Below are 72089 nucleotides of genomic sequence, written 5' to 3' on the forward strand. Positions count from 1 at the left end.
GGAAATTTTCTTCCCAGTCTTTATGATATGTACCCCTCAATACCTTGCCATGCACAATTGTCAAGGAGGCTAACATGGACATTCGTTGTAACAATTTCCAATTCCAAACAAGTAATACAAAATACAATATTAAACTTATATCAACTAATATCAATTAAACAATAATTGGGTGACTCAATGTGTTCAAAATCCCAGTTGCAGTTGGTGACCATCCAAAGAGTGTATCCCACCAGTTGTGACTTGTGTCTTGTTTTTTATCTAGTTGCTTCACTAGTGTGAGTAACTTACGATACATTGTGTTGTTAGACTTGATCAGCTGGTGGGATACCACTGGTGCCAAATATAGAATATCACACCCGACGATTCTAACAAAGTTACAAATACAGAAATTAGAATGATGTTTGCTATGGAGAGTTATGTTCTCCTTATCTACTTCTACAAAATCACAAGCAGTTCTTAAGCACACACAGCCTTGACCAACATATACAAGCACAGTCTTTTGGCTAGTATTTGGATGAATTTCAAAGTGACAGATACCTTGCTCCGTGTCAAAACATACATCCTGAGCCTCAATTGTATTGCTTTCACAAATAAATCCTCGTTGTTCCCCGGTAACACATGATTCTAGATTTACAGACTGACATTTCCCATTCTCCATCCATGCCCATGTTCTATGCTCCGAAGGACAGAGCACTGTCTTCTCATGGTTTAATCCTAGTGCAATGATCAGGTGGATAACATAAACTGTGGCATTACGTATAGTAAGCACGAAGGCAGTAGCCATGTTAACAATGGGATCATAAGTACAATTTACCAGGGTCCACAAGGACTGGAACTTCTTCTCAAAATCATTGGCATTGTCCCAAACAGCCTTTCAGACTTCAGCTGGAAAAATGCCTTCACTTCCTTCCCTAATGATCAAGGCAGCCGTTGCCTGCAACCATAACTGTGCTTGCATACAACTAAGAGCTAAAGATACATTATCTTGTGTCCATACTTCTCCTAATTTTCGCCATTCTGATGGTTTATGTAAATAGTTACCATTTGTTCACCAGATGACCATAACTGCTAACTTTCCGTTAAAGTTCTTATCCTCTGTTGTTACGGCTTTAGTTCAAGGCCACCCACCATTCTCTATTATCACAGAGGCACCTTCTTGAATCACAACGATAAGCCATAAAAACAAAACAATTCTAGGAACAAATTTTCTGCCAACCATATTACCAAATACTCCCGTCCATAATGTCCTCATCTTGTTCGACTAAGCTTTAGTTTCAGTTCATTGTCACCTAGTGTTACTTTCCAAGGAGCTCCTGGAGCCTTCTTCACTCGGGAATAGTGGATCCAAGCGGCTTGTTCTCTAATCTTGATAGCAGTGTGAGTTGTCAGCAACACTTGATACAGTCCATTCCATTTTTCTTCTAGGGGTTGTCCTAAAAAAGTCTTTTTATATATATATATAATCCCCGGGCTTAAAGGGGTGGAATGGTTGATCCAACCCTCTAGCCCTGGTCCCTAAAACATATTTATGTACTTTATTTAATTGTTTTTGAAGTTTAGTCATATAAGAATATAAATATTCTGATCCCAACTGCATTACATCCTCTCCACTAAATAGAAATTGATATGGCCTTCCATGTAAGATTTCAAAGCGGCTCAAATTCTCTTTTACTCTAGGTTTAACTCTGATTCTAAGTAATGCTAAAGGAAGGGATTGAAGCCATGACAAATTAGCTTCTTGTCCGATTTTAGCTATTTGTTGTTTAATTAAATGGTTCATTTTTCTACCTGTCCACTTGCCTGCAGTCTATAAAGAGTATGCAGTTGCCAATCTATCTTTAGAATCTTACTTATCTGTTGTACTACTTGCACACAAAAATGTGAACCTCTCTCAGAAGACATTGCTACTGGAATCCCAAAGCATGGTATTATTTCATTTAACAAGACTTTAACCACTTCTCTTGCTTTGTTTGTTCGACAAGGAAAAGCTTCGGGCCATCCTGAAAATGTGTCAGTCAGAACCAGTAAATAACAACCCCCCCTTTTCTAGGGAGTTTTGAAAAAGTCAGTTTACCACTGTTGTCCCAGATAATTTCCTTTACCGATTATTCCAAATTTTATTCTATTCTTAGTATTGGGGTTGTTACGTAAACAGATGCTACACTGTTGAGTTACTTGTTTTACTGTTGTGTATAAATTTCGTCCCACTAATGTCTGACTCAGGCTCTTACGCAATGTGTCAGCTCCCCAGTGTGTTTTATTGTGTTCTGTAAGAACTATGGGCCATATCAAATTAGACGGTATTATCACGCGGTTATCTTTTAAATATACCCATCCATCTGGTTTAATTTTACCTTTCAAATCTTCAATTAATTTTAAGTCTTCTTTTGTATAATTTGGCTTTTGGTTCATGTACATAGTTTGGATTTTACCGTCTGGTATCAAAGACAATGCCTTCACCTCAGTTATTTCAGCTGCCTGTTTAGCCTCTTGATCTGCCAATCGATTTCCAATTTCAAAATCAATGTTTCACTTTTGGTGTCCTCGACAATGCATGATAGCTACCTTTTCTGGTTGTTTTACAGCCTCTAACAATTTTAAAATTTCTTCACCATGTTTTATCTGTTTTCCCTGAGCGGTCAGCAATCCACGTTCTATCCAAATCGCTCCATGAGCATGCACCACACCAAATGCATATTTACAATCTGTCCAAATATTTATTTTCCTTCCTGCTGCTAGTTCCAGTGCTCGCATAAGAGCAATTATCTCTGCTTTCTGGGCGGATGTCCCAGGGGGTAATGGTTTAGACTCGATTACCTGTTGAGCAGTTGTAACAGCATATCCTGCCTTATGTTGTCCTTGTTTTACAAAGCTGCTTCCATCAAGTATACCAAGATTCATCAGCATCTTCTAAAGGTTCTTCTTTAAGATCGGGTCAATTAGAATACACAGTCTCCATTGTTTCTATACAATCGTGAGTTATAGGTTCATCCAGAGTTCCGCTAAGGAAAGAAGCTGGATGTACGACGTTAGTGACCACAATTTCCACATTATCTTGTTCTACTAATATTGCTTGATAGTTTAAAAATCTCTGTGGTGAAGGCCAATGGTTTCCTTTTTGTTCCAAAACTGTTGAGACCGTATGGGAGACTAACACTGTCATTTTCTGTCCCATTGTAAACTTCTGAGCTTCTTGTATATTCATAACAACAGCTGCAACAGCTCGAAGGCATCCGGGCCATCCTTTACTTACTTCATCTAATTGTTTAGAGAAGTAAGCTACTGCTCGTTTATAGGGACCCAATCTTTGTGCTAGTACTCCCAAAGCTATCCCTTGTCTCTCGTGAGAAAGCAACCAAAAGGGTTTTGAGAGATCTGGTAATCCCAAAGCCGGAGCTTACATCAATTCTTGTTTAAGTTGTTTAAAGGCGTCTCGTGCTTCACCAGTCAAGACTAACTTTGACTGATTACTCTTTATCAATTCATATAGAGGCTTTACCATTAGTCCATAAAGTCCCTGACATATCCTGGAAGCACAACACAGCCCAGAGAAAGCAGTCTAGGAGGTTTCTGGAGAGTGTGGAAGATAGCTTCTTGACGCAGCTGGTTAGTGAGCCTACCAGGGGCGGCGCCCCGCTAGACCTTCTCTTCACAAACAGAGAAGGACTGGTGGAGGATGTGATTGTCGGGAGCTGTCTTGGGCAGAGTGACCATGAAATGGTGGAGTTCACTATTCTTGGCGAGGCCAGGAAGGGGACCAGTAAAACCACTGTATTGGACTTCCGGAGGGCTGTCTTTGAGCTGCTGAGGACACTGGTTGGTAGAGTCCCTTGGGAGGCGGTTCTGAAGGGCAGAGGAGTCCAGGAAGGCTGGGCTCTCTTCAAGAGGGAAATCTTAATGGCGCAGGATCTTAATGTCCCCACGTGCCCAAAGACGAGCTGGCGGGGAAGAAGACCAGCCTGGCTGAACAGAGAGTTGTGGCTTGAGTTTAGGAGAAAGAAAGAGGGTTTATGACCTTTGGAAAAGAGGGCGGGCCACTAGGGAGGACTATAAGGATGTTGTGGGGCTGTGCAGAGACAAAATTAGAAAGGCCAAAGCTCATCTGGAGCTCAAACTGGCTACTGCCGTTAAAGACAACAAAAAAAAAGTTTTTATAAATATGTCAAAACAAAAAGGAGGACTAAGGAGAATCTCCATCCCTTACTGGATGCGGGGGGAAACTTAGTTACAAGAGATGAGGAAAAGGCAGAGGTGCTTAATGCCTTCTTTGCCTCAGTCTTTAGCGGCAAAACCAGTTGTTCTCTGGATACCCAGTCCCCTGAGCTGGTGGAAGGGGATGGGGAGCAGGATGTGGCCCTCACTATCCATGAGGAAATGTTTGGCGACCTGCTACAGCACTTGGATGTGCACAAGTCGATGGGGCCGGATGGGATCCACCCAAGGGTACTGAGAGAACTGGCAGAGGAGCTGGCCAAGCCGCTTACCATAATTTATCAACAGTCCTGGCTATCGGGGGAGGTCCCAGTTGACTGGCGGCTAGCAAACGTGACACCCATCTACAAGAAGGGCCGGAGGACTGATCCGGGAAACTACAGGCCTGTCAGTTTGACCTCAGTGCCAGGGAAGCTCATGGAGCAGATTCTCTTGAGAGTCATCATGTGGCACTTGCAGGGCAAGCAGGTGATCAGGCCCAGTCAGCATGGGTTTATGGAAGGCAGATCCTGCTTGACGAACCTGATCTCCTTCTATGACAAAGTGACGCGCTGGGTGGATGAGGGAAAGGCTGTGGATGTGGTCTACCTTGACTTCAGCAAGGCTTTTGACACTGCCTCCCACAGCATTCTCCTCAAGATACTGGCTGCTCTTGGCTTGGACTGGCGCACGCTTCGTTGGGTTAGAAACTGGCTGGATAGCCGGGCCCAAAGAGTCGTGGTGAATGGAGCCAAGTCCAGTTGGAGGCCAGTCACTAGTGGCGTTCCCCAGGGCTCGGTGCTGGGGCCGGTTCTCTTTAATATCTTCATCAATGATCTGGATGACGGCATTGAGTGTACCCTCAGTAAGTTTGCAGATGACACCAAGCTAGGTGCGTGTGTCGATCTGCTCGAGGGTAGGAAGGCTCTGCAGGAGGATCTGGATAGGCTGCACCGATGGGCTGAGGTCAACTGCATGAAGTTCAACAAGGCCAAGTGCCGGGTCCTCCACCTGGGATGCAATAACCCCAAGCAGAGCTACAGGCTGGGAGATGAGTGGTTGGAGAGCTGCCAGGCAGAGAAGGACCTGGGAGTGATGGTTGATAGTCGGCTGAATATGAGCCAGCAGTGTGCTCAGGTGGCCAAGAAGGCCAACAGCATCCTGGCTTGTATAAGAAGCAGTGTGGCCAGCAGGGCTAGGGAGGTGATCGTCCCCCTGTACTCCGCTCTGGTGAGGCCGCACCTTGAGTACTGTGTTCAGTTTTGGGCCCCTCGCTACAAGAAGGACATCAAGGTGTTCGAGCAAGTCCAGAGAAGGGCGATGAAGCTGGTGAGGGGTCTGGAGAACAAGTCTTACGAGGAGCGGCTGAGGGAGCTGGGCTTGTTCAGCCTGGAGAAGAGGAGGCTCAGGGGCGACCTTATTGCTCTCTACAGATACCTTAAAGGAGGCTGTAGTGAGGTGGGGGTTGGTCTGTTCTCCCACGTGCCTGGTGACAGGACGAGGGGGAATGGGCTTAAGTTGCGCCTGGGGAGTTTTAGGTTAGATGTTAGGAAGAACTTCTTTACTGAAAGGGTTGTTAGACACTGGAACAGGCTGCCCAGGGAGGTGGTGGAGTCACCATCCCTGGAAGTCTTCTTAGAAACAAGGACTGTCCTGGTAACCTTGCATCTTGTTCTCCTTATTAACAATTGGACAGTGAATGAGCCTGAAACATGGGACCAAACTGAGGTCAAGGTGTGGGACTCTGCAACTAAAAATGACAAGGCTGCAGTGGGATTGCTCGGCACCTGGCGAGCAGTCTCTGAGGCCTTAAAGAGCCATGTGGGACCACAGTCAGAACCGTGTGGTTTGCCAGATAGTGAGGGATCTGCAGGCTCCTTTACTGATCCGACTGCTATGCCATGGGCCCAGTGATTTAACAGCTCCATTTCAGCACCATTAGGTCTCACTATTTGATTAGGCAACAGCACATGGCAAACCATTCTGCAACAGCTTATCTCAAGCTGCCTCAAGCTGCCTCAAGCTTATCTCAATGGAGCCTCAAGGCTCCATTTTAGGGCCGGTACTTTTCAATATTTTTATAAACGATCTGGATGTAGGAATAGAAGGTATTTTGAGCAAGTTTGCTGATGACACCAAACTTGGAGGAGTTGTGGACTCGAATGAGGGTGGAAAGGCCTTGCAGAGGGATCTGGATAGGTTGGAGAGCTGGGCGATCGCCAACCGCATGAAGTTCAATAAGAGCAAGTGCCGAGTCCTGCACCTGGGACGGGGAAACCCTGGCTGCACGTACAGACTGGGCAATGAGACGCTGGAGAGCAGCCTAGAAGAGAGGGATCTGGGGGTCGTGGTAGACAGCAAGTTGAATATGAGCCAGCAGTGTGCCCTGGCAGCCAGGAGGGCCAACCGTATCCTGGGGTGCATCAAGCACGGCATCGCTAGTAGGTCGAGGGAGGTGATTGTCCCGCTCTACTCTGCGCTGGTGCGGCCTCACCTCGAGTACTGTGTGCAGTTCTGGGCACCACAGTATAAAAAGGACATGAAACTGTTGGAGAGTGTCCAGAGGAGGGCTACGAAGATGGTGAAAGGCCTGGAGGGGAAGACGTACGAGGAACGGCTGAGGGCACTGGGCCTGTTCAGCCTGGAGAAGAGGAGGCTGAGGGGAGACCTCATCGCAGTCTACAACTTCCTCGTAAGGGGGTGTCGAGAGGCAGGAGACCTTTTCTCCATTAACACCAGCAACAGGACCCGTGGGAACGGGGTTAAGCTGAGGCAGGGGAAGTTTAGGCTTGACATAAGGAGGGGGTTCTTCACAGAGAGAGTGGTTGCACACTGGAACAGGCTCCCCAGGGAAGTGGTCACTGCACCGAACCTGACTGAATTTAAGAAGAGATTGGACTGTGCACTTAGTCACATGGTCTGAACTTGGGTAGACCTGTGCGGTGTCAAGAGTTGGACTTGATGATCCTTAAGGGTCCCTTCCAACTCAGGATATTCTATGATTCTATGATTCTATGATTCTATGATCTAATAGGTTGCTAAAGGATTTGACTTGGTGTGGCTGATTAGTGATGTGCAAGGCAGAGAACATTATGAGCCATTCGTTAACAAATTATGTCTCTGCCCACAAACTAACTCATCTCCTATTCTGTCACAGGACTGCAGGGATGATGATAGTGGGGCACAGAACACGGGCATGTGTGGGATTTTGGTAAGGACAGGTAAGTACTCGATGGCGCAGTCATTTCTGGGGACAGTGGTGGATTCCGTGACCTTGTCCTGAGCACTGGCAGCTCGCGTGCCCAGAGCAGAGGGGCCTGGGTCTAGCCCTAGGCATTTTTAGAGGCCTGGCATCCCTGCGGTTTGGTACACCAAGGATTTGCTGGGAGAGCCTGAGTGTATTTATTATGGAGCAACTCCTTTTGGGTGAATTCAGGAGATACATTTCCTCAGCTACAGCTTTACAGCCTGCCAAGTAGTAAATTGCAATTAAGTCAGGATAGGCTGCAGGTTATATTTAATGTTAATGATCGCAGGTTGGTATGAAGTAATGGGTGGGAGTGGATGAACATGTAGCTGTGAATCTTTTTCAGTGACTCTAAAATCCTGGGTGGTAGTCAAAGAATCCAGAGAACTGTTATTGTGACATCTTAGATTGCCAAGATCAGTCATATCAATGAAACCTCTGCTTATTCCGGAAGTTTGACGTTCCCTAGTAATTCTACCAGTAATTATCTACAGTGGAACCTTGAGCAGCCTACAGGTATCACAAATGTTACTGATACTGTGATAGAACCATCTCTTTCCTCTTTTTTCTCATAAGTCAGAAGGGAAGATGATAGTATTATCATTTCAAGAACTTACAACACATTAAATAATCAGTGAGAGAATAGTGCCAGTATAGCACGGCAGATTGAAACCAGTGCATAAGTACCACTATGCTTGAGCTGGAGCTGCCCCTGGCAGACCTTCAGTAAAGTTCAATGTTTGTTTGGAGAAGATCTGTGAGATGTTTGTTGCAGGAGAATAGCAGATGGGCATCCTGTGTCTAGCTGTTACTGACCCTGGAAGGCTGCTGCTTTCAAGGGGAAAAAAGGATGCCCAAAGGAGCTTGGTAAATACATCTATTCATTCATTTGTTACAGGTAAATATCAACCAGGAGATGAAGACAAAATCAATCCAGCTCCTTATTTAACCTGTGAGAGTTTCCCAGAGATAGTGGAACATATCCTAGACCATATGCTATGGGAAATGGAATAGTTTGAAGAAGCAGATGTTTCATCATTTCCTATACTCTTGGTTCACAAATTAAGGTCACAGGATTGGTGCATGCATTGGATCAGAAACCTAGCCCTCAACTCTTTCTCCTCGAGTTGGGACGTGGCCCCAGTGCAGTCAGAGCAAAGCTCTTTTCCTGTAGTAGTTTCATGAGGATGTGATTAGGGATTTTTAGATGCTCAGCAGGTAAGATACCCAGCACCAGAAGAGCTACAACACAACTGCTTTCATGCATGACATAGGGAGCATGGCAGAGTTCTGTTTATTTTCAGGTTTCAGGAAATGACTGATGAAAAGCCCTCTCTGAAAAGTGTTGAGTTCTTCTGCTGAATAAGCTAAACTTTAAAACTCACAGGAAATACTCAAGTAGTAAACTGCAAAGACTAACAGAGCCTTAGACTGTAGCAATTTCACTGAGTATGTCTCTAATTTAAAGGCAGTGATTATCACATCTAGGAGTGATTTTTAATTTAAAATATTGCCATTGTTAATAATAACTACTGTTAGCATCTTTCCTCTCATTAGAGCACATCCTGTATTTGTTTTTCAAATTTTACATAAAACTAAAACTCAGCATTTTACAGATGTTTTAATTAGATGCTGTTATTAAAAAGAATAGTACACAAACAAAAATCTGGTATTAAATGCCTTAGACTGAATTTTTTAAGTTAGACTTCAGCAGGGTCCTATTAATACTACAGTTGCAAAATTTCACTTATTTTTCCCATAACATAAAAAAAAAAACACCTTTGCAAGCCATGAGGCCAGATTCCAGTTTTTATACAGTTGGTTAGCAGAGCTGTAAAATGAGATCTGTGTATGTGAGAAACAAAGTTGTGTTTTTGCAACAGAAGATGTTTTTGCAGTAGAAAATTCCACTAATCTTGCATATTCAAAAGTGATTGTGTAGCATAGCAGTGTGGGGTATGTTAAGCAGAGAAGGGGAAGGTCCCACTGTCCCAAAATAAGGAGGATAGCTAAGGAAAACAGGATGACCAGTATGAAATCAGTAGAAACAAAAATCATGGGCCCTCTAGTCATGAGAGAAAAAGGAAAAAAAAGGAAAAGGAGAAATTAACAGTTGGTCAAATCAAATAGTACATATATGGTATAGAAGTGAGTCAAGTAGGTTCTGAACCTGCAGTACTCAGCCAATGAGGAATCAGGGGAGAAATCAGGTGTCAGGTAATAGGGAATAAAAGGTTATGATAAACTTTTACTGTGCCCTCCTTCTTGCAGGATGCCTGCCGGCATCCTTGCAGGCATTGCAATAAAATAGCTTCACAGAAGGTCCTGTCTGAAGAAAATTATTGAGATTTTTCTCACAATTTCGGGGCTCGTCCGGGATCTTGTCGCCTGCCGAAGTTTTCTTTCCATCACAGACAGGAAGGTGCACCCCACTGATTTCAGCGGTCCCATCGGGGTGGTGGGTTGTCTCGGTATGGCTGGCAAAGGACTGAGACTGTTAATCTGAAGACAGGCTCTGCGAAGCAGTGGGGAGAGGGGAGTCTAGCACTGACACAGTACAGGCATGGGGAGTACTGCTGATAACCCGGACCAGGAAGTCTGTGAATGGACTGAGGTAAGGCAAACTTTACCGTATATTGCCTCGGGGTGGGTTCAGGGAGACTCTTGTGTGGAGTGTGAATCAGACACACTTTTAGTGTGAAGTGAGTGCAGAGTCCCTATCCGCGGTTCCATAGTCCCACGGGGGGGGGGCGTGGATGGAAACTTATGAAGCAAAAGATAGACGAGCGAAAGAGTCTCAGGGTTTTGGGCCCTTAGGTGTATGGTACCCCGAGCACTGTGAGGTGCTTGGCAGTACACCCCACCTCTGTCCTAATCCTAGGTGAAGGCGTGTGGTACCCTGTGGGTGGTAAAGTCCACAGCAGCACACTAGGAAGAGCTGGGGATTAAGGGTTCCAAGAGTCAGCGGGGTAGGGATGGAGACCCTGGGATTGTGCCTAAAGATAGTCCTTTGGGGAGAATGACAAGGACTTGGAAAAACAACCCCAAAACTAGGGAAAAAGATTCTAAATTATATATATACATGTATATATATGAAATGGTTTGAAATTGTGTAATTGTCTGGCCTAAAAAGCAAATAAAAGGAACTTCAGTATTTTGGCCAAAATATGTGTCTGATGAAAATTCAGGCTTTGAATTTATATGTAAACAATAAGGTTCCTTTTTCAGAGGATGAATCAAGTTATGCTCCCTGTAATCCTAATATTGCACCGGAGGCGGCAGCAGCAGCTGCTCCAGGAGGGGAGACAGGGACTCAATCGATGCTGTCCCTGGAGAAGGAGCGCACTCTAGGCTCTGGCAAGAATTTGAACAATGTAGAAGAGAGATTGAGAGTTTTGCCTTCCCTGATACTAACAGTACTAACGCTAACTGTGTATCCTCTTATGAAGGTTCCAGTGGGACAAGGACAAATACTTGATGTGAACTCCCTTACCAGCAGAGAGGTTAGGAACTTTAAGAAGGAAATGAAGTCTTTAATTGAGGGCCTGGCAGAACAGTCAAATCCATTTCTAAGGCCTAATTTGTATTCGGGGGTGGGAGAATGTCCTGGTTTCAGTTAGAACAGAATTAATTTTCTTCCTAGTAGCTGGTGGAATGCTGTGTTTTGGCTTAGGATGAGAAGAGTGCTGATAACACCCCGATGCTTTAATTGTTGCAGAGCAGTGCTTATACTAAGCCAAGGACATCTCAGCCTTTTGCTCTGTCCTGCTAACGGGCAGGCTGGGGGTGCAGTAAGAGCTGGGAGGGGACAGACCCAGGACAGGTGACCCTGTCCTGTATATAGGATACAAACAAGTGATGCACAATGCAATTGCTCACCACCCGCTGACCGATGCCCAGCTTAACCCCGAGCAGTCCGGCCCCTTCCCCCCGGCTAGCCACCCCTAGATATTGTTTAGCATGACGTCAGATGGTATGGAATACCCCTTTGGCTAGTTTGGGTCACCTGTCCTGGGTCTGTCCCCTCCCAGCTCTTACTGCACCCCCAGCCTGCCCGTTGGCAGGACAGAGCAAAAGGCTGAGATGTCCTTGGCTTAGTATAAGCACTGCTCTGCAACAATTAAAGCATCGGGGTGTTATCAGCACTCTTCTCATCCTAAGCCAAAACACAGCATTCCACCAGCTACTAGGAAGAAAATTAATTCTGTTCTAACTGAAACCAGGACAGAGAAGAATGTCAATCTTGATTATGTTATTCACTGAAGAAGAATGTTTGGGGGGGGGGAATGATTCAGCGGGCAGCTATGCAAGAATGGGAAAGAACTAACACCCCCCCCCCCCCCCCCAGACCAGGAGTAATACCAATATTTCTGCTCTATCTGCTTATCTAACTGGGATAATAACAACCCACAACACAGAAATCATGAAAGACTCAAGGCGAGAATTAGAAAGTCCTCAGGGATGAATCCTGAGGACCCGGTGGCCCAAGGGTTCTTTAAAGTTCATTTTGCGATTAAAGCCTGGCCAGATATGCAGAAAAAGCTCCAGAAGGTGGGAGGCTGGAGTGAACAGTGTAGGTAGTATGAAGGTGCATGCCAGGAGGAGAGGAAAAAAGTGCATTGAATAGGTTGTGAACTTGTAGTACTCAGACAATGAGGAAACAGGAGAAATCAGGTGTCGGGTAATAGGGAATATAAGGTTATGATAAACTTGTACTATGCGCGCCTGTTTGCAGGATGCCTGCTGTCCTGGTTTTAGCTAGGATAGAGTTAATTTTCCTCCTAGTAGCTGGTAGGGTGCTATGTTTTGGATTAGGATGAGAAGAGTGCTGATAACATGCTGATGTTTTAATTGTTGCAGAGCAGTGCTTACACCAAGCCAAGGACATTTCAGCTTCTCACTCTGTCCTGACAGCAGACAGGCTGGGGGTGCAGCAAGAGCTGGGAGGGGACAGACCCAGGACAGCTGACCCAAACTAGCCAAAGGGGGTATTCTATAGCATCTGATGTCATGCTAAGCAATATATAGAAGTGGCTGGCCAGGGTGGGGGGGGGGGCCGGCTGCTCAGGGATAGGCATCAGTCAGGCGGTGGTGAGCAATTACACTGTGCATCACTTGTTTATGCACAGTAATAGTAGGAGTACTATCATCATCATCTTGTTGTTGTTGTTCAATTATTAAGACAGAAAATAAGAATAATGTCTTTATCTCAACCTACAGGTGTCATTTTCCTGATTCTCTCCCCCATCCCAGAGAGGGAGGGGGTAGGGTGAACAAGCGGCTGTTTGGTGCTTAGCTACTGGCTAGGTTAAACCACAACACCCGCCCTTGCAATCATGAATAAAATAGCTTCACAGAAGGTCCTGTCTGAATAAAATTGAGATCTTTCTCACATGTGTAGTGGGTTCATGTGGCAAGGTTTTGGTAGCAGGGGGCCATAGGGGTGGCTTCTGTGAGAACAATCTAGAAGCTGCCCCATGTTAGGTAAGGGCCCTGCTGCTGACTAGAGCCGAGCCAGTAAGTGTTATTGTTTGTGCCTTTGTGAGAGCACATTTTTCTTTTTCCCCTGTCTTAAAATGCTGTGCCACGCAGCAGCTGGGAGAGTGAGAGGAATGAGGAACAGCCTTGCAGGCGCCAAGGTCAGTGAAGAAGGAGGGGGAGAGGTGCTCCAGGCGCCGGAGCAGAAGTCCCCTGCGGCCTGTGGTGAGGACCATGGTGAAGCAGGCTGTCCTCCTGCAGCCCATGAAGGAGACCATGGTAGAGCAGGTGGACCTGCCCTGAAGGAGGCAGGGGCCTGTGGAGGACCCCTGCCAGAGCAGATTCCGGACCGGACCTGACCTGTAGCCCATGGAAAGGAGACCATGCAGGAGCAGGTGACCTGGCAGGAGCTGCTGCCCGTGGGGGACCCAGGTTGGAGCAGTTTGCTCCCGAGGGATGGACCCCATGGTACGGACCCATATCTGGAGCAGTTCTTGAAGAGCTGCTGCCTGTGGGAAGCCCATGCTGGATCTGTTTGGAAAGGATGGCATCCCATGGGAGGGACCCTACAGTACAGGGATGAGAGTGACTGAGAAGGAGCGGTGGAGACAAAGCACTATAGACTGACCATAACCCCTGTTCCCCTGCACTGCTCAGGGGGAGGAGGTGGAAGAGGGTGGATGGGGGGGGGAAGGTGCTTTTGTTTTCTTTCATTTGTTTCTCACTTCTCTAGCTTGTAAGATTTATTTAGGCAATAAATCTTACTATCTCCCTGTGCTGAGTCTGTTTTGCCCGTCACACTAATTACTGTGTGATCTCCCTGTCCTTATCTCAACCCTTGAGCCCTTTTAATCGTATTTTCTCCCCATTCCTCTTTGAGGAGGGAGAGTGAGAGGGCAATTGTGGTGGAGCTCAGCTGCCCACCCGAGTAAAACCACCACGACATGTAGGATGCATTGCTTCTTGTATGTGCTAAACCTACCCCTATGAACCAACTTTGTAATGATGGTAAATAGCTTTTCTGATCCATTTGCAAACTGTAATACTTGAAGTCCTTTACAGTTGTTTTACAATGCTCCTGAGTCTTAAATTAAATTATTAGATTGTAACTATACAGTACTGGGGTATTAACCTTATTTAAAATATCATTTTGTGTTAATGAGCTATGCTCATCCTTTATTAAGAAAAATCACTGTGATGAATGAAGGGGAACTTTCCTTAAATCAAAGATGGTTTCTTTGCCATCTCGGTGGGTGGTTACTTACCTTTGGATTTAATCTCTTCCAGAGACAGAACATGCGGCCTGAGGGAGTTCTGCAGTAGAAGTGGGAGAATACACTCCCCCTAGGAACAAAAAGCAGCTTTAGATACCGTTTGTGTTGCATGCTGTATAATGAAATCAGAGCTACTGTTACACACCCCCTATATGCACAGCTACGTCACCCAGGAAGAAAGTAACACTGAGAGGCTAACATCTCTGCCAAATGTACAATTGGGAAAAAAAGAAACAAAAAAAATCTCAAAACACATGATAGCTGGAGGCCTTATCTTAGGTGCCATCATAAATGGTAACCTACTCTTATGAATAAATTCACCCATCTAATGTTCTCCCAACAATTCTCAATCTGTTTGCTGCCTGGAGTATGTATGGGAGATTTTTGGCCTGTAGTTGAAGGCAAGTTAGGGAAGTGAGAAATCTATAAGTAAAATCCTGTGAAATAATTTCCCATGAAGATTTATGACAGTGTGAGACTGATTCGCAGAAGAACTCTGCAACTCAAAGCAAACAAGTTATAAAGTAGATATATGGTTTATTTCAGCACCAGGCGTATGCGGGATAGCTCCCAAAGGCATTACGCAACAATTCATAGAATTCGTTCACTCGCATTCTCTTTTATCCCCTAAAACGTTACATATGCATTAAGTTTTGCAACATATCTATGCATATTCATTTCCTAGCTCCACCTAGCCCTGCTTCATATGCTAGTTGTCTTATCAGTCCTTCTGCGCTTGCGTAGTACTCTCTGGTGGTCGTCCGGGTGGTCATTGGGATGAAGTAAGATATCTTCATCAGGGTTGAACTTTTCACCTTGTCTTCTTGCGCATGCTCTCTGAGTCCTTGGTTACAGTACAAACCATAATGTTGATTTGATCTGGTTCTTGAGGTCTGAGGGGCTCCTGTTATCTCGAGGCCTTGCAAGTTTGGCATTCTTTTTCTTGTCTTTTCACAAACACTTCTCTTTATCTCTGAGCCCTTGGTCACAATACAAACCCTAAGGCTGGTTTGATCCGGTTCTCGGAGTCCCAGGGGCTCCTGTTATCTCGAGGCCTAAGCGCAGCACAACCACAGTACATCGCAAATGTAGCACATATTAAGCAATGAGTGTTGCCTACATATTCATTCTTAATCAGTCGCCCTCTAATTTCTAACCCCATATCTCAGTACCCCCTTTTCTAGAAAATCTAGTAAATTCTTTTACTTAATACAGAAATTCTTCTTCCCAATCTCTATGATATGTATCCCTCAATGCCTTGCCATGTACTTTCGACAAGAAAGCTAATATCGCCATTCGTTGTAACAATTTCCAATTCCAAACAAGTATTACAAAAGACAATACTAAACTTATACCAACTAACATCAATAAAACAATAATTGGGTGACCCAATGTGTTCAAAATCCCAGTTGCAGTTGGCAACCATCCAAAGAGTGCATCCCACCAGTTGTGATTTGCGTCTTGTTTCACTCTTTGCAAAACTCTGCTTATTTCCTTCATATCACGATAGACAATGGTTAGAGTGTTCTCCCCATTTTCCTGAATGCCTTTTAAAATTTTGATCAGGTCTTGGTGTTTAACTAATTGCATCACTAGGGTGAGGTTCATCCCAATAGGTGTAGGTAATAACTTGTGATACATTGTATTGTTAGACTTGATCAACTAGTGGAATACCACTGGTGCCAAATACAGAAAAATCACACCTGACAATTTTCCAACTAATTTCTAACCCCATGTCTCAAGACAATAGAACAAAAGGGGACTGTTGCTTCTCCAGAGGTCCGGGAGCATGCTGGAGAGCATCGTGACACTTAAAAAAGCAGCTTCACAGAAAACCATGCAAAGAAAACATTGGAAGAAACAGAAAATAACTGTCTTGCCAAGCAAGAGAGAAGGTAAGAGGGGGACAGTGATGAGTCCTGAAAGGCTGAAAAAATGATTTAGAATTTCCAATAAAAAGCTTGACAGGCACCTGACTGGTTACTTGGCCATGATTATCAGCAGCAAAGTCTCCAACTTGGGTAATACCGCAGCACTGCACAGACTCAACTTTTTTATGTGACTCACCTCACGTTTTATGACTGGCTGAAAACCAGTGGGTTACCAGCAATCCAGTTTCTAGCCAGATTAGCCTAGATAATGCTGATTTTCTACAATAATTCCAAATTCTTCTGATCCCTTGCACTTTCCACCTTGGAAATATCCCAAACCAACCGGAATGTAATATGTTTGGCACATCAAGATGACCTTTAAGGTTCCTTCCAACCCAAACCATTCTATGATCAAGGTTCTGATTGCAGATTAAAACAACAAACTAACCAAGTTTACCAGGCACTATTAAACTGAATTTCATTGAAAATGATTACTTTTGCTTCATTAAAAAGGCATGCAAGCCTCTGTTGCTAGAGCTGCTCTGATTGTGATGATTTAGTGAGTCTCAGAAAGGAAGAATTACACTAACCATCTAATTGCTCTTAACAAGCTTTCTGCTCCAGCTCTTGTACTACAGACCTGTAAACAAATACTACGAAAAAAGACTAAAAATTAATCAAAATCAATCAAATCCAAATCCTTTGGAGGTGACACAGATGCCATTTTGGATAGCAAAAGTCTTTGAAGTTCTCAGTCTTTTAGGATTTTTCTCTCCAAACTGACTCAAACTCTCTCTGCCAAGCTGTGTACTTCTGGCTCAGCTTTTTTGCCGATGGCTTGGTATGGGCAATCACATCTAGGAAATCTGCTGTTGTGATTGTGTCCAGTTGGATCACAGGTAAGTTACTGTTACCTAGAGAAAACAGATCAAATAACATTATTACTACCAAAAGATATTCTTTTAAGTCTAACATATGACTTACTATATAAAAACAGTAGAATGAACCTAGAGAGATAAAGAGAAATTCATATTTATGCACAGATACTGACATAAAAAAGGGCTAATTTTCAGAAACATTAGCTTTAGTAAATGTTTTAGAAATGGAGTTTAAAACTTCTCTAAGCAGAAAGAGATCCACCTGCTGGGGTTAATGTAATTTCTAGAGTTACAGCAGTGGATCAGCATTTCCCAGATTAGATTCTCTAATAAAAGCTGTGGTACCTTGCTGATGGTTTTCAAGAGCATCAAAGATTTTCCTCACTGTTCTCATGGTTGCTTCCTTGCACACGAGTTTGATGTCAGAACCAGAGTACCCATCAGTTTTCTGTGACAGAACCAGAACAATACATTACAGCTTACAGCCTTATAAATCAGACAACAGTGGCATTTACAAGCATATATGTTTTATGTGTATTTTTATAAAGTATCTGTAAATTCTATTGCTGTCAGAAATATATCATAGAATATAAAATCAGGATATCCAGAGTTGGAAGGGACCCACAGGGGTCCTTGAGTCCAACTCCTACACACATTATATATGTATACATAGATACATATGTGTATATGTACATATATATATATGCACCTTCCTACAAACCCCTTCCCCACCCCAACATTACGCTGGTTACTCTAGCTTTGAATGTCCACAGTACCTTTCAGGTGCAAAGGAAATACTGAGCATTTTCTTTCTAAGTGACAATTTTCTGTAGGTCAACTAAAACTCACTTTTCTGTGTCTGTTCCCAGTTTTCCTGTTAACAAAATAACTACATTTCCTTATTTATAAAACAAAAACTGAGCAGAATTGTCTCTGAACAGAAGAAAAGAGACAACTGGGCAAGCTGTAGATATTTCTAAATAATTTAGGATGTGACAAGGGGCTAAATAAAGCAAGCCTGATTTCCTAGTGAATCTCACTCTTGTCTGAAAGCTGGTTTCTCCTGCTGCAGTGGAGCTGTGACAAACCTTCCCTACCCAATTAATTGTTCATTACCCCAGTGAATTGGAAGTGCTCCCAGCCCAGTAAGAAGAGTGAGAGAACATTCTATTGCTGTAAGTCTCCCTGTATTTAAGGCTGAAAAATTGGCCCAACAGAGAGGATCAGAAAACATGACTCTGCAAGCAGAGCTGTGTGGAACCAGTGATTTCCACAGCCAGGCGTGTACCTATGATATGCTCAGCCCTGCCTCTCACTAATTTCTGGCTGGCTGGAACTTCAGACGGACCCAAAGTCCTTCCCCCAGCCTTGTATGTCGCAATTGCTGCATACAGAGAGGTGCTGTCCCTACCCTCTGCCCTGGACCTCTTCCACCATGACACAATCCCATCACTGTCGACAGTACATGTCACTCTTGCTTATGTTTCCCACTCTGAAAATCCCCAAGCTGCTGCAGTGCTGTCTCACCTGTCCCAGCAAGCTGTAGTCCAGATCTGTTCTCAGCTCCACTCCTCTGCTGTTGCTCAGAGAGGGCAGCCAGTGCTTGATCATTGCTCACCACGCCTCTTTACTTGGAAGGTCGACCAAAATCCACTTCTCTAGCTGCCACAGCATGTCAGAATCCAACTCCCTGCAAGCAAAGCAGAAGAGGAATCATTTCAGTGCATCTCTTTGCAGAGACAGTTTTCACAGGAAGCTCCTCACTACAAGGACTGACAATTTTCAACCCCACCTGTAGCTGTGCCAACCTAGTTTTGAAAAAATAGATTAATTATCAAGTGTATTCCTGTTCGCTGTGTTAGCAATATACTAGCTTACGACAACAAGGCTTAACAACAGCAGTCAGAAGTTTTAGTTATCTTCTCTGGTACTTGTGTGCAGCATGTCCCATCAGTCCTCACCATTTCTCCCTTTGCTATTAAGGAGACACTACAAATTGTCTGTCTGGGGTAATATGTCAGGACTAATTAATTGCTGCTTTGTAAGGGATGCTTAAAATATAGACAGAAACACAGACTTTCAATCTGGGATGCAAGGACCACGTTCATGGCAGAACAGGAGCTTCATCTGAGGCTGCTCCTGCAATGCAAATTATATATAATACAGCCCCAAAGGACAGTATCCTTGTAAAAAGGAGCATGTGAAAGATGAACAGGCTGGATCAATGTGCCAATGAGCCAAAACGTCTCTTGACATCAGCTCTGATAAAGGTGTTTGGCAAAAAAAAAAAACAAAAAAAACCCCACAAGACTGAGAATACTCCTTATTTTTACTTGTTTGTGGTGCACAAAGAAAGCTTGAAAGAAAAAAAAAAAAGCATTTCATGACCACTTAGATGAAGTCTTTCTTGACAGTGCCCCAGATGCTGTCAGTTTGCAGGAGTCCTGGTACGCCTGGCACGCCAGCTCCGCAGATGCACATCATTTAATGGTCATTTAATCTAGCCTTCTATCAAGTGCTCTTCAGTTGTCTGCATCTAACAGTGACATAACTGAACACAAATTTCTTCTCTGGTTCATCTCTTGTTACTCATATAATGGGAACAATCTACAGGTACCCCAATCATCCATACAATTTTCAAGAAGAAATAGCAGCTACAAAGTATTTACTCATAAGTCTCCAGTGTCTTCCAGGAGCTGCTCTGAGCTATTATCCTTTCAAATGCAGTACCAATCTTTCTCCAGTGGCCCCATTCAGTCACTGAATTGTTATTTCAGTTTAAAATTTAGTTCCCCATGCTTGCCAAGAAACTCTCATCAGGGAGAAACTCCCTTCAATGTGTCTTGTGCAGAGAGGAAAAAAAAAGGAGCCCTAAGCACCATTTCCACCCCTGCCAGCTGAGCAGAAAGAGCCAGCTGCTGGAGGTACACTTAAGCCTGCCTCTACCTTTGATGAAATCAAAGTGAAATCCTTTGGTGAGGATCCTTGGGTGAAATCCTTTTGCCAGCAAAGCCAACGTACAAGCAATACTTCTGGTATAAAACCCCTCTTGAATTTACAGGGAGCTGACTGCCAGCTCAGGACAGACCTGGAGCACACCAACAAAGCTTATTTCTGTCACCTTCGGTGACTTGTATTTATTTTTTAATAGTATCTTCTACTGGCACACAACATAAGAAAAGGAAAAACAGCCTCCCAAGTAGGTGCTGTCGTTCAGCTCAGTGGGATCAGAAGTGCCTCTGTTCCCAGAAAGAACCTCTCAGTTTTGGAGAGCTGAGTCAATGGCTCAGGATGAGAAAACCAGATCAATAGGCTCTCACATGCCAACAGAATTCACTCAGATCCTTACCAGTACTTCTAATCAAGGCCTCCGATGTAAATACCAGAGCTTTGCTAATCAATGTCTATTGGCATATTGATACCATTACTGAGATTTTAGGCTGCTTAAGAGGCTTGCTGAGCAGCCATGGGGCTTCAGCCTATGCTGTGCAACACCCAGTGCAATGCCTCTCACACAGGCTGCAGAATGGGCACAGGACCATTTTGGTCCCCCCTCACCTTCCAAATGTATATTTCAGCAACTTCTCAGAATTGCTCTGCTAGGCTAGAAATTAATTACTCTGCAGCTGACCACCTGCTTGGCTGTTATTTACCCACACTGCCTTCCTCCATGTACCCAAACAGAGACAAAGTTCTCAGGGTTTCAGAGGTGACCACACAGGTACTCTAACTGCTCTTTCAGGAGAAGGACAACCACAGCCAGAGTCCCTGCAAACACCCCATGAATCCACCGAATGTGGACGTTTTTCACCACTTCAGAACACTATTGGGCTACCCCTTGAAATCACAGCTTCACGAGCTCCCTAGCCATGCACAGAGGAAACAACCTTGCCCTTAGTGGATATTAACACAGCAAAAGCACAACGCCCAAGAGGCACTAGGCTCCCAGGCAATATTTCCAGCTGTTCCTCCTACTGCTTTGTTTTAGTTCTGCAGAGATGCAAGCAGTGAAATAGAGGTCTAAGAAGTGCTCCCAACACAGGGAACAGCTCTGTAAATGAGCCCACTGATACATACAAGTCGCTCTTTATCCAGAAAGGTTACAGTGACCCTGCTTGTTGGCTAAAGATGAAAATGAAGACATGATATTTTTGTTATCTTTAAAGTGTTTAGGTTGTTTGCTAAATTGATTTGTTAGTGAAAAAATGCAAGGTTAAGTGACAACAATAACCAGAACAGAATAATAAGCACTGTGCCAACCAAAATATTATGGGCTATTATTTCAGATAAAAATATTAAGAAATGCTCATGGAAAGAACCTCTATAGTTGGAAGAGGGTGACTTTTGGGAGCTCTCCCAGGTTGACATCACAAGGCATCATGTCTCATTATCACTGCCACATTTCATGGAGGTAAACAAGGCAAACAGCTATTTTTGTTTCCAGGAGGAATATTAATAAATGCATTAAGCAGAAATTAAGAGACCTCAACACCTCCAAAGGTGAAGCCAGAAACAGCAACAAGAGCTCACTGATAATCTACTGGGATCTACTGGGATCATCACCATGGTGTAGAAGATGAAAAGGTACCAAGAACAGCAAGCTTCTCATCATCCCACCTCCTGTCCACCCATGCAGGTGGCCTGAGCAGAGCCACAACAGGCTGAGGACTTGTTCTAAGTCCACGTCTTCTCCTAGGGCTTCCCCACACTGTCCTCCTCTGCTCTCCTTCCTCGCTGTCCTCCACCGTACACACCAGGCATGCACTGCTGGGAGTGAAGGGAAGGGGTGACTGTGGGGGTAATCCCAGATGTTATTTTGGGATTGCAGCCCACCTACCCTGTGGTGGTTTTACTCGAGTGGGCAGCCAAGCTCCACCACAACCGCTCTCTCACTCTCCCTCTCCTCAAAGAGGAAGGGGGAGGAAATACAACACAAAGAGCTCAAGGTTTGAGATGAGAATGATTTAATTAAAGGGAAAGGGGAGGAAAAAAAAAAAAAGGCCGCACAGAAGCACAGAGAGAAAGGAAAAAAAAAAAGTTATTCTCTACTTCCCATCAACGAGCAATGTTCGGCCACGTCCTGGGAAGCAGGGCCTCAAAACACGTAACGGTTGTTCAGGAGGAACAGCCCCCTCCCCCATGAGAGCCCCCCCCTTTTTATTGCTGAGTGTGACATCAGGTGTTATGGAGCATCCCTTTGGTTGGTTTAGGTCAGCTGCCCTGGCGATGTCCCCTCCCCATCACTTGCCCACCCCCAGCCTGCTGGCTCTTGGGGGCTTGGAAGGAGTCCTGATGCTGTGGCAGCACTACGCAGCAATAGACACAACACTGGAGTGATATCAGTGCTGTTCCAGCTACGAGTGCAGAGCACAGCACTGTGTGGGCTGCTGCAGGGAAAAGGTGACTCCAGCTCAGACAGACCAAACACATCCCCTGACCCCACCTTGGCCATGTGCTCAGGGATCCAGCACACCCCAGCTCTGGCGGAAGGGAAGAATCTATCAGCTGCCACCAAAGCTTCACCCACCCTGACGGTGGAAAGGGAATAGCAAGCAGCACTGCAATGGAAGTTAAATACGCTAATACATTAGGAAACATTCACTATGTGGTTAAGGACCACTTTATTTCTTCATTAACAAGGCCTTTATTGTACGTAATTATGTTGAATCACTTCAACAAGGAATTTGTCAATAGGAAGTGCCTGGCTGATAAGCAGGGGGAAGCAAGGCTGGGCAGAAAGCACTGCCTGAAGAGGAAGATCAATAACTGCAGTGCAGCTTAGGACAGCATAAAGAGCTTTGTTTAGGCTTCTTTTCATTCATCTAAAAGCAGCTTGGTACTTTTTTATGATCAATAAATATCCAAGTTAAAAAAATCTCTTGAAATCCAGCTTAATACCAAATGTTTGCAAAAACACAGGGCCCTGCTGTGAAGCAGAAACCTCTAGATTGTAAAACTAGGTATTTTGAAACTTTGTTATAAAATAGCCCTACACAGCTCAAGCCTGGGATCTTACAGTAAGACTGATGGTAGCCAAGTACACAAAAATAATCCATAAACACACAGGTGAGAGCTTTAAGGGGGGCTCAAACTCCACCAACCTTTCTGGAAGCAAACATTGCCAAACTCCTCGAGGCTGTCAGCCTCAATAACAATATAAGATGCTTCTAGATTTCACCTTCCTAAAATACCTAAGTATATACTCAGCTGTATTTTAAAGCATCAGCATTTTAAAGCATCTCCACTCAAGGCACAGCATTGCCAGACATTCATAGGTTGAATTAACTCAGAAGAGGGAAAAAATCCCACCTTCCCACGAGCAATGCTGAAAACGTCTAAAAAGAACATCTAAGCTCTCAGGTATCAAACTTTCAGCAGTAGGAGCTGGCTTCCCACAGCAGCTCAGCTCCCACCCTTGTACCAACACAGATTGCCATCTTTCTGTGGGAGCAGCTCCTCCGAAATATAAATCTTGTCATTTTGGATCTACCTGTGTCATTTTCTTGATGTTTCAAGGGGGCTATTTTGCAGAAAGTAGCACTTCAGAACTGCAAAATGATCCAAATCCAAATGTGTAAAACATTCAAAACTCCAGCCTGTAACTTCTGCTCGGCTTTCCAGAAAGAGATGCATGGTAACAAGACACGCAGGAATCCCTTTTTCTGCAGAGGTGTACAGAGACAGGTCAGCCTCATGCTTGCATTAACACATCTCCAAGATCCCTAGATCCTGCACTATGGAAAAGGAATTTGCAGATGGCTTTGCGTTGTTTCACATGTCCCTGAATTAGAGATAATGAGGAAATAAATGGTAGAAACAAAAACTTGAGCAAGGTCAAGATAAATTAACCTGGCTGCAGTGTTAAACATTGTTATAAATGGCTCAGGATTCAAATTAGGATTAAATAAAAAAATAGGATTTATTAAAAGAATATAAAGGATTAGAGGTAAGCAAACGGCGCTGGGTGCACTGGGAGTCTCCGCTCCACCAGGACGCACACCAGTTACATCAAGCAGCTGATTTTTATGCTCCTAGACTAATACATATTCATTACTACTTCTAAAAAAATAGATTATTATAATTAGCTTCCGGGGTCCAGTCCCTCCTACTGGAGCATGCGCATCAGTCTCCTCTGGGGGTCTCTAGGGGTCTTTCATGCTGAAGACTCGTAGTCTTCCTCTCACCTTTGTACTCACTCGGCACAATTCCAAGTTTATAGAACACTTTCTGCAGGTCTTGTCTCCCAACCGTCCTTCAGCTTCTTTTTCCTTCCTCTTAATCTCTTGGCCCCCTGGCCAGATACCAAAGATCCACATAGTATCCCATAACAGTCACTAGTTGTTATCAGTTGTTCTGAAACTCCCAGACATCAAACACAAACAGCTTTCTTATTTGACGCTTCACGAGTAATTAAAACATTCTTCCCCAGCCATTCACAGACACATCTATAGCAGTGTTAAGTTAATCTCAAAGAAGACAGGAAAAAAGGCTGTAACTGTTAGAAACAGAAGTCCAGAATAACAAAAGCAAACAGGTTCATAAATTTAAGGAGTGTTTTCTGAAGACGTGATAAATTGACTAGAATGAGGGGGAGACTGGGACACACTGCATCTGTGGTTCAAGAATTAAATTGCCAGTGCAGGGCCCAGAGGCAGACAGGACTGTTCTTTATGGACACGAATTGTTAACACATTCCTCACAACATGAGCTTTGCGCAGTGGCCAATTGCTGGCTGGCTTAAGGCACCCGTCTGAGGGTCTCTAACCAATTGTATAACAGATTTGTGCACGTGGACAGGGCATGGGGCTATGGGTAAAGTATATGTAGCAGTGAAAAAAAGGCAATAAAGGTCTTCTGTTCAAGAGCCATCAGGAGTCCGTGTCTTTCGTCCCTGCAAATGTTGACCCCGACGTGATCAGGAAGAGAGCAACAATAAGAGAAGCGTCTGAAGGGACCCCCCAAATGACTCAAGCTGACGGCAGGACCACAGTGTTAATCCCAGGATGTCACCTCAAGAAGCAGGTGAGTGGCTGGGGCATTAACTATGGGAGCTAATTTATCGGCTGAGGAGGCAGCGATAGCTAAGCTACTGAATCAACTCCTGGTAAAAAGAGGAGTGAAATATGACCTATATAAAGTGAAACAATTGCTAAAGTTCTTATGAAGAATGGGGCCCCAGCAACAGCTTTGATGGCGTTTGATGTAAAAACTTGGGAAAAGGCGGGGACAACTATATAGGACACTGCCTCGTGGGGAGATGCAACAGCTGCTGAGGTGATGACGACCTGGCACTTAGTAACTGAGACACTGAGATCATGGCAAGCAGAAAAAAGGGAATCAACAGCAGCCGCTCAGGCTATGCAGATGGGTGAAATAAAAAGCGGTGACTGTGTACCGCCAGAGGAAGCAAACCTGACAGACTTGGGAACAGAGGCAGAGACAATGTCTCAGCTGTTAGCGCCGCCACTGCCACCACCCACAGTCAGTGGCACCACCCGCAGGGGATCCTTTTGACCCCCAAGATCATTGGAAACAACTTCAGAGAGAAGCAGTAAAAGGGGTGGGGAGGGGCGTAGGGCTCATTTTTCCAGTCTGAGTTTGGGATCACAGGCAAAATGACTGGAACCCCTTCCAGTGGGACCTTATTAAAAAACTGCATAAGATGGTGACCACTTGTGGGTTATTGGCCCTGTTTACACAGTCCCTGCTGGAGAATGTCATGACAGGACAGCTTTTAACCCCCTTTGACATATGACAAGTGGTGGTGATGATATTACCTCCAACACAAAAATTTTTATGGGAACAGAAATGGAAAGAGTTGTGCAAACATGCAGCGCTCCAAAATTTAGAAAGGCAGCCGGGGGATCCGCTTTTTGGGTGGATCCGATGGCGGATCTGCACCTTCAAGCAAATCTAGATCCAGGCATCCTCCGGCTGACTGCAACCCTAGCCCTCCAGGCACTGTTCAGAATTCCAGAGACCGGGAAGTCCGCACAACCTTTTACAAAGGTCCAGCAAGGGATGTCTGAACCATACATGCAGTTTATTGATGAGCTTTGCAATGCGTTAGATAAGCAGATTGACAATCGGGAAGCAAAAGACGCTTTGCTACAAAGGCTAGAGGTATAAAATGCAAATACCGACTGTAAAAAGGTGCTATAGGCTCTGCCTGTGAATGCAACACTAGTTCAGATGATACAGGAGTATAACCAAGTGGGTTCTGATATAAATTAGGACTGAATTCTATCTGAATTTTGTAATATTTATGAAACAAATATTTCTAAAAGGTATAAAAGGCAAATAAACAGCGCTGGGTGTACGGGGAGTCTATGCTCCACCAACACACACACAAACATCAAACATTCTAAATACATATATACAGAACATTGCTTTACATAATAACCCGAGTATGCCTATACATACATACAATCAGGATAAGTAACAAAAAATCCTTTAAGTTCCATAACAGTTTCCATTTTCCATTCTTCAGGCCTTATGTATCCCGTTCTTCCCAGATCGGAGAAAAGCAAATCCATCTCCTTTTCACAGCCAATAGGCCTGTGAGAAACACTCCGTAGCCAATAACTTAGGCTCAGGCGAGGATCTCAGTGAAGTAGTAATTTATTCGCGATTGCAAGGGCGGGCGCCCCACAAGCAGGAGAGAGCGCATCTACTAGTTCCAAAACACAGTTTATATACCTTTTGATGGCAGGACCCTCCCGTTTCCCCACTGAGTGGGTAATCCAGGTTCACAATCTATCTGATGCTTCACAGACAATGCATGGCCTTCAGTTGCCGGCCTGTTAAATTTCAATTTTCTTTTGACATTTTTACTGCTTGAAGTGGTAATGTTTCTTCACTTATCTGACTTGACACCGTGATTTTCACCTAATTGTCCTAAGGAGTCTGGTTGTCTGCATTTTACAAGGTCGCCTGCAAAGCTTTCTGATCACTGTAAGCATGTCTCAGTACCACATTCCCTCCTTCTAAACAATGTAACTCTGCAAAAACAACATTTCTATTCCCACAAGCCTGGGTCAAAAGACACGTCCAGGTCAGCAGGGGACGTAACAGCAAAAGCCTGTGATGGCTGTAGCAGCAGAGGGGCCCATGGCATAGCAGTCGGATCAGTAAAGGATCCCGCAGCTCCCTCACTATCTGGCAAACCACACGTTTCTGATTGTGGCCCCACATGGCTCTTTAAGGCCTCAGAGACTGCTCGCCAGGTGCCGAGCAATCCCACTGCAACCTTGCCATTTTTAGTTGCAGAGTCCCACACCTTGACCTCAATTTGGTCCCATATTTCAGGCTCATAAACTGTCCAATTGTTAAGGAGAATGAGCTGTAAGGTTACCAGGACAGTCTTTGTTCCTAAGGACGTATGATTCCCCATAGCGCGCAACTGCTTACCAGCGAGAGGCAGTTGTGTGCACTGGTCCGCTTCTCTCAGCTCAAGCTTCTCTCCAGTTCCAGTGCTGCCTATTTCCAGCGATGAGCTTCTGTGAGCAGTTTGCTGAGTTTGGCCGAACCTATCTTCATGAGGCGATCAAAGTGCCTGTTCTTGTCCTGGTCTCCATTCTGCCAGCCTGTTCCTCTTCACTTCTTTTTCCTGCTTCTTTATTGATGCAACTTCATCGTGCTGCCTTCTTTTTTTATCTTGAGGACAGGCTCCCCTCTTATACCCTTCTCTCCACAGCAGTTCTTTTCAAAACAACTTTTCATTGGTCAAACAACTTTGAATGTAACAGCAACAGCAAACACCCAGAAACATCCATGCCTTAACGGCTGGAGAACAAGAAACCGGAGACTGCCCGGAGTCTCCTGAATCACCCTTCTTTGTTCCCTCTAAACTCTTTTACATTCCTGATGGCCTCGTCGTTAAGAGTCTAATGTTATCTCAATCATGGAGTTTTCCAACCCCCATGGCCACATTCCTAAATCTCCCCCTTCTTTATTAATATCAACCATTTTCTCGACACGAATTACCACTCCATATATAACAGTTCTATCGAACATCATACCGAATCGCTGGCGTCCGCTTTTGCAACAGCAGTCAAGACCCAATGGTCAGAAAAAATACTATAGGTGTGGAGACCCGAGCCACCTAATCTTCGTATGCCCCTGGCGGGGTCGGGGGGGCGGCCCGCCGGCATTTCTACCCACTTTGTGCCAATGCCGCTCTAAATACAACGCGGAAGGGCAGCCTTTGCCGTCGCGGCAGGGAAACGGGAGGAGGAGTGCAGGGCGGGGCCGCGCGACGACACAAGCACCCACGCCTCCCGGGTCAAAGGAGGAACCTCCCACAAGGGAGGGCTCCAAATGCAATGATGACGCAGGGTCCAGAGCCACCTGCTGCCCCGTTGCCACGGTTACCACCGTGGACACCCTCTCAGCAAGAACCAGAGGGAGTGCCGGAGTGGATGTCTCCACAGTAACAGACGCCACCTTGTGGGGTACTCACGTTCATAAAATTCCATTGAACATCAAAGGACCAATTGGGAATGACTGTAGTGTATTGCTGCTAGGACGATCAAGTACAACTTTGACTGGATTGTTTGTTTTGCTGGGGATAATTGATGCAGACTATAATGGACAAATCCAAGCTATGGCTTGGACACCGTCTCCACTGTTGTCAATACCAAAGGGAACTAGAATTGCTCAACTGATTCTTTTCTGAGCAGTAGTCTGCAGGAGTTGGTTCAAGAACAACTCCAACAAGGACATATTGTTCCAACAAACAGCCCATGGAATTCACCAGTGTTTGTCATCAAGAAGAAGAGCGGGAAATGGAGATTACCGCATGATTTGTGACGAATCAATGCAGTGATCGAGGACATGGGCTCCTTGCAGCCAGGTTTACCCTCACCTACAATGGTACCCCATAATTGAGACATCGTTGTTATGGACTTGAAAGACTGTTCTTTCACAATTCTTTTGCATCCTGACGACGCTCTTCATTTTGCCTTCTTGGCAAGTACCAAAGATCAATAGGAAGGAGTCTATGGACCAATATCATTGGACATTACTACCACAAAGCATGAAAAACTCCCCAACCACGTGCCAAACCTATGTCGCAAAAGCTATCCAACCAGTATGCCAATGGTTTCCAGAGATATACGTATACCACTACATGGATGATATCCTACTAGCTGGACCATATAGTGATAAGGTCCAAGAGGCACTGCCTGCCTTAAAACAAGTGTTACAGACAGCAAGACTCCAAATTGCACCTGAAAAGGTGCAGACCCAAGCACCTTGGAAGTATCTGGGGTGGAAGATTTTACAGCAGACCATTCAACCACAGCAGATATCCATTAATGCAGATGTTAAGACACTGAACGATGTACAGAAATTACTAGGGAATATAAACTGGATTAGACTACAACATGGGATAGACGATTCAATATTGGTGCCTCTCCTTGAGTTATTGAAGGGAGAGGCTGATATTAATGCCCCAAAGCGATGGACTGAGGAGGCTCATAAAGCATTGCAAATGGTTAATGAAAGAATCTCAGCGCAGCAACGCCATCGTCATAGTGAGATCCTCCCCCTTCAACTATATACTTGTAATCAAGAACAACAACCAGTGGCTATTATTGGGCAATGGGACCATAAGGTCCCATAAGGACCCCCCCCCAGTGGTCCTGGAATGGGTCTTTTTACACCATCAACCCTCAAAAACTACTGCAATGCGAGTGGAAATGTTTGCCATCCTCATAAAGAAATTACATGAGAGAATAATTGAATTAGCAGAAGAGCCCAATCTGATTATAATTCCCATAGTAAAAGACTATTTCACCTGGTGCTTGCAGAATAGTTTAGGAGCTCCAAATAGCATTGACGGGATTTGATGGACAGGTTGATACCCACCATCCACCTCATAAAATGTTCTCGTTTTATAATAATAGAAAAATAGAAAAGCAGCCATTGTGCCAACAGCAACCAGTGGATGGGTGGACGGTCTTTACAGATGGGCCTGGAAAAACAGGCAAAGCTGTAGTAACTTGTGAAGAAGGTGGAAAGTGGCAACACCAGACTGAGCAGATCCAAGGTTCTGCACAGATAGTTGAATTACATGCTATTATAATGGCTTTTAAGCGCTGGCCAACAGTACCTTTGAATATTGTATCGGACTCACAATATGCTGTAGGTGTCGCTCAGCACACTGAGAGGGCACATTTGAGACATATCCCAAAGGAAAACTTGTTTCTAAAATTTAAAGAGCTGCTATTTTTGGTGGAGCAGCAAGCACACCCGTATTGTATTATTCACATGGAGAGCCGTACCATGTTACCTGGCATTTTTGCAGAGGGTAACGCACACGCTGACCAGCTAATTAATAAGGCACTGGGGCAGTCAGGGTCAAAGGTGCTGGAGCAAGCACGGTTATCCCATGTTTTTTTCCATCAATCCGCCAAAGTCTTGGCAAAACAATTCGCTATATCGATCACTGATGCCAAATTGATTGTCCAAACATGTCCTGACTGTCAACAATATGTTTCGACCCTGTCTTTAACAGTAAACCCTAGAAGTCTACGGTCCTTACAGTTATGGCAGACCAACGTAACGCATATTCCAGAATTTGGTCGCTTGAAATATGTTCACGTATCAGTAGACACTTTCTCTCATGCTATTTGGGCGACGGCTGTGGTGGGTGAAATTAGCCACCATGTCCAGGCTCACTTCCATGTCATTTTCACAGTGCTAGGCATCCCAAAGGAAATAAAAACCAACAGTGGCCCCACCTATGGTAGTCACTTCCTTCAAACCTTTTTTCAAACTTGGGGTATCCGACACATCACAGGAATTTCTCAAGCCATCGTAGAGCGCACACATCGCACCTTGAAAACACTGCTAATAAACAAAAAGGGAGAGACACCCAGGAAACACCACAGAACAGGTTGGGAAAGGCACTTTACGTAATGAATCACCTATCATTACCCTTTCCTCACAAAGAGGTACCACCCATAGTAAAACATTACAAAAGTATGAATTCTGCACTGTCACAGGTGCCACAATCAGAGCAGGCCTTAGTGATGGTAAAAAATTTAAGTACAGGTCTTTGGGAGGGACCCCATCCTTTAATAACTTGGGGTTGAGGGCATGCACGTGTCTTCATAGGTCACAAACCAAGATGGGTAGCAGCAAGGGGAGTAAGGCCATGGTTGGCCTCCTCCTCACAATCGCTGCTGTCATCGGTTATTGCCAGCCCTAGGTCTCCACACAACCACACCGCAACATCTGGGTCACCCTCACCAACATGACAAGACAAGAAGCGATGTGCCTGTCCCTGGGTAGTGCTAACGACCAGTTTATGACATGATTGGTGGGGATCCCAACAAATAACAAAGATTGGACTATTTGCTTACTGCAAGCACCCCTAGAGCCACAGGAATTAGATATCTTGGAAAGTGTAACAGCAACAGCATGTGTTAGGTTCAATTACAAGGGCAAAAACCATAACCTTGAAACAAATCGTCAATGCCACACTTGCTCCTTATCACAATGCATTTCTTTGGTGTAATTCTACAAAACTATAATAGCATCATTCCTTGTGCCAGGAGCTGCTCTGCTCGGCTGTGGAATCGACTGTGGAGCAGACACCCCTAGGTGCACCCCGAGCATTTTCCTTGGAGGAGCCTCCACTCTCAGCCACTCACCACAGGAGTAGACAAGGACCTCCTGAAGCCACAGACAAGTCATTTTAAATGATATATTTTTGTGGTGTGAATGAAAAGTGCAAGGGGCCTCTTTGCGTAATTGTGCTGTGCGAGTGAGATGCAGCATCGCTGCAAAGCAACATCCCTAGTGCTTAGTGGCTTGTTGACTGATGTAGATTCTAGTAGACACGCTACTTTACAAACGTAATTCTGCTTGTGATTTTCACTGTTGCTTATTGTACCTTGCTTATTGCAATGTCCGTGGTGCTTGATAGAAGTCTATAGAAAGCATTTGGTTGGTTGAAAATAAAAAAGGGGGAATTGAGGGGAAGGAATTCGCAGGTGGCATTGCACATTCACACATCCCTGAATAATGAGGAAATAAGTGGTAGAAACAAAAACTTGAGCAAGGTCAAGATAAATTAACTTGGCTGCAGTGTTAAAGATGAGCTTTGCGCAGTGGCCAATTGCTGGCTGGCTTGAGGCGCCTGTCTGAGGATCTCTAACCCATTGTATGACAGATTCGGGCACGTGGACAGCATATAGTGCTACAGGTAAAGTATATGTAGCAGTGAAAAAAGGCAATAAACATCTCCCGTTCAAGAGCCATCAGGAGTCCGTGTCTTTCGTACATTCACAGCACCTTCAGGACAGCTGTGCTCTTTGAACTCTTCCTCTGAGGGTTTTTGAATACCCAATTTTTCTTTTCCAATCAGTAGATCCTGCAAAGACCACTGAAAGTCGCAATGCGTTGCTTAGAGTTTCTCCTTCTAAAAGGATATTGATGCTACAGTAACAAACATTTGTAGTGTATTACTAATGAACCACAAAGAGATTATTGAAAGGAAATTAATACATTGATAATCCATTAACTGTTCACGCACACAGTAGATATTTTTTCCGGTATTTTCTTATACAGATGTAACTTAATTGAGTCCTTGTCTGCTCAATTCCTTTCCTTGTGCGTCACAGCCAAGAAGTGTCTGTACATTACACAAAATAAAATATACACCAAGGCTTTTTTAAAAGTGCTCAGAAGCAAGCAGCTGTGAATACACACACTGAGTTACTCAGACATGGACACCCCCTACGGTCAGCAACAGTCTTCTGATCACAGCCCAATGCCCTCCACTCACACAGAAAGGCTTTTCCAATATGTCTCCTTATGACATCGCTGAGATAACTAGCCAAAAAAAAACAACAACAAAAAAAAAACAAAAAACAAACCACTAATCATGAAAAACAACAACCCAGAAAAGAAGCCTGTGACTTTGCAGGTGCAGAGCCCTCACTTGCTCCCAGACAGTTTTGGATAGCCCTGTTCTATGTCTGTCATGCTTTAAGGACAGGAAGGAGCATGGACAAAAGTACCCTTCATATGCCTATCATCTTTTTTGCAGATGTCTGCCTCTAAGATTGTCCCTTACCAAACCTAATTTCCACAGTTTACTTCACTGCAGTTTTCCTCTCTGCTTTCAACATACCCATTTTTCTGTAGAAAAAGATGTTCTTCCACTGAAGATTTCATGGATCTCCCTGCCCAGGGACAGGGAGAATTTCAGAGCAAGCAGAAATCCACAGATTAGTTCCAGACCTCTGAAAGCTAACTTCAAAAACAAGCTCATCATCAATTTGTTTCAAATCCCAGTACAGGTGTTGGCTCCTACTCTGAAAAAAGGTTAATGAGCTACAAATCAGACTGTTAAAAACAGCTGTGCTTGCCCAACAGCCATTATTTTCCCCTCGCACTATTTGCAACCATTTGAAAAGGTATGTATGAAACCAAGAGAAATACTGGACCAGTTCAGGTGAGTGATCCAGCCAGATCAACCTGCTAGTTGCTGGTGACCATGGGAGAGGTCATCCAAGGAGAGCACAGAGCTGGCTATTTTCTGTTGACTGTTGTCATCCTCCTCTCCTCTCTCTCTTGTTCTCAATACCTGTTCTGCCCATTTTGATAGCCAATGTGATGAAATATTCTAGTTCTGATTTCCAACCATTTATTCTTCTGTTCCAAATTATGTTAAAAGAACCGAAGAATTTTGTCCCTCAACTTTTAAAAGTCAAATTTGATACCAATAAAATCCAACCTTCCTATTTGTGGAATATCCTTCTAAACACTAGATGTTTTAAGCACCTTATATTTCCAGGCTTAAACCCTTCTTAAACATAGTAAATAACTCGCTTCTAAAGTCAAATACTCCACTTTAAATGTTAGCAGCTGGTAGCACCAGCATATGTTGACTTTATTATGAATTATTCTCATGTGGTACAAATAGCAAGAATTGCAGAGTTTAAAAGTAAAAGCTCCAAATTAATCTTTACATGCTTTAACCAAATATCAAAGCTTTTTCTGTAGAAGCCTAAATAAAGCCTTTATCTATGCTTAGAAGCTCATGCAAATGTATTCAAAATGCACTCTCTGGATCTCTTACCATGGCAGATTGGAAGCTGCTAAATAAATAAATAAATAAATAAATACAAGATCATCAGATCAGGCCAAGCCATCCATCTGCACCAGTAATTCTGTTTTCATCTGTCAACTTCCTTCATGTTCACCACTACCAAGATTCAGAGAAACTTTATTTGCTCAGTACATTAAAGTAATCATTTTATTTATACAGTGTCATTCACAGCAACTGAGTCCTTGTCACCACTTTGCCCCAATTCAAAGTGTGATTATGCTCCATTAGCTAACACCTAAGCATTAAGATTAAGCTTTCTAATGATTACTTAAATGGCCTCTTTTCAGTACACTAAAGTGAGGAGTGTTCACCATTACTGAATCCAAAGAAACTATTTAGTTTTATTTTTTCTTTATATTAATCTCCAAATAAAAGTGATGTTTACTGGAAAACAACTAAGGCTTTGATTAATTGACCTATGTAGGAGAATTTATAACACAATAGTTGCCATTAAACAACTTATACACCTACCTATTCAGGGCAACTACTGGCATTTTTCTGTGAGTAAATTTTAAGTGGCCACAAGAAGATACATGTACTGCTGAATTCAACAGTTTGCAAAATGTTGTATCAAAAGTAAACAGAAGAGTTTGCAGCATTGAAACAAATTGAAAAATAGGGCAGAGACCACACACAAAGGATCCTTCTTCAAGGAGAGAAGGGGAACTTAAGCAAAGCGCTAAGAATTCTGGCCCTGATCCAGGTAACCAATTTTGAAGGAAACCAGTTTGAACTCTCAGTTCCAAACGTGAAGTCCGTGGTAACCCCTGGACCAAATCCAGAGAAAACATCAGGGCCTTAGATGATAAGAATTATAATTCAAATTTAATGGCTTATTTCTGCAAAGACATCTACACATTGGCATGATGTCAATATTTAATAAGGATACATAAAAATAACTATATAATCTCAGATAAAAACCCTTACTGAAATACATAATCCAGTGATGTTAATGAGAACTTTTAAAAAAGTATGAAAGCAAGACTTGCCCCATAATTTATAGCTATCAACTGACAATTATTATAGGTTGTGTATTTATGATATGGCCTATTCTATTTGTGCATATGTGTAAGCATATAGCTTATAGTATATAACATGCATATAGTCACACTGTAATGGGCTCCTAATAGGCATAATGATATTTTTGTATTTCTCCTGCTTCTCCTCCTTGTTCAATCCTCTTATTTTTTTAAAACTAAAACTGTCTACCCTATGGATGACAATAATAACCCCCCCCCCCCCATCCCCCCATTCTTGCAACTCTAAGTCCTGACAATGCTATCAAAATTTGCCCCATTAATGAAAATGCCATTCTACTGTATACACTGCATCTTACCTTGCTACACCCCACCCTGTCCAAAACATCACAGAAACAACTGCTTTTCACTTGCCTCTAACAAGCCACCTGTTCTTTCCCCCAGCTGTTTTTACTTCCACTTCAAATACCTTATTTGAAAATACAACAGCACTGGTTATGCATTCATGTGCCTCTCTCCTGCTCACAATCTTCCTAGACCCATTATTTCCATAGTCCCGTGCTAAACTTCACACAACCTGCGTTTCACACTTCTCTACTGATCTCATCTACTATGAATGAAACAATGGCCACATCTCTCTCTTTAAATCCCCACAGCATATGCAACATTTTCATGGAACAGTATTTTCAGAGCTGATAGGCATTCTGAAAATAACACACTACAAGGCTGCTAAAGCTGACAACATAACAGAAGAAAAATAACTTACTATTAAGTCATGAAAATTACCCTTATCACTCAAAATAACTCCACTGTCAATAAAATTGAAAAGACAAGTCTTTCAGGGGCCCAATCATGCTTCTATTAAAGTTTACAGAGTAGTCTCATGCCTTACTTTAGCTAAGATTTGTTTCTAGCAGGTATATTGTATGATTAAACTTTGGTCAGCACCTGAAACACAGTATTAAAAGATGCATTGCAAAGGGGGACGTATATTCTCCTAAGACCATAGGAAGTGATCTCATAATTTACCCAGAAACAGTGCCTCTTTGACTCATAACTGACTCCAGCTCATCCAAGAAAATTGTGGAAGGAGCATGGTGCCAGGCAAGCTCAAATAGCACCTGTTTAAAGAAAAGAGTAAAAGTGACAGAAAACATTAACAAGAAAATGAAGCCAGAGATAGAAGAATGGGGGGTTGCTTAATCGCTTTAAAATAGATATTGCTGAATGTCTTTGCTTACTACTGTGAAAATTAACTGAAACAAGGAGTCTCGGGGCCCCTCACAGAGGATGTTTCCTGACAAAAATGGGGAACCTGTCTCAAAAAACAGCTGAGACTGACCTTGTGATTTGGACAAGAGCCAAGGAGCAGCTGAGTCTGCAGGGGGTCAGCTAGTGGTGATGAAGAAGAGTTATTGAACTTCATCCTCATGATCCCTCCCCCCGATGACCACCACCAGAAGACACTGTGCAGGTGCAGAAGGGAGGAGTTTATGGAAATGACTTCTTGGAGCTAATTTTAATACAAAGTGGGGATGGGTTATGAATATGTATAGGCATATTGGGAAACTTCATGCATATGTAACTTTTTACTGCATATAACCAAAGCAAGTTGCTGCGTTAAGGTGCGCATGCCTTTGGGAGCTATCCCGCATGCGCCCGAAGACGAAATAAACCACATACCTACTTTATAACTTATTTGCTTTGAGTTGTAGAGTTCTTCTGTTGGGAATTGGCATAATTGTTCGATCTAAGCTTGCTTTAAGCAACCAGGGGTAGGCCTTAGAAATCTCAGGGCCTGCTGTAGCTGAGCAAACCAAGCTGCCAGAGTAACTGTGAGAAGCTCCCACGGCAATGACTCCCACATCACCCAATTAAGGAACTCAGAAAATATTGTTATCAGCAGCTGGCCTCAAGGACTAGGTCTACGTGACCGTTAAGCACAAAGGGGGTTGTTTTCCAGACTGCTAATCAAAAGGTGGTGTTATTTTCTTAACGGTTTGTCTGAGTGCTTTTGACCAATAATCTTGTGTGAAACACTGTCCACCCCTGTAAAATTCACTATAAAAGTTGGGCTATTCGGGCAATAAAATGGTGAAGCATGATCTGACTCTGTTGGTGTCTGTCGTGCTTTCGGCCGTGCATCGCAACATTCTTCCATGAATCAAAAACTAACACAAAAAAGGCATTAAGAGCCACTGGCGCAGGAGATAAATAATGCTACCCATACTCCAAACTTCTAGGACAAAAAGGAATATGTTCCAGGGCAAAAAATCTGGGTAGGCTGAGGGTCCCTGAATCCTCTCAAATTCTGAAAGGTTTGTAAAGGAGATATACAAGCACATAATCCTGTCTTTATATGTAAATCTTTGTCTAAATCCTATCAGAGTACCCTGAGAATAATGGGATAGAAGGAAATGACCTATCAGAGGATTCTGGGAAGTCCTAAATTGCTATCAGAGATTAAACATTCTGTCCTCTATGGTGCTCCTTTTATAGCTTTTTTTTAATAAAGATTTGAGGAAGATAATAAATCAACCGCACCATAATGAAAAAAAAATTGACTGCTTGTCCTGGTTTCAGTTAGAACAAAATTAATTTTTTTGCCAACAGGCAGGCTGGGGGATAAGAGGGTGGTGAAGGAGGAAGGGAGAGTGATCCAGGAGGATACAGGGGTGGTGAAGGAGAAAGGGAGAGTAATCAAGTAAGAAAAAATATCTTCCCCTTTCCCCTCCACAGATTGACTCCCTAATGGAAAAAAACAATAGGTATAATTGCTAATAGTTCCCAAGATACAGTTTCCAAAGTACAGAGTCGACGATGTTACTGAGTACAAATACCAAGTTAGAGTCATGACCAGATATCTCATCGTCTCATAAGCCATTGCTACAACAGTCAGTACCATAATGATCTGAAACCAGGGCCCGGAGAGGATAAACAACACGACAGAGAGCAAATACGGAAAATAATGTACTGTAATACTCAATTTGGAAAACAGGCGCAGCAGAGTTGAGATTAAAGCAATCAGCATTATGACAAGCGACTATTAAGCAGGTCTAATACTTACACCAATTTTAGTTTAACACACTCTGGTCAGATCTGCCGTTATCTCAACCTTTCGGGCCCCACGTTGAGCGCCAAAAAGACTGTCGTGGTTTAACCCGGCCGGCAGCTAAACACCACGCAGCCGTTAGCTCACCCTCCCCCCTCCCTCTCTGGGACGGGGGAGAGAAATGGAAAGTGAAGCCCGTGAGTTGAGATAAAGACAGTTTAATAAGACAGGAAAATAATAATAACAAAAATAACAATAACAATAACAATAACAATAACAATAACAATAACAATAACAATAATAATAATACAATGGTGATAATAGGTAAGTAATAATAGTATGTACAAACAAGTGATGCACAATGCAATTGCTCACCACCCGCTGACCGATGCCCAGCCTCATCCCGAGCAGTCCGGCCCCCTCCCCCGGCTAGCCACCCCTAGATATTGTTTAGCATGACGTCAGATGGGATGGAATACCCCTTTGGCTAGTTTGGGTCACCTGTCCTGGGTCTGTCCCCTCCCAGCTCTTACTGCACCCCCAGCCTGCCTGTTGGCAGGACAGAGCAAAAGGCTGAGATGTCCTTGGCTTGGTATAATCACTGCTCTGCAACAATTAAAACATCGGGGTGTTATCAGCACTCTTCTCATCCTAAGCCAAAACACAGCATTCCACCAGCTACTAGGAAGAAAATTAATTTTGTTCTAACTGAAACCAGGACACTGCTTCTCTTGATAAGAATTAAGAAATTATTTTGTTTGTTTGTTTGTTTGTTTGTTTTTCCCTGGAGAAAACAAACTACTTGAACAATCAGGGCTAGATTAAAAAATGGAATATTAAGCTGACACACAAAACCTGGGTCTGACATTTTGAAAAAAAAAAAAAAAAGGGTTTCATCTATTTTTCTGTAAAGAGGGAGTAATAGTAGGAATATATATATATTAATTTCTTCTTTGATGAAGCATTCTTGCAGTTTTTAAATAAGTATCACTAATAATATATATTAATCCTGCACTTTTTAATCTGAACATTTAAAAACAAATTTTAAAAGATATATATTATTTTCTACACTTTGGATCACAAGTAGTATATGATCGGCATTGTAATTCATACTGTTTAAGGAAGCAAAAGTTTGCAATTAAGTCAAACACTGGATCGTATAATAATTTTGCCATGTGAGTGGCTTTTCCAAGATGGTTGCTGAAACAAAAATTGGATGCTATGATATCAGTTTTGTTTGTTTATCTTCCACTGCTGTCATGCAAAAGGTGCTATCAGTTTGCAGTCTACAATTTTATTATGAATCTAAACTATGAAATAACATCAATACAGCTGAGAAATGAGGAAAACAGAATAAGCTGATATTCCTCTGCATAACCGCAAAACTGCCATATACTTCACACAATTTCAGAAGACCATGCATCATCTTCATGTCATTTTAGGATATAAATTCACATGGTACTTTTCTTAGAGCTGTCCTGATCCACAATCTTATTTCATTTCTGGATTCTGCCAAAGACCCACCAAGGGTGAAATACCACAGATTCAGTATAATTGCAAGTGCTGCATCATGTTCACAAAAAGCTTTCTGGATGGTGTTGTGTCAAAAAAACAGATCCCTTCTCCTGACAGGAGGGAAACTTTTAGGGAGATACTGACACAGATATCAAGAGGATCAATAACACACAAGGTGAATGCCAGAAAAAAAACACGCCATTTTAAAGGAAAAAAGGACACAAGAAGAATATGTTGCAGACATCCTAAATTTCAAGGGAGATTTTGAAGCATTAACAATGCTTGTAATGGCAGTTGCTAAGTGCAATCTATCATAACTATTCATTTTCAAGAGCTCTCTATCTATCTGAAGAGGATCCTAAGAGGTGAGAGTAAAGGAAGACTAAAGGTTTGTGGATTTTTTACACTGAAATGGTTGACATTACAGAAAGAGTCGGATGGGCACCTCAGGGTGCAGAGGCCACACCTAAATTCCTGAAATGTTCTGTATCACAGCTGAACCATGCATGCTAGTTGCCAGTCTGTATTGTGAAAATACATTTACCCAATTGCCATCAAATTACCTTCATTAAAGCAACATTATGTCTGTGTTTGACTGTGACAATGGAGTTCTTTGCCAATTCTGTGCCTTGCAAGATGAGAGTAGTAGGGAATTTGGGAACCTAAAGAGCAAGTATATTTTGTAGGGAGTCTAGGAGCCAACCCTCACACAAAGACTGAAGTACTCTGAAGGGGTCACTAAGAAAACACTAGTTTAGTTAGGGATACAGCTTGCTTGTTTCTTACTAATGAGTCAAAAATATTTGCTGGCTTTGGGACACATACTTCATATTGCATTACATAACTAAAATTCCACAGCAAGAATCCATTTTAAGACTTCTGCAGAAGTGATGTTATTCCCATTTTAAGAACTAGATACAGAGTCACATATTTTCTCCAAGACAGGAAAGATGATGAGTATCAAAGAAATACTCCTTTTCCAGTTCTGTTTTAAACTCCAGTTCTTTAAATGTTTTTCCAGTACCTACAAAAAACAGTGTTGAAGAAATTCACTCTTTAAAGAAATACAATGCAAATGTTTGAATAATTCCCCTCATCTTACTATTAGTCAGATAAAAGTATTAAAATAGGAAAAGTCCTTCTAGGATTGCCTGGAGAAATTTAGGTATTACAGCACTGCAAATGTGTTTTCCATATTCTGAAGTACGACATGCTGAGATGGCCAGACCACTTTCTATGTAAAGTGCATCTAAGCGTTCACTAGAACAAATGGAGTTTACTGGAGTGACAGTTTTTGCGATATGACTCACACAGTATTTGTGCCCTCTGTCCCCTCCCAGCCACACTCATGTGGTGGCAGTGCTTCCTCCCTTGTGTTGAAATGGAGCAGAAGGAGCAGTGAGGCTGTGCTGAGTGGAAAATGCCCAGCTAGCACAGAAGAGGGCAAAGCTTCCACCTCATTTCCAAAATGATTGTCAAACACAGAAGAGAGAAGGCAAGGACATTTTTCTTCAAGAAGGTGAGAGCTCATGCCAGATTTATTTGCATTTTGCAAGATGAGGTCAAGCCAAACTTGATTAATGTTGTCCAAGCTGAGTAGCAATATCAATTCTCATTTCTCCTAATGGGTAGTGTAAGTACAGTGTGTATTTTTTGAAGATTCAAGTGTAGAAATAGTCAAGGGTTGTGAGAAAGGCAAATAGAGACGTTTGAGTGCAAGAGGCAGATATGATCATCCATATTGTCTTCTTTCATTTCAAATTACAGAACATGTTCACAGAATCACAGAATCACAGAATCACAGAATCACAGAATCACAGAACTGTAGGGGTTGGAACCCTATGAAAGATCATCGGGTCCAACCCCCCTGCCAAAGCAGGTTCCTCACAGCAGGATGCCCAGGTAGGTGTCCAGACAGGCCTTGAATATCTCCAGAGAAGGAGACTCCACAACCTCCCTGGGCAGCCTGTTCCAGTGCTCCGTCACCCTCACCGTGAAGAAGTTCTTTCGCATGTCAGTGCAGAACTTCCTGTACTCTAACTTGCAGCCATTGCCCCTTGTCCTATCCCCACAAACCACTGAGAAGAGGTTGGCTACATCCTTCTGTCCCCCACCCCTCAGATATTTATATACATTGAGGAGATCCCCTCTCAGTCTTCTCTTCTCCAGGCTGAACAGACCCAGGTCTCTCAGCCTTTCTTCATAGGGAAGATGCTCCAGGCCCCGTATCATCTTTGTGGCCCTCTGCTGGACTCTTTCCAGGAGATCCCCGTCTTTCTTGTATCAGGGAGCCCAGAACTGGACACAGTACTCCAGGTGAGGCCTGACCAGGGCAGAGTAGAGGGGGAGGATCACCTCCCTTGACCTGCTGGCCACGCTCCTTTTAATGCACACCAGGATCCCATTAGCCCTCTTGGCCACAAGGGCACACTGCTGGCTCATGGTCAACCTGTCATCCACCAGGACCCCCAGGTCCTTCTCCTCAGAGCTCCTCTCCAGCAGGTCGTTCCCCAGCCTGTGCTGATACTTCAGGTTGTTCCTTCCCAAGTGCAGGACTCTACACTTGCTCTTATTAAATCTCATTTGGTTTCTTCCTGCCCATCTCTCCAGCCTGTCCAGGTCTCGCTGAATGGCAGCACAGCCTTCTGGCGTGTCAGCCACTCCTCCCAGCTTTGTGTCATCAGTGTACTTGCTGAGGGCAGATACTATTCCCTCATCAAGGTTGTCGATGAAGATGTTGAACAAGACCGGACCCAGCACCGACCCCTGGGGAATACCGCTAGTCACAGGCCTCCAGCTGGACTCTGCTCCTCCGATCACCACCCTCTGAGCTCGGCCAGTCAGCCAGTTCTCAACCCACCTTGCTGTCCACTCATCTATCCCACACTTTCTCAGCTTTGCTAGTAGGATGTCATGGGAGACAGTATCAAAAGCCTTGCTAAAGTCAAGGTAGATGACATCCACCGCTCTCCCCTTATCTACCCGGCTGGTGATGCCATCATAGAAGGCAACGAGGTTGGTGGAGCACGACTTCCCCTTGGTGAATCCATGCTGACTACTCCTCATAACCTTCTTCTCTTCCAATTGCTTGGAGACGGCATCCAGAACAAGCTGCTCCAATAACTTTCCAGGGACAGAGGTGAGACTAACTGGCCTGTAGTTTCTCGGATCCTCCTTCCTGCCCTTCTTGAAGACCGGAGTGACATTGGCTATCCTCCAGTCTTCAGACACCTCACCCGTTCTCCAGGACCTTTCAAAGATGATTAAGATGATGTTCTTATTATTAATTATTATGTGATACATTAACACATTTGATCTAATTAGCATCAGTGATTTATGGGTAGTACAAAAACAGGAGTAGTGCCAAACACATGAATAGGCTATAAAAACACTCCATACCTGGTGGTCCATACAGCAATAAACCCTTCCAAGGAGACAGAATGCCTGTAAATAGCTATGGGTACTGCAGAAACCAAAAAGTAATTCATGGATGTCCTGGTTTCAGTTAGAACAGAATTTTCTTCCTAGTAGCTGGTGGAATGCTGTGTTTTGGCTTGGGATGAGAAGAGTGCTGATAACACCCCGATGTTTTAATTGTTGCAAAGCAGTGCTTATACCAAGCCAAGGACATCTCAGCCTTTTGCTCTGTCCTGCCAACAGGCAGGCTGGGGGTGCAGTAAGAGCTGGGAGGGGACAGACCCAGGACAGGTGACCCAAACTAGCCAAAGGGGTATTCCATCCCATCTGACGTCATGCTAAACAATATCTAGGGGTGGCTAGCCGGGGGAGGGGGCTGGACTGCTCGGGGTTAGGCTGGGCATCAGTCAGCGGGTGGTGAGCAATTGCATTGTGCATCACTTGTTTGTACATATTATTAGTAGTAGTACTATTATCACCATTGTATTATTGTTATTGTTATTGTTATTGTTATTGTTATTTTCCTGTCTTATTAAACTGTCTTTATCTCAACTCACGGGCTTCACTTTCCATTTCTCTCCCCCGTCCCAGAGAGGGAGGGGGAGGGTGAGTGAACGGCTGTGTGGTGTTTAGCTGCCGGCCGGGTTAAACCACGACAGTCTTTTTGGCGCCCAACATGGGGCTTCTTCAGCAAGACCCACCTCCTCCTCTGATGATATCCCAAAGTATTTGCCTTCTGGCCAGTCCATAATCACTTCCAAGATTCCTGGGCGACTGGGGTTTCCTATTCGAGCCCGCTGAGTAATCAGTGCAACCCACTTGCTCCACGTAGCATCAGTTGCATGATGCGTAGAAGAGACCCTTCCTTTGAACATCCAGCCTAGTACCGGCAGTCGGGGTGCTAGGAGGAGCTGCGCTTCAGTACTGACCACCTCCGAAGCAGATCGAACTCCTTTGTATGCTGCCTGTATCTCCTTTTCAGTTGGAGTATAGCAGGCCTCAGATCCTCTGTATCCCCGACTCCAAAACCCCAGGGGCCGACCTCGAGTTTCCCCAGGTTCTTTCTGCCAGAGGCTCCAGGTGGGGCCGTTCTCCCCGGCTGCAGTGTAGAGCACATTCTTTACATCTGGTCCTGTTCGGACTGGCCCAAGGGCTACTGCATGAACTATTTCCTGCTTGATTTGTTCAAAGGCTTGTCGTTGCTCAGGGCCCCATTCAAACTCATTCTTCTTACGGGTTACTTGGTAGAGCAGGTTTACAATCAGACTGTAATTTGGGATGTGCATTCTCCAAAACCCCACAACACCTAGGAAAGTCTGTGTTTCTTTTTTGCTAGTTGGTGGAGACATAGCTGTTATTTTGTTGATCACATCCATTGGGATTTGACGACGTCCATCTTGCCATTTTATTCCTAAAAACTGGATCTCTCATGCAGGCCCTTTAACTTTGTTTTGTTTTATGGCAAAACCGGCTTTCAGAAGGATTTGGACTATTTTCTTTCCTTTCTTGAAAACTTCCTCTGCTGTGTCACCCCACACAATGATGTCATCGATGTACTGCAGGTGTTCAGGAGCTTCCCCCTGCTCCAGCACAGACTGGATCAGTCCATGGCAAATGGTAGGGCTGTGTTTCCACCCCTGGGGCAGCCGATTCCAGGTGTACTGGAGACCCCTCCAAGTGAAAGCAAACTGTAGCCTGCACTCTGCTGCTAGAGGGATGGAGAAAAATGCATTAGCGATATCAATTGTGGCGTACCACTTGGCTGCCTTCGACTCAAGTTCGTACTGGAGTTCCAGCATGTCCAGCACTGCAGCACTCAGTGGTGGCGTGACTTCGTTCAGGCCACGATAGTCCCCTGTTAGTCTCCACTCGCCATTAGACTTTTGCACTGGCCATATGGGACTATTGAAAGGTAAATGAGTTTTGCTGATCACTCCTTGGCTCTCCAGTTGAAAAATTAGCTTATGGATGGGAATCAGGGAGTATCGGTTAGTGCGATATTGCCACCGGTGCACAGTTGTGGTAGCGATTGGCACTTGCTGTTCTTCGACCCTCAGCAACCCCACAACGGAGGGGTCCTCTGAGAGACCAGGCAAGGTAGATAATTGTTTAATGCCCTCTGTCTCTAAGGCAGCTATACCAAAAGCCCACCGGAACCCTTTTGGGTCCTGGCAATATCCTCTTCTAAGATAGTCTATGCCAGGGATACATGGGGCATCCGGGCCAGTCACAATGCGGTGCTTTTCCCTCTCATTCCCAGTCAGACTCACTTCAGCCTCCAATACAGTCAACTGCTGAGATCCCCCTGTCACTCCACAAATACAGATAGGCTCTGGCCCTTTATATCTCTATGGCATTAGAGTACATTGTGCACCGGTGTCTACTAAAGCCTTATACTTCTGTGCGCGTGATGTGCCAGGCCATCGAATCCACACAGTCCAATAAACTCGATTGTCCCTTTCCTCCCCCTGGCTGGAGGCAGGGCCCCCCTAATCCTGGTCAGAATCTTCTTCGTTTCTGTGTTTGAAGGACTGTCTGCTGGAAGTTGGAGCAGCAAACTTTTCAGAGAATCCCTTTTTCCGGATTGTTTTCTTTTGCAACTCATGTACCCATGCCTCTAGGGTCGCGGTAGATTTTCCATCCCATTTTCTAATGTCCTCTCCATGGTCTCGTAAGTAAAACCACAGGGTGGCACGGGGTGAGTACCCACCATATCGTCTTCCTTGTGTGAATGAATGCCTACCCCTGATAGCTGAGACACTGTTTTGTACAGGTGCAGAGGAGAATAATCTCTCTTCAAGTTGGTGGACCTTTTCAGAAAGTTTCTACACAATGTTCTCTTTTGGTCGTTGGACACTGGTTGGTTCAAGTGGGGAGGAAGATAGATTCTCTTTAAGTTGGTGGACCTTTTCAGAAAGTTTCTCCACAGCTGAGACACAGGCCTGTAAGGAAGAGGAGAGACTTTCTTTGTATTGCTGGAGTTGTTTAGCCACTTCATCCACTGTGGGTTCCTCATCCTCTTTCCAGGCCATTATTGCCAATGAGCTGGCATATGATGATGGTGCACTCCGTACAAACTTCCGCCACATAGGTCGTGTACACCTGACTTCATCTGGATCTTTGGATGTTTCTCTGAGGTCTGGATCCTCATAAATCACTTCCTGTATGGCTAATTCCCTCAGGTACTGGATTCCCTTCTCCATAGTGGTCCACTTGCCTGGTAGACATAAAAGTTCTTCCTTGAAGGGATACCTTTCCCTCACAGCTGAGAGGAGACGCCTCCAGAGGCTGTGAGATTGTGCTCCATCTGCAATTGCTTTGTCAATTCCTGCATCTCTAGCAAGAGATCCCGGCCGCCTGGCTTCCCTGCCCTCTAATTCCACACAATTGGCTCCAGAGTCCCAGCACTGGAGTAGCCAGGTGACAAGCTGCTCACCTATATGTTGAGGGATTTTTTGAATCAGCAAAAATCCCATGGCCTGCTGTAGCTGAGCAAACCAAGCTACCAGGGCAACTATGAGAAGTTCCCATGACAGTGTTCCCACATCGCCCAATTGAGGAATTCAGGAAAATATTGTTACCAGTAGCTGGCTTCAAGGACAAGGTCTATGTGACTGCTAATCACAAGGGGGTTGTTTTCTTGCAGGTGGGGTTGTTTTCTTGTAGTTGTTTGTCTGAGTGCTTTTGATCAATAATCTTGTGTGAAACACTGTCCGCCCCTGTTAAGTTCACTATAAAAGTTAGGCTATTCGGGCAATAAAATGGAGCATGATCTGACTCTGCTGGTGTCTGTCGTGCTTTCGGCCATGCTTCCTGCAACAAAGCATCAGATAGATTGTGAACCTGGATTACCCACTCAGTGGGGAAACAGGGGAGGGTCCTGTCATCAAAAGGTATTTAAACTGTGTTTTGGAACTAGTAGATGCGCTCTCTCCTGCTTGTGGGGTGCCCGCCGTTGCAATCGCGAATAAATTGCTACTTCACTGAGATCCTCGCCTGAGCCTAAGTTATTGGCTACGGAGTGTTTCTCACAATTTGGGGGCTCGTCCAGGATCCAGTCACCTACTGGGGAGCCCCACCGCCGCAGCACCAGGAAGGCATGCCCCGCTGATTTCAGCGGTCCTGTGCATCGACGGTGGCGGTTCTGCGGAAAGCTGACAGAGGGCCCGAGACTGGTTAAAGAGGCAAGATCCGTGAAGTAGTGGGGAAAGGAAGAAGGTAGGCACTCCGGGTTTTTAAGAATCGATCCGGTAACTCTGTGCACAGACCAAGGTAAGAAATATTAAGTATTGCCTTGGGGGTCGGGTGATCTGGTGTATGGTAAGCCCTTGCACGGGGAAGTGCTGGCACTACACCAGGGGAATCTGGTGTACGGTAATCCTTGAATGGGGACGTGCTTGGAAGTACACCAGGGAATCTGGTAAACTCATAGGTGTGCGGTAACGCTTGCACGGGGAAGTACTTGGCAGTACACCCCCATTTTTCAGAACGTTGGTGTGTGGTACACTGCAGAAGGGAAATTTCTGTAGCAACATACTGGCGACGGCTAGGAAAAATGGGAAATATGAGTTCCAGGGGACAGGGAGATATCCCTGGGGGAGTGCCTACTAATAGTTCTTCCTGAAGAATTATAAGAAATTGGAAACATAATCTCAAAATTAGAGGAGATGCTTAAAAAAAAAAAAAAAAAGGTTAAATATTGTGTATCAGTCTGGACAAAAGAACCAGTTAAGGAAACAGCAGTATCTTGGCCAAAATACGGGTCTGATGAAAATTCAGGCTTTAAATTTATGTGTAAACAATAAGATTCCTTTTTCGGAGAAGGAGCCAAGTTATGCTCCCTATAATCCTAATATTGAACCAGTGGCAGCAGCAGTCACTCCAGGAAGGGAGACAGGGACTGTAATTAACACTGTCCCTAAAGAAGGATCGTACTCTAGGCTCTGGCAAGAATTAGAACAAGGTAGAAGATATGTTGAGAATTTTGCCTTCCCTGATACTAACAGTACTAACACTAACTGTGTATTCTCTTAGGTGAACTACCCCCCCTCCTTACCAGCAGAGAGGTTAGGACTTTTAAGAAGGAGAGGAAGTCTTTATTTGAGGACCCCAACAGCCTAGCTGAACAATTAGACCAGTTCCTACAACCTGACATATTATACTCTTGGGGGAGGGAATTATGTCTATAAGTATGTTGTTTACAGGGAAAGAAATGGGAATGATCAGGAGGAGAGCTGCTATACAAGAATGGGAAAGAGCTCATCCTCCAGGACCAGGGGTAATACTGGCAGGGCAGAAATACCCACTTGCCAATCCTGGCTGGAATAATAATAGTGTGCAACACAGAAATCATATGAGAGACTTGGGGTCAGAATGAGAAAGTACTTGGGGATGAGACCTGAGGACCCAGTATCCCAAGGGCTCTTGAAAGTTCATTGTGTGATTAAAGCCTGGCAAAATACGCAGAAAATGCTTCAGAAGGTGGGGGGATGTAGTGAACAGTCACTGGGGGACCCTCCTGCGGGAGGCCCTAGAGGTGTGTGTCCGGAGGGGAGATAAGAAGGAAAAAAAAGAGAGCGAAACTAATGGTATTGACAGTGCAGCGGGTAGTGAGGCAGAGGGTTGGAGAAAGATGAAGAAAATCTTCAGGGGGAGTCAGAGCCAGGATGGAAAGGAGAGGAAGAGAGATGAAGGAATGGCAGGCAAAGAAGGCTGCCTGTGTTCTGGCCCGAGTCCTAGCAGAGACAGGCTTTGATAAGATGTTTTAAGTGTGGCCAGGCTGGCCACTTCGAATAGGAATATCCAGAGTGGAAGAAGGAGGAAAGAAGGAAAATGGGATGAAATATGCTATATTGATATGTTGTTTCAGTATCTTGGAGGGAAAAGGTATGGAATTAAGTTGGACCCTGACTGAGCCTTTGGTGCTGGTATTAGAAAAGTACAGGCTGGAGAAAGATAAAGTAAGTGTTAAAAGGGTTGCTGAAGGTGTTAAAGGTGTGGCATGTAATATTTAACAGAGCTGTTTGAAGTTGAATGAGCAGGGAAAGGGGATGTAGGCATTATCTAAGTAACAGTCTAGAAGTTTTGGTATATTTGCATATTTGCTGTGGTGTTTGCTCAGTTTCCCAAGCATCGGGGAGGGGGACGGTGGGGGGGAACAGCCTGCTCCACCAGGGGCCTCTGCAGCGGCCGCAGGGGGGCTTCGGCTCCAGCGCCTGGAGCACCTCCTCCCCCTCCTTCTGCACTGACTTTGGTGTCTGTGGGGGGGTTTCTCGCACTCCCAACTGCTGTTGAGCAGCAGGTTTTTGTTTGTTTCTTTGTTTGTTTGTTTTCGTGGCTGTGCTCTCACAGAGGCATGGACTGTATTGTTCATGGCTTGGCTCTGGGCAGCAGTGGGCCCCTTTGGGGCCAGATGAAATTGTCCCTTACCTGCCACGGGGAGGCTTCTGGGTTTTTCTCACGGGGGCTGCCACTGCAGTTTCCCACCCCCACACCCCTCACACCCCCCGAACCTTGCCATCAAACCCAATACACTGGGGTAGCTAAGTCATTACTGACTTGTAAAGCATCAGGGATTAAATTAACTAATGAAACCCTAAAAAGTGATGGGGGCAGAAGGGGCTGGGATAACAGTGCCACTTTTGGGGGATACCAAGCTGAGACTAGGGGATAAAATGATCACTGGGTAATTATTGTATGTACCCAAGGCAGGGACTAACTTGTTGGGAAGGGATTTGATGATTAAATTGGGCATTCAAATAGTAAATTGTTAGACTGGAATAACAGTGTTATTAATGGAGTGCTCTCAGGCCCTGAGAGCAAACATATATTCACCTCTGACTGGAAAGACCCTGAAATGGGGGCGGAAGCAACAATATAGGTGGACAATTTTACCTCAGGGGTTTACAGGGCCACCTATCTATTTGGGTAAGTTCTAAAAAAAAAAGATTTTGGAGCAATTACAACCTCCCAAGGAAGTATTAACGTTAACAAATATGTGTTGAGGGATTTCTTGAATCAGCAAAAATCCCATGGCCTGCTGTAGCTGAGCAAACCAAGCTACCAGGGCAACTATGAGAAGTTCCCATGACAGTGTTCCCACATCGCCCAATTGAGGAATTCAGGAAAATATTGTTACCAGTAGCTGGCTTCAAAGACAAGGTCTATGTGACTGCTAATCACAAGGGGGTTGTTTTCTTGCAGGTGGGGTTGTTTTCTTGTAGTTGTTTGTCTGAGTGCTTTTGACCAATAATCTTGTGTGAAACACTGTCTGCCCCTGTTAAGTTCACTATAAAAGTTAGGCTATTCGGGCAATAAAATGAAGCTTGCTGATCACTCATATTGAGTGTCCCTGTCTTCCTTCCGTCGACAACAAATATGTGAATCGTTTTCTATTGTCAGGACAGGAGAAAAGAGTTGTGAAGAAAGCTACTAACAAGCTATTCATCTTTCTGGGAAAGCAGGGCTTGGGAGTATTGAAAAATAAATTACAATATGGAGAAAGAGAAGTCAGGTATTTAAGGCATCTAATGTCTGAAGGAAAACAGAATAAATGCAGAGAGGATTCAGGGAATTGTTGAAAATTAAGAAAGAACTAAAAAGTTTTAAAAGAAAGATTTTTTTTAAGGAATCAGGAGCCATGAAGTCTGAAGGAAAATGGGTACTCCCTGATGGGAGAGAAATGCTGAATAAAGTGATAATGAGGCAAATATTAACTGTTTTACATCAAAAGAGTCATTGGGAGGTGCAAGCAATGTGTGATGTTGTGCTAAGAAAGTATGTCTGTGTAGGAATATACACTTTAGGGAAGCATATATGCAGAGGATGTACCACATGTCAAAAGGTAAATAAAAAGGTCTTCTGTAACCCATCTAGAGGGGGACGGGAGCCAGGGGTTTGACCTTTCCAAAGTATACAGGTAAACTTTACTGAGTTACTTGTTTGTCCTAATTGACCACGTGACTGGATGGGTGTAAAGCTTTACTGCAAGGGTTAAAGCAGGCCTTAGAGACTGAGTGGGATTTTCATAGCCCCTGGCACCCCTCCTCTTCTGGGAAGGTGGAGCGAATGAACCAGACATTAAAGAAGCAATTAACTAAACTAGTGTTAGAAACCCAACTTCCTTGGGTAAAATGCTTACTCCTACAGGTTCAAACAGCACCAATATATAGGAATTTCACCATATGAGATGCTGTTCAGATTGCCCTATCTGGGCAGAAGGGATGAGATACCACAATTCAAAACAAGAGAGTTTTCTTAAGAACTGTATTCTGGGGTTGTCCTCTTCTTTGTCATTTCTCAGGACCTGTGGGTTGTTGGCTCAAACCCCACCTTTGGAATTCCCCATTCACCACCATCACCCAGGAAACCGGGTCCTGATTCGGACCTGGAAAGAGTCAACTCCGGCCTGAATGGGAAGGACAATTACTAACCACTGAAACAGCCGTAAGAACTGCGGAAAAAGGTTGGACTCACTATACTCGAGTGAAGGCATCCGTCGACCCTAGTACCTGGGAAGCTGTTCCTACAAAAGACTTGTTGGAAGTTGAAATCGAAGAGAAAAATCTCATAATGGACTCTGAGTAGGATAAAAGCTTACAATTGTAAACTAACCTTTTATTTGCACAGGTAACTAACGAGTGTGACTTGTGATTGAGAGAAAGGACAGAGCTATAGTGAATTGCAGTGCTCCCAAAGGGGGGTTGTTATAGTAGTACTGTACATCTTATTCTTTGTATTGATAATTATTTGGAAACCTAAGGTTTAAAAACAATGACAGGGAAAAATCGATTACTAATTTTGTTTTTAGAGATTCTAGGCCTCAGAGAAGGCCTCGGTCAATTGGCAACTTGGAAAAGGCATGACTAGATAATAGCAAAAACGGGATACCCCATCAAAATATGGGTGACTGTGACAGAGGGTTATGTACCACAAGCCATCACGTTTGATGCTTGTGAGGTGTTAGCTTGTGGAGATTTAAATGCCCAACGACAATTGAGCAGAGAGAACAAATAACTGGGAGAGACCCAACAGCCAGATTGAGAATAGTTGTATGGAAACGATCCTTTATTGCCATCAGAGAAAGGGAGAAACTCAAGGAGAAAACAGGAGAGAAAACAGGAGGCCCTCTTTGAAATGCGGCAGTTCAAACATTTGAGATTCAAACAGGGTATGGGGATGTGAATGCCTGGATAGAATAGGTCAAACATACTGTCAAGAGTCTCAACCATAGCTATTGCTATGCTTGTGCCTCGGGATGACCGATTGCCCAGATAGTGCCCTTCCCATGGGGGTGGACCTAAGACTCCCAAGGGATGCGATGTATGATTGCATTGTACCAAGAAAAGACTGCCTGGGGAAATGAGGCCTGTAAGTCTCTCTTTGCTGTTCCTTGCATGACAGCAATATTGCGGTTCCCCCTGCATTCTCTACAGCTATAGGTAACCATACAGCTTGCCTCTCACGGCAGGGTGTGAGTGCTACCTGGCATCTGGGAGAATTTGCCTTAGGCTACCAAGGACTTGATGGGAAACTGCTCAAGACTAGAGATCCCCAGGGCAGATCTCTGGTGGTACGGTGGAGGGAAGATCTTACGGTCCACCCTACCATCTAATTGGGGAGGCACTTGTGCACTTGTTCAATTAGCTATACCCTTCACCCTGGCATTTGAAAGAGAAACATCACAAATGCCCAGAAGAACTAAAAGAGGCTTAGGAATATCATTTGATGATAGAGTATACATAGATTCTATTGGGGTACCTAGAGGAGTTCCGGATGAACATAAAGCCAGAAATCAAATTGCTGCAGGGTTTGAGTCACTGTTCTGGTGGGTAACAATCAATAAAAATGTGGATTGGATTAATTATATCTATTATAATCAGCAGAGATTCGTCAATTGTACCAGGGATGCGATGAGAGGAATCGCTGAACAACTAGATGCCACCAGCAAAATGGCTTGGGAAAACAGGATAGCATTAGATATGATGCTCGCGGAGGAAGGAGGTGTGTGTGTGATACTGAGCAACCATTGTTGCACTTTTACACCCAACAATACTGTCCCAGATGGCTCAGTAACTAGAGCATTGCAAGGGCTTACCACCCTTGCCAGTGAATTGGCAGAAAATTCGGGAGCAGACTCTTCCATCACAGGATGGTTGAAATCTTGTTTTGGTAAATGGAAAGGGATGGTAATGTCCATATTTACATCCTTGATTGTAGTAGCAGGAGTTTTGACAGCTATTGGCTGTTGCATTATCCCCTGTGTAAGGGGACTTGTCCAGCGGTTAATTGAAATCGCATTATTGAAACAAATGACTATAGATCCACCACCCTACTCAGATAAAATGATGATATTAGAGGAAATGGAGAGCAAAGAAAGGGAAGAAGAGGAAGATATTTACCAAATTACACTTAAAATACATAAATAAATAAATAAATAAATAAAAATAAAAAGAGTTTTTGCAAAAATCAACAGTTTATAAAAAAAATAAAAGGGGGGAATTGTGGGAATAGAAATGTTGTTTTTGCAGAGTTACATTGTTTAGAAGGAGGGAATGCGGTACTGAGATATGCTTACAGTGATAAGAAAGCCTTGCAGGCGACCTTGTAAAATGCAGACAACCAGACTCCTTAGGACAATTAGGTGAAAATCACGGTGTCAAGTCAAGTCAGATAAGTGAAGAAACATTACCACTTCAAGCAGTAAAAATGTCAAAAGCAATTTGAAATTTAACAGGCCGGCAACTGAAGGCCATGCATTGTTTGTGAAGCATCAGATAGATTGTGAAACTGGATTACCCACTCAGTGGGGAAACAGGGGAGGGTCCTGTCATCAAAAGGTATATAAACTGTTTTGGAACTAGTAGATGCGCTCTCTCCTGCTTGTGGGGTGCCCACCATTGCAATCGCGAATAAATTACTACTTCACTGAGATCCTCGCCTGAGCCTAAGTTATTGGCTACGGAGTGTTTCTCACAATATTGACACGAATCAGATGAACATATTTCACAAGAGTATTCTACTTCATTTTCTAAAGCTTTTGTTAATGCCTGCTTTTCTGGTCCTGATACTAATGCCAAAATTTGACTCTCAGATGCCCATTCTGCCACCCCTTTGGCTCCTGCATCAGCCAATCTATTTCCCCTTTCAATATGAGTATCCCCTCCTTGATGTAGGCAGGTATACCGCTTGGAGTAACTTCAGTATCTCTTCTGCATGTTTAATTGAGGAAGATAGAAGTCCACCTTCCAAATTGCCCTGTGTGCATGCACCACACGAAAGGTATATTTCAAAACTGTCCAAGTGTTTGCCAGCTCAAAAGCTCTTATCAAGGCAATGATTTCCACCTTTTGAGCTGATGTCTGTTACTGCATATCCTGTGAGGCAAAGTCCCTGGCGGATGAAGCTGCTGCCATCTATATACCAATCCTCCGCATCTTCTAGGGGTGTATCCTTTAAGTCTGGTCAGCTGGAGTATACCATGCCCATGGTCTTAATGCAATCATGAATGGGTGATCTGGAAGCTCTGTTACTAAGGAAAGAGGCTGCTGGGTTCACAGTGCCGAAATAAAAAATAGTAAACTAATAGTCCATTATACACATTCCTTTCTTCAGTGGCTATCATTTGCGTATTGCAACAGTGTCCCCTTTTCTCGAAGGGGTCTTTCAAGCTTCAAGATCACAGTGCCAAATATGGTGGGGCTACTCTTGAACCCCTGTGGTAACACCGTCCAAGTAAGCTTAGTTTTCCGTCCTCTATTAGGATTTTCCCATTCAAAGGCAAAGAGTTTCTGGCTTTCAGTTACCACAGGAAGGCAGAAAAAGGCATCCTTTAAATCTAGTACCATGAACCAAACTTGACTGTTTTTATAATTACAATCATTTTTCCCAATTTAAATTTCAAGCATTGCAAAAAACTCCTTTTCCTGTTGGCCAGTTGCCCCCATTACATTTACAGACTGTGTGAATAGAAATGTTGTTTTTGCAGAGTTACATTGTTTAGAGGGAAGGAATGTGGTATTGAGATATGCTTGCAGTGATAAGAATGCTTAACAGACAACCTTGTAAAATGCAGACAACCTGATTCCTTAGAACAATTAGGTGAAAATCATGGTGGTAAGTCAAGTCAGATAAGTGAAGAAACATTACCACTTCAAACAGTAAAAAAAAAAAAAAAAAAGTCAAAAGAAATTTGAAATTTAACAGGCCGGCAACTGAAGGGCATGCATTGTCTGTGAAGCATCAGATAGATTGTGAAACTGGATTACCCATTCATTGGGGATACGGGAGGGTTCTGTCATCAAAAAGTATATAAACTGTATTTTGGAACCAGAAGGCGTGTTCTCCTGCTTGTGGGGCGCCGAATAAATTACTACTTCACTGACATCCTCCCCTGAGCCTAAGTTATTGGTGACAGAGTGTTTCTCACAAGACTAATTAACACAGGGAAAGAAGCTCCCTTAACCAACAAAAAATTCAAGCCTCACTTCTTCGTTCCAACCAGTGGAACTACTAGGGTAGATGCCCCAAGGTCCCTGTCATTCCTGACTGTTGCAAGTTTATCCTGCAGCCTAAGTCAATTTCTTTCTGACATCAGGGGCTGATTGCCCTAGAAAGAGGCTAGCCAATTGCCTCTGTTTGTATACTGAAGCCAGGTCCAAATTTTTGTTTGTTTGCTTTTTTATGTGTGTGGTGGTGTTATATATGGAGTGGTAATTTGTGTCGAGAAGATGGTTGATATTAATAAAGAAGGGGGAGATTTAGGAATGTGGCCATGGGGGTTGGAAAGCCCCATGGTTAATGATAACATTAGACACTTAATGAGGGAACAAAGAAGGGTGATTCAGGAGACTCCATGCAGTCTCCGGTTGCTTGTTCACCAGCATTTAAGACATGGAAGTTTCTGGGTGTTTTCTGTTGCTGTTATTTGCAAAGTTGTTTGACCAATGAAAAGTTGTTTTTGAAAAGGACTGCTTTGGGGAGAAGGGTATAAGCCTGTCCTCAAGATAAAAAAAAAGGCAACACGATGAAGTTATGACATCAATAAAGAAGTAGAAAGACGGAATGAAAAGGAACAGGCAAGCAGGACAGAGACCAGAACGGGAACAGGCACACTGATCGCCTCATGAAGATAGAATCACAGAATCACAGAATCACAGAATTTCTAGGTTGGAAGAGACCTCAAGATCATCGAGTCCAACCTCTAACCTAACACTAACAGTCCCCACTAAACCATATCCCTAAGCTCTACATCTAAACGTCTTTTGAAGACTTCCAGGGATGGTGACTCTACCACCTCCCTAGGCAGCCTGTTCCAGTGCCTCACAACCCTTTTGGTAAAGAAGTTCTTCCTAACATCTAACCTAAAACTCCCCTGGCGCAACTTTAGCCCATTCCCCCTCGTCCTGTCACCAGTCACGTGGGAGAACAGGCCAACCCCCACCTCACTACAGCCTCCTTTAAGGTATCTGTAGAGAGCAATAAGGTCGCCCCTGAGCCTCCTCTTCTCCAGGCTGAACAAGCCCAGCTCCTTCAGCCGCTCCTCGTAGGACTTGTTCTCCAGGCCCCTCACCAGCTTCGTCGCCCTTCTTTGGATCCGCTCAAGCACCTCGATGTCCTTCTTGTAGCAAGGGGCCCAAAACTGAACACAGTACTCGAGGTGCGGCCTCACCAGAGCCGAGTACAGGGGGACGATCACCTCCCTAGCCCTGCTGGTCACAGTGTTTCTGATACAAGCCAGGATGCCGTTGGCCTTCTTGGCCACCTGAGCACACTGCTGGCTCATATTCAGCCGACTATCAACCATCACTCCCAGGTCCTTCTCTGCCTGGCAGCTCTCCAACCACTCATCTCCCAGCCTGTAGCTCTGCTTGGGGTTATTGCGCCCCAGGTGCAGGACCCGGCACTTGGCCTTGTTAAACTTCATGCAGTTGAACTCAGCCCATCGGTGCAGCCTATCCAGATCCTCCTGCAGAGCCTTCCTACCCTCGAGCAGATCGACACACGCACCTAACTTGGTGTCATCTGCAAACTTACTGAGGGTGCACTCAATGCCCTCGTCCAGATCATTGATGAAGATGTTAAAGAGGACCGGCCCCAGCACCGAGCCCTGGGGGACGCCACTAGTGACTGGCCTCCAACTGGACTTGACTCCATTTACCATGACTCTGGGCCCGGCTATCCAGCCAGTTTCTAACCCAACGAAGAGTGCGCCAGTCCAAGCCAAGAGCAGCCAGTTTCTTGAGGAGAATGCTGTGGGAGACGGTGTCAAAAGCCTTGCTGAAGTCAAGGTAGACCACATCCACAGCCTTTCCCTCATCCACCCAGCGCGTCACTTTGTCGTAGAAGGAGATCAGGTTCGTCAAGCAGGATCTGCCTTCCATAAACCCATGCTGACTGGGCCTGATCGCCTGCTTGCCCTTCAAGTGCCGCATGATGACTCCCAAGAGGATCTGCTCCATGAGCTTCCCTGGTACTGAGGTCAAACTGACAGGCCTGTAGTTCCCCGGGTCAGCCCTCTGGCCCTTCTTGTAGATGGGCGTCACATTTGCTAGCCGCCAGTCAGCTGGGACCTCCCCCAATAGCCAGGACTGCTGATAAATGATGGATAGGGGCTTGGCCAGCTCCTCTGCCAGTTCTCTCAGTACCCATGGGTGGATCCCATCCGGCCCCATTGACTTGTGCACATCCAAGTGCCGTACCAGGTCACCAACCAGTTCTTCGTGGATGGTGAGGGCCACATCCTGCTCCCCATCCCCTTCCACCAGCTCAGGGGACTGGGTATCCAGAGAACAACCGGTATTGCCGCTAAAGACTGAGGCAAAGAAGGCATTGAGCACCTCCGCCTTTTCCTCATCTCTTGTAACTAAGTTTCCCCCCGCATCCAGTAAAGGATGGAGATTCTCCTTAGTCCTCCTTTTTGTGTTGATGTATTTATAAAAGCGTTATTTGTTATCTTTAACGGCAGTAGCCAGATTGAGCTCCAGATGAGCTTTGGCCTTCCTAATTTTGTCCCTGCACAGCCTCGCTACATCCTTATAGTCCTCCCTAGTGGCCTGCCCACTTTTCCAAAGATTATAAACCCTCTTTTTTCTCCTAAGCTCAAGCCACAGTTCTCTGTTGAGCCAGGCTGGTCTTCTTCCCCGCTGGCTCATCTTTGGGCACATGGGAACAGACCGCTCCTGCGCCATTAGGATTTGCCTCTTGAAGAGCGCCCAGCCTTCCTGGACCCCTCTGCCCTTCAGAACCGCCTCCCAAGGGATTCCACCAACTAGTGTCCTGAGCAGCCCAAAGTCAGCCCTCCGAAAGTCCAATACAGTGGTTTTACTGGTTCCCTTCCTGGCCTTGCGAAGAATAGAGAACTCCACCATTTCGTGGTCACTCTGCCCAAGACAGCTCCTGACAATCACATCCTCCACCAGTCCTTCTCTGTTTGTGAAGAGAAGGTCTAGCGGGGCACCACCCCTGGTAGGTTCACTAATCAGCTGCGTCAGGAAGCTATCTTCCACTTTCTCCAGAAACCTCCTAGACTGCTTTCTCTGGGCTGTGCTGTGCTTCCAGGATATGTCAGGGAAGTTGAAGTCCCCCACGAGTATAAGCGCTGAAGATTTCGCAACTTCTGTCAGCTGCCTGTAGAACTCCTCATCCGTCTCCTCATCCTGGTTCGGCGGTCTATAGCAGACCTCGGCCAGGACACTAGCCTTGTTGTCCCTGCCGATCCTAACCCAAAGGGACTCGATCTTGTCATTCCTAGCCTCGAGTTCTACAACATCAAAAGACTCTCTAATATAGAAAGCCACACCGCCACCCCTTCTGTGCTGCCTGTCCCTTCTGAAGAGCCTATAGCCAGGCATCGCAGCAATCCAGTCATGAGACTGGTCCCACCACGTTTCCGTGATGGCAACCAAGTCGTAGCCTGCCCGCTGCACGATGGCTTCCAGCTCTTCCTGTTTGTTACCCATGCTGCGTGCATTGGTGTAGATGCACTTCAGCTGGGCCTTTACCTTATCCTCCGGCCTTGCCATTGCTCCCCCTGGCACAGCCCCAACAATCCTTGCTTCAGCCCCATCCCCCTTCTTACCTAGTTTAAAGCCCTATCAATGAGCCCCGCCAGCTCCTGGCCAAGGATCCTTTTTCCCCTAAAGGATAGGGACCCGTCTACGGCCATCAGGCCAGGTGCTGAGTAAACTGCCCCCTGGTCGAAAAACCCAAGATTTCTGCATAGGCACCAGCCCCGGAGCCACGTGTTTAACAGGTGGGCTTTCCTTGTCCTCTCCGTACCCCTCCCTGTCAACGTAGGGATGGACGAAAACACTACCTGCACTCCCGCTCCGTCCACTAACTTTCCCAGCCCCCTAAAGTCTCTTTTGATTGCCTTCAGGCTTCTGTCTTCAATGTCGTCACTGCCCGCCTGGACTATCAGAAGAGGATAATAATCAGAGGGGCGTACCAGGTTGGGAAGCTTCCTGGCAATGTCCCTGACCCTGGCCCCAGGGAGGCAGCAGACTTCCCTACGGGTAGGGTCAGGCTGACAAATAGGGCCCTCTGTTCCCCTAAGGACAGAGTCTCCCACAACAATCATCCTTCTTTCTTTCTTGATGGAGGCAGTCCTGAGGCGTGGAGTCGACCTCCTCGCCCTAGGCATCCTCCTGAGAACACTTTCTATCTCTTCCTCAGTTGCTGGTCTATCAAGCTCCAGGGCCTCAAACCTGTTCCGTAAGGGCACCTGGGAAGGTGGGGCCGGAAGGGGAGGGCATCACCTGCCATGTCGAGCAGGGACCTGTCTCCATTCCTCCTCAGGTTAGGTTCGGCCAAACTCAGGAAATTGCTCAAAGAAGCTCGTACAGAAAGTCGCTGGAAATAGGCACACCAGAGCTGGAAAGAAGCTCAATCTGAGAGAAGTGGACCTGCGCACACAACTGCCCCTCGCTGGTAAGCAGTTGCGCATTATGGGGAATCATACATCCTTAGAAACAAAGACTGTCCTGGTAACCTTACAGCTTATTCTCCTTATTAAGGATCATACGGTTTATGATCCTGAAATATGGGACCAAACTGAGGTGAAGGTGTGGGACTCTGCAACTAAAAACGACAAGGTTGCGGTGGGATTGCTCGGCACCTGGCGAGCAGTCTCTGAGGCCTTAAAGAGCCATGTGGGGCCACAATCAGAAACGTGTGGTTTGCCAGATAGTGAGGGAGCTGCGGGATCCTTTACTGATCCGACTGCTATGCCATGGGCCCCTCTGCTGCTACAGCCATCACAGGCTTTTGCTGTTACGTCCCCTGCTGACCTGGACGTGTCTTTTGACCCAGGCCCTATTGGCCTTGAAAAGGAGATGGATATGCTTTTCTTCGATACGGGAAGAACGGGATACATAAGGCCCGAAGGCCGAGTTGCTTGACAACTTAAAGCAAGACATATTGTTCAAAAGGAATGGAAAATGGAGACTTGTTAGTAATCAAGAAAAGGCATGGAAAATGGAGACTGTTAAGTCAAGGAACTTAAAGGATTGTTTGTTACCTTTTCTGATTGTACATATGTATAGGTGTACTTGAGTTTAGTATGTAAAACAATTTTCTATGTATTTAGAATGTTTGATGTTCGTGTATGCCTGTTGGTAGAGCGTAGACTCCCCGCACACCCAGCACTGTATACTTGCCTTTTATAAATATTCCTTTTATAAATATTACTAAATTCAGATTGAGTTGAGACTTCATTTATAACAGTGTTGTTTTTTTTGTTTTTCTTCATTACATTTCAAAGTTGGTCCAAAAATTCCATAGGGGTTTCTTTTGGACCTTGTTGGAACAGATTCTCAATTCCCAATTTAACCAGATTTTAGCGTTTAATTTCCGGGGTGATTAGGGTCTCAGTGGGGGGTCGGGCAGGGGAATGCAATCGTTGACAGTTCCCTGAGTGGTCCCATTGGCAATCTGAGCTCACACACGAACTCAAGGCTGTTCCATGACAACTGTCTCAGACCCATCAAATCGACCCTGAAAGCAGGCCCAACCCCTTGATTGAAGGCATTTCCCACACCCTCACAAAGGATACAAAGGATAAGAAATACTATACTTCCTGGTATTGTTTTTACAGAGGCAATTGAGCCATGGGCAAGAATGGAGGAATAACTTTTTCATTCTGGAGGAGGAAGTGGCCAAGGCCTTTAACCTTAGTAACTGCTGGGTTTGTGGAGGACCAGGGGGAACTGAAAGTTGGCCCTGGATAGCTGGCCCGGTCAAACCCAAGTGGTGGGTTAGTAATCTGAGTGAAGTTCATGTTATAAATGACTATAAATCCATCAATATGGGGGTTTAAAAAGGTATTGATGCCTAAATAAATTCGCTGTCCCCCTTCTTACCAAATTCCCAGGGCTCAAGCCTGAACCACCAAAGGAATGACTCTCTCCGTTCTACCGCTTCGATAATCAGTCAGCCCCCTCCCCCTCTCCAGTACTTGGGAAACTGACCAAACACCACAGCAAATACACCAAAACTTCTAAACTGTTAGTTACTTAGATAATGCTCCCGCCTTTTTCTTGTCACACTCAAAGCATTTAAGAGCAAAAAGAGGATCACAAGATACTCTGCCAGGCCCATATATTGGGCACCACCAATCAAAACTTGGATAAAACAGCGCTTCTTTTCGGTCTGTCACGCACTTCGTTCGTCTCCGGCCGCTCCCCTCACGGAGAATATGGAACTGTGGATCAGAACTCTGCATTTGCTTCGCAGCAATGCTGCATCTCACTCACACAGCGCAATCATGCAATCACACAAAGAGGCCTCTAGCACATCTCATTCATACCACAAGAATATAATTTAGAATGATAACCAACCAAACAAGTATTGTCTCTGACTGTGTTCTTCGTGGAGTGACTCATTCCACTTTGTTTCAAACCCTTACACTTACACAAATACTTTCAACACAAAATACCTGGACATTTAAGAATAAGACATACAATTATTAACACTCCAGCACCTGAAAACATACCATTTGTCTGCAGCTTCAGGAGGTCTTTGTCTGCTCCTGCGGTGAGTGGCTGAGAGTGGAGTCCCCTCTGAGCAAAACACTCAGGGTGCACTTAAGGGCGTCCACTCCGCAGCCGATCCCGCAGCCGAGCAGAGTGTCTCCTGCCTGGCTCGCCAAAATGACTTACAGAAAGCTGACTCCACAATCAGTAAGATTGTAAAGTAGGTATGTTTACTCAGCGCTGGGTGGCACGGGAGGGGTAGTCCCACCAAAGTCGTGCACGCCTAACGTGGCAGCTTGCTTTGGTTATCTCTAGTAAAGAGTTACATATACATGAAGTTTCCCAGTACATCTATACATATGCATAACCTCTCCCTTTGTGAACAGTCCTCCTTATCTCAGACCCCTTGGTTAAAGTCAGAACCAGGTTTGGAGGTTGTTTTGATCTGGTTCTCAGTGTTGAAGGGGCTCCTGTTATCTGGAGGTCTAAGCACAGCACAGGCACAGTACATTGCAAATGTAGCACATATTCATTCTTAATCAATTGCTCTCTAATTTCTAATTCCAATGTTCCAGCTACAGCATACTTGCTCTCTTCCGGATGCACGGGTATTCTACTATTAACATTAATGTTCAAAGCCTGACAGACCCAGTCCTCTGTGGACCCAAATATCGGCCAAAATACATGGGGTCTTAAGGGTTCTTTTGGTCATTCTGTCATATAATAATGGACCATTTTTAATTTACTCTTTCATTTTCTGGGGCCCCTATTGTTCCAATTTCTAATCTTTATTCCTAATGGACTTTCTGGTGGTATGTCTGGTAATTTGCTCCCTTTCTTCTGGTCCTTGGTCTTCAATTCTGTCTGACCCATCTAGGAATTTTACTATGGCAATTCCCACAGCCCTTGGTTACCTTAGTAAGAGTGTCTTGCAGGGGGTTTAGGACCTATCACCCACCCACGAATCCTATAGGAATCTCTTCAGTCCTTCACTGGCCAAGTCCCTCGTGGGAGATTGGAACAGCGGTTAGAAGACCTCCACATTTGCTTCGGAACTAAGTTCCATCTCAGTCACACTCTTATACACACAGGCAACCGAATTCCACCCAACCAAACGGTATACTCCTTAAACTCTTACGACTCCGTCGTCTTCGTTCGGATCTTTGCACACAGAATTACAGGCAAAATATAGTGCTGCAGCTGGCAAGGGAGCACATAAAAAAATCAAAATCTTTGCTTAACTTTATTCAGGTTCAAGATGGCATTAGTCCTGACCTGACTCAAACAGGAGCCACCAAATGTTGGGGCGCCTCTCCTAGATCAAATCAGAATTCAGGAACCAAAGCCATCCCGGACGAGCCCCCATTTGTAATAAATGGCTCAGTCTTCAAAATAGGACTATAATCAAAGTTTACAATTTATTAAAGGAATAGAGGTAAGCAAACAGCGCTGGGTGCGCCGGGAGTTTCTGCTCCACCAAGACGCACACCAGTTACATCAAGCAGCTGATTTTTATGCTCCTAGTCTAATACATATTCATTACTACTTCTAAAAAAACCAAGGTTATTATAATTTGTTTCCAGAATCCAAACCCTCCTACTGGAGCATGTGTATCAGTCTCCGGTGGTCCCTCTGGGGGTCTCTTGTGCTGAAGGCTTGTAGTCTTCCTCCCAGGTTTTGTTCTTCGGTCGTTCTTCAGCTTCATCCCCCCCTCCTTATTTAGTAGTCTCTGGGCCAGATGTCAGAAAGTTGTGCCTCGTGCAATAGTCAGCAGTTATCTCAAAAAACTCCCCCCTATTCTCTTATCTCCCAGACCTGAGTCTCAAGGTTTACCCTTCAAACCCTCTATCGACACAAACTGCTAGACCATTCTTTTGCAAGATACAAGAACTATATACACTAACCACTCTGTTTCTCTTGGACTTGTGGTTATTTATACAAAGGGATGTAAGACAGAAGGTCACATTTCATTATGAGGCTCTAGCATTGTTCCATATTGACATGAATCAGATTAACATATTTCAGAGTTCATAATGGGACACAATTTTGGAAAGAGGAAGGAGGCCCGTGGCAATTGCACTCGTCAGATCAGGGTATATACTGTTTAAACAGAACAGGAACGGTAGCGGTAGGAAAAAGCATTTGTAATTGGACTCTGTCTCCCGGATATGATTGTACTGATCCTGAATGTAGACCTATAAACTGTACAGCATGTAGTGGGAAATGGAATGCCACACATGTCCAGCTGAGAAACAGGACTTGGCTGAAATGCTCATATAGGGAATTTTTTGGATCTGGATGTGAAACCGTGGCAAGAGGACAAGCAGGGGGACAATTTGACAGTCAGATATTGAGCTGTCAGCATGATAACACCACTAGGGAACAGCATGTGGTAAGGGTCTACCGCTGGAGATGGCAAGATGAGAATGGGAGACGAGTGTTCTTTAAACATTTCTGGTCAGCTCATAATATGACAGGCTGCCAAAGAGAACTTGATTGTAATTGTAAGTGGGAATCCAATGCAGGAGTTTGGAGGTGTGCATATACGAGTACAAATGGGGCAGACATTGTAACAGGACCACTCAGTAACAAGAACACTGTATTTTCATGCTCCAAAGAATAAAGAAGGATGGGATGATCCTTTTCCAAATGGGACGTGGGCCTTAAAGGGACATTATTGGGTGTGTGGCAAACATGCCTACAAGAGGCTACCCGAAAACTGGTCGGGAATATGTTGTGTGGGGTATATAAGACCCTTGTTCTTTTTATTGTCACAAATACAAGGAAATCATTTAGGAATAAGATTATATGATGATCTGAATAGAGTAAAACAATCTATTGATGCTTCCTTAGCCAGGAGTAGTGCCCAAAAATGGAGAGAGAATGAATGGCCTCCTGAAAGAATCATACAGCATTATGGATCAGCAACCTGGAATCCGAATGAGGTAGTATCGGGGGCCCGAGAACCTATTTATAATTTGAATCGAATAATTAGGTTGCAAGCTGTCCTTGAAATTGTAACCAATCAAAAAGCAATGGCTTTGGATCTTTTGGCTGATCAATCCACCCAGACGAGGAATGCTATCTTTCAACACAGAATGGTTTTAGACTATTTACTAGCAGAAGAAGGGGGAGTGTGTGGAAAACTGAACGATTTTAATTGTTGTTTACAAACTGATGATAATGGAAAAATGGTTAAACAGATAACAAAGGAAATTAGAAAATTAGCCCACGTCCCAGTACAAACTTAGAAGGGTATGGATTGGGATTTGTTTTCATGGCTGCCTGGTGCACCATGGGTTAAAAGGATGTTATTTTTATTTTTATATGGTGTAATGATGTTATTATTCATATCTTGTATGATACCTTGCATTACATTATTGATACACTGAATAATAAATAGTACCCAATTTGTGATGACTTTGGTAGAGAAGAAAGGTGATGTGTCAATAGTGATGCTTAAGAAATGGACCCCCCAAGAAATGACTGATGAAATCCAGTTGTTACTGGCAAAAGTTGAAGAAGCTTAGGGATATGGTTTAGTGGGGACTGTTAGTGTTAGGTCAGAGGTTGGACTCGATGATCTTGAGGTCTCTTCCAACCTAGAAATTCTGTGATTCTGTGATTCTGTGAAGAGACACGAATCGAGAATATTAAAAAGAAGATGAGGGATTGTAAGGAATGTTTCAGCAGTTTGTGTCAATAGAGGGTTTGAAGGGTAAACCTTGAGTCTCCAGGGATAAGAGAACAAAGGGGTTTCAGAATAACTGCTAACTATTGTGACTATTGCATGGGATGCTGTGCAAGTCTCTGACATCCAGATGGACAAAGGAGAAGGACAAGGACAAAGCCTGGGAGGAAAACTAGGAGCCTTCAGCACGAGAGACCCCCAGAGGGACCACCGGAGACTGATACGCATGCTCCAGTAGGAGGGTGCAGATTCCAGGAACTAATTATGATAACCCTGCCTTTTCCAAACGTGGTGATGAATATGTATTAGCCTAGGAGCATAAAAACCAGCCGCCTGATGTAATGTGTGTGTGTGTTGGAGGAGCCCAGACTCCCCGCGCACCCAGTGCTGTTTACTTGCCTTTTATTAACCCCATAAATAAACCTTATAAAGCTAAATTGACTCAGAATTTATAACAGGCACCACCAATCAAAACTTGGATAAAACAGCACTTTTTTTCAGTCTGTCAAGTGCTTCGTTCATCTCCGGCCACTCCCCTCGCAGAGAATACGGAACCACGGATCAGAACTCCACACTCACTTCGCAGTGATGCTGCGTCTCACTCATACAGCACAATCACACAGAGAGGTCCCTAGCACATCTCATTCATACCACAAGAATATGTAATTTAGAATGATAACCAACCAAACAAGTATTGTCTCTGGAGTGACTCATTCCACAATACTTTGTCTCAAACACATACACTTACACAAATGCTTTCAACGTGAGATACCCAGCCATCCACAAATAAGACATACAATTATTACCACTCCAATTAATATCCCTCCAGCAGCTGCAAATATTACCCAGATAACCTTGTCACAATTGTGAGAGGCCTGCTTACCCTTCTCCTGCTTCTTATACAGTCATTATTAGGTCTGTCCTGGCTCCCAAAACTGGTATGCAGTGGTAACCTCAGATTTGCTCAATCTACTCCCAAGATCACTAGTGACCGCTCTATCGGTCAGCAAATCCTCCTTGATTCTATCAGTCAGCAAATACCCCTTGACCACTCTATCGATCACCAAATCTCCCTTGACCTCTCTATCGGTCAGCCTGTAGGGTACCCTTCTCCCATATGGGGACTATGCTGCACGCCAGACATCTCTGTATGATTTACCAGCTTCCCTGGCCACGCATATGACTTACAGGCCCTTCCTATACTATAAAACATACCTTTTGTCCGCAGATTCAGGAGGTCATTGCTCCCACAGTGAGCAGCTGAGAGTGGAGGCTCCTCTGAGGAAAATACTCGGGGTGCACCTAGGGGCGTCCACTCTGCAGTCGATCCCACAGCCGAGCAGAGCGGCTCCTGGCTGGCTCGCCAAACTGACTTGAGGAAAACAGACTCCACAGTCAATAAGACTGTAAAGTAGGCATGTTTATTCAGCACTGGGCAGCACGGGGGGGTAGTCCCGCCAAAGTCATGCGCACCTGAGGTGGCAACTTGCCTTGGTTCTATGAAGTAAAGAGTTACATATGCATGAAGTTTCATAATATGCCTATACATATTCATGACCTGTCCCCGCTTCATATTAAAATTAGTTCCAAGGAGTCAATTCCATAAACTCCTCCCATCTGCGCTTGCGCAGTGTCTCCTGGTGGTGGTTGTCTTGTCGGGGGTCGTGGGGATGAAGATTGATGACTCTTCCTCGTCACCGCTAGTTGACCTCTTTGCGCAGACTCAGTTGCTCCTTGGCTCTTGTCCATCCGCAGGACCAGTTTCTGCCAGTTTCTTAAGATAGGCTCACACTCTTATTAGGAGACTGACCTTGGTAAGGGGCCCAAGGCTTCTTGCTTTAGTTAATTTACACAATGCACCATAGTTAGCAAAGACACTAAGTAGCAGCCTAGTTTAATGCCATGAGCGCTCTATCTCTACTTGATAAGATTCTCCTCACTCCCTCTCTCAGTCCCCCCTTTTCTAAAAAGTTAGTAAATTCTTTTACTATTTCTAGGTTCAATATAGTGTTTCTCTATCACTCTTTCAAAGTATGGTAGACTCCAGTTTCTGTCTGAGTTGGTTCTTTTTCCACTCGCTGTAGGAGTTTTTAGTTTAAGACCATTCCCCCTTGTCCTATCATTACCAAGTAAAGAGTCCTCATCCATCTTTCTTATAAGACCCCTTTAAGTATTGAAAGGTCACAATGAGGTCACCCTGGAGCCTTCTCTTCTCCAGGCTGAACAGCTCCAGCTCTCAGCCTTCCTTCCTAGGAGAGGAGCTCCAGCCCTCTGATCATCTTTGTAGCCCTCCTCTGGACTCGATCTAACAACCACACACCTTTCTTGTGCTGGCACCCTGTGTGTGCACAAGTCCCTGCTGCCACTGTGCACAAATCCAACAAAAGGTGGTTGCTTGGAGGGGTTTGGGGACTGAGGTGTAGGTTATATCAACCTCTTCAGATAGCAGGTGATATATTTACCTGTGAATGGGAGTCTCCACGTCAGTCTCTTTCTGAGCCTGGATGCCAACCACCGAGGAAGGTGCCCTGAGGTGGGTACTGCAATGGTGTTAACATGCAGAAGGATGGCAGGACTTGGGCTGGGCAGACAGGGGAAAAGGGGGATGGTTTGCAAACTCACCAGCAGGGATTTGGTGAGCCCTGGTGCCAGGGCTGGTTTTGACTACTAAATGCAGAAACGTTTGTATGAATGGGACCTGGAATTCAAGAATTCTTCCTCCTCAGCTGGATCACTGAGTTCGGGTTGGTCTGATTTATAGCTGATTTCTCCATTGATTTCTCCGTTCTGCCAAATGGTAGAATGGATCGTGAAGATCAGGAAGAATTTCATAGTTTGTATACAGAAGTTGAAAGAGGCATTTGTGTTCTGCAGAGGGGCAGAAGTTTGGAGCCTGCTTTGTTTAAGCCCTTCAGTAACTGAGGAACAACCTGGAAATGGTGAGAGAAGTGGATTTTTATATTCTTGTTTTAAGATTCCTGACTTATTTTTTGTGGAGAGAACCTAGATACATAATTTCTGGTTTCTGAATTCCAGTACTGCAGTTCCATATCTAAAAATCAGGCAGCTACATCTTTAATTTGTATCATTAAATGACTGGAATTTCTGGTTCTCCAGTCCTGTACTTACCTATAGGGCATTTTTTTTTCCATTAATATGTGTTGTAGAATGGAGATTATTGTTTCCTACCAATTTTGGGAAAAGTGTTTCAAAAAATAAACTCCTATTATGAACATAGTCCAGCAGAATAATTTCAGTCCAACCCCAGTTATTTAATGATACTGAGTATATTGTATGAACATTTGCTTAGTTAAATATTTTATTCACTTGAGCCAGATTCAGTTGTTGCACTGATACAAACCAGCCCTTGCCTCAGTCCATTGCTTTTCTCTCAGGTCGGTGTGTTCTGACGTACCCTTTAGCAGCAGGATTTTCTGGTCTGGCCAAAATGGGCAACTGGGGGCAAATAAGAGAGGCAGAGGAATAGGCACGTCCCTCACAGGTACATGCAGCCTATACCTTGAGCTTCACCTTCCAACTAGAAACAAGAGCCGTACCTGAGATGCTGCCCCACCTGGGAGGGTGGTGGTGGGGAGGAGCGCATTGGAGGTGCAGACATGTGGAAGCAGTGCTTTGGCTTTGCCAGAGTTGTGCTTCTTGCTCATTTCATGTCTCGTCTGTACTGGTAAATGCTCGACTCTGGATTTGGGAGAGAGAAGGAGCAATGTGCACGGCTGGGAAGGGAGAGGGATACTGGCCCAAATGGAAGAAGGATGTGCTATCTGTTTCACACAGATGTGAGATTTCACCAGAGAAGTTTTGTAATGATGTGTTTATGCCATACAATTCTGTGGCTATTCACAGGCACTCGGTGTAGTTGTAAAATCACAGAAATTTGTTTTGTGAGGCATGGTTTTAATTACCACTTATTTTCTATGTTTGTCCTGTAAATCACTTTCAAAAAGCAATATTATTGCAAACTGTATTGAAATTTAGTGAATTCCTACAAATGAGTAGGAGAGTTAATGCTTATTAATTAATTTGTAAACTCAACATACTAATTTTGTGTTGTTTAATAACTCACCATACCACATGTCATTCATTTTAATGTATTTTTCATAAATACATTTTGCTTCAAATTAGTGAGGTCTTGGCAATGTAAAACCTGGCTTCAGCAGTGGTTTTCGTAGAGGAGGGAGGTAATAGTGCTTGGCGAGAGGCATTTGTGAAAAGTCCTTAACACTGGAGCATGAATTTGTGAACAACAGCATGTAACTACTGCAAAAGAAGGAGGAACTGGAAGATTTTAATTGCAGCAGACCCAAACTTTAACATCTTTAGATTTTAAATGTAATACCTCTCAAATGCATCGTAGTATTATTACTAGGACAGCTATAACTTTCGTTGTGAGCTAGCTGTATGTTTTTAATTATGAAAGCTATTTGTAATCCCTGTTGAGAAACTTTGCCAGCTCAACTGTTTGCAGAAGCCTTGTATAATTTGTAAGAGAGAACAGCCTAAAGAAGCATCTTTTCTTTGTGCTGGGAAATTCTATTCAATGGCAGACAACTTACACATTGTTTAAAACTCACAGTTTCCCTTCTGTTGTGGTGTAACGCGGCCGGCACATAAACACCACACAGCCGTTCACTCACCCTCCCCCCTCCCTCTCTGGGATGGGGAAGAGAAATAGGAAAGTGAAGCCTGTGAGTTGAGATAAAGACAGTTTATTAAGACAAGAAAATAATAATACCAATAATAATAATAACAATTATGATAATAGTATTAATAATAATAATGTGTATGAAACAAGTGATGCACAATGCAATTGCTCACTACCCGCTGACCCAATGTCCAGCCTAACCCCAAGCAGCCAGCCCCCCCCACCCCAGCTAGCCACCCCTATTGTTCAGCATGAGGTCAGATGGGATAGAATACCCCTTCAGACAGTTTGGGTCAGCTGTCCTGGGTCTGTCCCCTCCCAGCTCTTGCTGCACCCCCAGCCTGCCCGCTGGCAGGACAGAGCAAGAAGCTGAAAAGTCCTTGGCTTGGTGTAAGCACTGCTCTGCAACAATTAAAACATCAGCATGTTATCAGCATTCTTCTCATCCTCATACAAAACATAGCACCCTACCAGCTATTAGGAGGTCCACCCCTCGATCACGAGCCCATCTGTATGTTGCATCTCTGCCTTGATGGCCTGAGGTGTCATGGGCCCATCAGGCTAAAAATAATTCACCTTTATGCTGCCAATACAGGTCCACCTGAGCTACTTCAATCTTAACAGCCTGATCCACCTGCTGGTTGTTTTGATGTTCTTCATTAGCCCAATTCTTGGGCACATGAGCATCTACGTGGTGTACCTTTACAGCCAGGTTCTCTACCCGAGCAGCAATATCTTGCCACAATGCAGCAGCCCAGATGGGTTTGCCCCTGCGCTGCCAGTTGTTTTGCTTCCATTGCTGTAACCATCCCCACAGGGCATTTGCTACCATCCATGAATCCGTAGAGAGATAGAGAACTGGCCACCTATCTCGTTCAGCAATGTCTAAAGCCAGCTGAATGGCCTTCACTTCTGCAAAATGATTCGATTCACCTTCTCCCTCAGCAGCTTCTGCAACTCATCGTGTAGGACTCCATACAGCAGCCTTCCATCTCCGATGCTTCCCCACAATATGACAGGACCCATCAGTGAACAGGGCATATTTCTTCTCATTCTCTGGTAACTGGTTGTACAGTGGGGCTTCTTCAGCACGACCCACCTCCTCCTCTGATGATATCCCAAAGTATTTGCCTTCTGGCCAGTCCACAATCACTTCCAATATTCCTGGGCGACTGGGGTTTCCTATTCGAGCCCGCTGAGTAATCCGTGCAACCCACTTGCTCCACGTAGCATCAGTTGCATGATGTGTAGAGGGGACCCTTCCTTTGAACATCCAGCCTAGTACCGGCAGTCGGGGTGCCAGGAGGAGCTGCACTTCAGTACTGACCACCTCCGAAGAAGATCGAACTCCTTCATATGCTGCCAATATCTCCTTTTCGGTTGGAGTGTAGCGGGCCTCAGATCCTCTGTATCCCCGACTCCAAAACCCCAGGGGCCGACCTCGAGTTTCCCCAGGTTCTTTCTGCCAGAGGCTCCAGGTGGGGCCGTTCTCCCCGGCTGCAGTGTAGAGCACATTCTTTACATCTGGTCCTGTTCGGACTGGCCCAAGGGCTACTGCATGAACTATTTCCTGCTTGATTTGTTCAAAGGCTTGTCGTTGCTCAGGGCCCCATTCAAACTCATTCTTCTTACGGGTTACTTGGTAGAGCAGGTTTACAATCAGACTGTAATTTGGGATGTGCATTCTCCAAAACCCCACAACACCTAGGAAAGTCTGTGTTTCTTTTTTGCTAGTTGGT

General features: G+C 44.5%; 1 protein-coding gene across 5 annotated transcripts; it reads right to left on the reverse strand.

The window, feature by feature from the left end:
- Nucleotides 1-14707: 14707 nt before the first annotated feature.
- Nucleotides 14708-38513, reverse strand: LOC119714327 (katanin p60 ATPase-containing subunit A-like 2). Of its 5 annotated transcripts, none has more exons than XM_038169663.2 (4): nt 38469-38513; nt 18467-18629; nt 17285-17387; nt 14708-16975 (listed from the first exon to the last, which is right to left on the reverse strand). In XM_038169663.2, exons 2-4 carry the CDS (start codon nt 18548-18550, stop codon nt 16821-16823), a joined length of 342 nt encoding a protein of 113 aa, XP_038025591.1. In that variant the 5' UTR covers nt 18551-18629; nt 38469-38513; the 3' UTR covers nt 14708-16820. The 5 variants fall into 5 exon arrangements, with proteins under 5 accessions (XP_038025591.1, XP_038025594.1, XP_038025593.1 ...); XM_038169666.2 differs by lacking the exon at nt 38469-38513 and adding an exon at nt 38109-38242; XM_038169665.2 differs by lacking the exon at nt 38469-38513 and adding an exon at nt 33084-33237.
- Between the last annotated feature and the right edge of the window lie 33576 nt (nt 38514-72089).

Source organism: Anas platyrhynchos, chromosome W, assembly GCF_047663525.1.
Source record: "Anas platyrhynchos isolate ZD024472 breed Pekin duck chromosome W, IASCAAS_PekinDuck_T2T, whole genome shotgun sequence".
Classification (NCBI taxonomy): Eukaryota; Metazoa; Chordata; class Aves; order Anseriformes; family Anatidae; genus Anas; species Anas platyrhynchos.

Coding starts and splice junctions, on each gene's coding strand:
- LOC119714327 (XM_038169663.2), bottom strand. CDS start 18,550: ATGATCAAGCACTGGCTGCCCTCTCTGAGCAACAGCAGAGGAGTGGAG. Junction 17,388..18,466: donor ACTACAGCTTGCTGGGACAG/GTGAGACAGCAC, acceptor GTTCTGTCACAG/AAAACTGATGGGTACTCTGG. Junction 16,976..17,284: donor TCTTGAAAACCATCAGCAAG/GTACCACAGCTT, acceptor TGTTTTCTCTAG/GTAACAGTAACTTACCTGTG.